The sequence below is a fragment of the Dermacentor silvarum genome, chromosome 5 (genome assembly GCF_013339745.2).
Source record: "Dermacentor silvarum isolate Dsil-2018 chromosome 5, BIME_Dsil_1.4, whole genome shotgun sequence".
Taxonomy (NCBI): Eukaryota; Metazoa; Arthropoda; class Arachnida; order Ixodida; family Ixodidae; genus Dermacentor; species Dermacentor silvarum.
In genome coordinates, this window is record NC_051158.1 from 172,799,564 (window position 1) to 172,860,511 (window position 60,948).

Genomic DNA, 60,948 nt, shown 5'->3' on the forward strand with positions numbered 1-60,948 from the left:
ATTTTGTATAACGAAAAGCAGTAAGATCCCCTTGAAAGTTTTTGTATACATTTTTATTTAATATGTCAATGTACCTATATAGTATCAAACTTTTTTTGATCCCCCTTCAGATTCAATATATCCGGATTTGACTGTAGTACGAAACCCCTGACCTACTGCATTGTAGGATCCTCGCTAACAGCGTGTTCAAGTTCCTCTTTGGTGAAGTGCAGAGGTTGAACGACCCAACGTCATCGTATGTAGCATCTTCCTGGTGAGATGACTGTTGTTCATCGCTGCCTGATGTTGCCAAAGTCTTGAAGCAACACAGAGTGAACCCTTCGATGTGAAGGTCTAGCGCCTTAATAGCATCAATATCAAGCAGATAAGCACCTTGCTGGACAATGTAGAAAGGGAGGAGTGCGATGCAGTTCTTGAACAAAACTTCCAAAGCGAAGCATCCAAGCACTGGAACACGATTCTTGGAATAATGCACTAGCTTCACTGGAGGGATGGACAGGTCGAATTTGTGAGCTAAGTGCTGCTTGACAATACCTTCACAAGAAGACAGTGGCGCACTAGCTACATGAACATTGACCAACATGCCTGTACGAGACGAGCTAGCTAGAGAAAGAACCTCCACAGTTAAAACTTTATGGTCAGGCAAATCGTCCTGAACATCTCTAACAGCAGCTAAAGAAGGAGGCCGCTGGTTGCACACGCAAAGAAAATGCTCAAGGTGTACACAATAAAAAAAAAAGACTGCAGATCTCACACCCTGTGCAAATCGATGTTATGCAAAGCAGTTTGCGGGGAGCCTACCAAGTTAACGAAACGACCATGACAGCACCAAGACGCAGGCGGCTCTTTCATGTCCTACATGACACGCATGTCATGACATTCATGTCATGAGTCCTCAGGAGTCCCTTTAGCTACACCTAAGAGACCTTCAGGCAAAAGCCTTAGTAATGCTCATGACTATGACTTCAACCATCAACCTTTACCTTTTCCTTCACTTTGTACCACATCCGACCCATTCCATTGGTTTTTGAGTGTTAATCTTTTTTCGCTGAGTCATTGTAATTTTTCTGAGTCATGCTCATGAGTATGACTTCTACCAGCATCCTTTAGAATTTCCTTTACTTAGTACCCATTTCACCCATTTCAGTGGCTTTTGAGTGTTAATATTTACAGTATAGACCACTTTTAACGTAACCATTTATAGTGCAGAACTGGCTGCAACGCGGCCTTTTCCGACTCCCATTTACCCTCCCATAGAACTCCATGTATATGCATACCGCTTACAGTGCAGCCGCGTGAGACGAAATACCAGTTATAATGCGGCTTCCGCAGGAAAATCACGCCAACAAGAGTGGCAGCGAGCACGCTTCTCAACAAGGTGCGTGCTCCCGGCCGGCGTATGCATTATTCAATGCAATCGAACTCTCATTAATTCGGACTTATTTGGCTGCACATCGGTTAATTCGGACTACTTTCGGAGCTCAGTGAGCGAGGTGCGCTGCAAATGTCCGACGCAAAAGAGCAAGAAGATGCTAGCGTCAAAACGAAACGAAGCGGCGGAGTCCACATCGCCACAGCCATCAGTTGAAATCGTACGTGAAGTGACAGAAACGCCGGAACGCTTCGAGCCTATTTGTGTCTTTAAAGCCTGTATTCTAGCGTTTACCGCTGCGCATAACACCGCATTGGCCGTGGGCTTTCGTAACTGCATAGTTGTCATCCACGATCGCGTCGATAGCGGCCGCGGTTTTCTCCACAGTGGTTGTGGCGAACAATAGTTTCGTTTTATTGGGATAGCAATTATATGGACACTTAAACCGGATTTCTGCCGTCGGCGTCGCCGTGAGGTTCCGTATAAAGTCCAAGGGTGATAAAATCATCGCCGCATGCCGTATGCCCGAGCGCAAGCACGCGGGGGACGCGCGCTAGCACGGAGGGCGAATGCACGGCGGAAAGCAAACGCGACCGTTGCGCGAAAGGCCGTGGGGGTATGCGAGGGAGGGAGGGGCGACACTGTGCTCCCGCATCAAAGGCGTATCTTGCAACCGGGCGTAAGGGGAACTTGCCACTCAATCTCCCACGCAAAGGCAAGAAAGCGGGAAAGCAGCGCGGGAGGGAGGGGGGGGGGCGGAGCTTCTCCTCTGCCAACAACTGCGCTCGTACTGTGCCCGCGGCTGTGGCAGTCACCCGCACCGTCTGTTATCTCCACACGGCTCTGACCTTTGTATGCGCTGTGCATTCGCCGCTCAGTTTCCGTTGAAGCGATAGACCGCACGAACCTTTGCCCGCTGCGGCGGCTGCGCTTGCTGCCAGCGTTTTGACAGTCGTCTGCGGTCATTCAGTGTGATCTATTCATGTTTGCTTGTGCGCACTGACACCACGCTTATTAATTCAGGTAGTAAGCGAATGTGTCCAAGTTTATGCAGCCGATAAAACTACTATCCCTACTCCGAATAGCTCTTTACTAATTTGCTTTCGCAACTGATGCTTCACCTTTCCAGCAAATCTGCGACAATATTTACTCGGTACGCGTGTCGGCCGCGTGCCTGAAAAAACTGCGTAGTTGCCACTGATGATCGCATAGATAGCGACCGCAGCTTTGACTGCAGTTGTTGCAGCGAATGATAGTTTATTCGTCCAGACTTGGTGCATGCGTCGGGCGCGTGCCTTCAGCACCGTGCAAGTTGCTGTTAGCGGTCACGTTTTTTTCCGCAGCGTTTGCAGCAAACAGTTGTTTCGTTTTGACTCTGTGCAAAGCTGTCGAACTTGAAGAGCACCGGCTACATCGCGATTATGTTTTCGCCAGCTCACTGGCGAAAACGTAATCGCGATGTGCGCGTGATAGTATAAAGCGTGTCCACATGCTTGGTCTACATGTTTTGCATGCATGCAGGGCTTGAAAATCATTGCTTTGGTTATAGTGCGGTACTGCTTATAGTGCGAATATTCGCGACTCCGGCGACTTACATTATAAGCGGTCTACACTGTATTCGCTGAGTCATTGTCATTTTTGCTGAGTCATGCTCATGACTATGACTTCTACAAGCATCCTTTAGTGTTTCCTTCACTTAGTACCCACATCCGAACCCATTTCAGTGATTTTAAGTGTTAATTTTTCTTTCTTGGTCATTGCCATGGCCTACATGGCATGCATGCCATGACATTTATGTCATGACCTCTCACTTATGTTCATCATACACTCCTGTCATACTATGCCAATTTTGGTACCTACCAAGTTAACGAAATGACCATGAGAGCACCAAGACGTAGGCGGCTGTTTCATGACCTACATGACACGGATGTCATGACATATCGTTTATGTTCGTCATATACTCTTGTCATAGTATGCCAATTTTGGTACATACCAAGTTAACGAAACGACCAGAGAGCACAAAGACGTAGGCGGCTAGATAGATAGATAGATAGATAGATAGATACTGTCAAAGTAGCAAATTTTTGCCAAGAAATGCTTCGGATTTATTAGGTTTGGTTCAACTATGCAAGATATCTGACCCCCCATGGGAATTGGGATGGTGGCTGCTGGGACCATGAGCACGGGAGGTGGTGTCTGATGTTGGAGGTGCGGAGCGCAGCTGCGGATGATTGTTGGCGTGCAGACTGTGGGGCAGGCAACTCATGGTGTGTAACTGAGCGGTGACCCCTCTGCAGAGAATTCGGCCAGCGTGATAATGGTGGTAGTGTGTATTTCCATTCATGCGGAGCACTTTTTGAAGAAACACGCCCAACTGGTTCGGAAGAAAATCTTTAACTTCCAGAGATGCTTGTTCTAGTTGCTGGGCGAGGAGTACGGTGCAAGAAAATGAAAGTGAAGAACCCTCTAGAAGGAGACGCTCGCGCAGTTGTTGAGAAGCGACTCTTTCCAAAAATTGATCCCGCAGTAAGTCCTAAATAGTAGGGAAGGATAAGGGTACAGATAGCTATCGAAAAGCGGCTATAAATTCTTCGATAAATTTCATTCTCGGATAATTCAAAATTCAATAATTCTTGGATAATTTCAAAATTTCTAATACTTAAATTCGGTTCAAAGCAAATACCAAACAGCATAACATTCAAATGAATATATTCGAAAACATCCAATATTTTCCTAATACTAGCTACAATGATTCAAAGCTAATCGCATTGACGTCGACATCCATCATGAGATGGGTTCTGCAAATTTTAAAAAAATTAATACTTAAACGAATACCACACGAGCACAGCCGATCGAATGCAGTGCAATCTTATCAATAAATGACCTCGCAACCTCACACATAGCCAACCACGGTTACATCCTAACATGGTGCAACACCTTGTTAAAACCGCCTTTTTGATTTTACTACATTGCCTTCTGTCGCACGCCGCTGGAAACATTCTAGAAGGGTGCTGAGACTTTCGTCAGTTGACTTGTGTACTTGCGGCCACGTCATTGTGCGTCGGTTGAGCGTTTCGTGGATCGTGATTAATTATTAATGACTTCTCTGGGGCAGCATGTCGTTCCTGGAAGTCAAGTAGCACGTGCCCGCGGTCGTGGCTAGCTAACGCCTAAGGAGCCACATAGCTCGTCCCCACTTCACAGCACACGCAAAGGGACGCCGTGGCGGGTTCGCTGACTCACCGGCAAGGCGTAGAGACGACTCCAGCTGTGGTACATACGAATGAGGATTTATTCCCTGTGAGGTACAGAATGGGTGCACAAGACAGAGGTTACAGCACTAGGGTGACAGTCGCAGACTACGAGTGAGCGCTCCCGGGAAGTCTGCTCCGCCACACAGGCTCTTCCGAACTAGGTTCGCCACACAAAGGGGGCCACGTTGCTCAGAGGGGTGCGGGACCAAGTGAGTACTTACATCCAGAATGCTTATGTTTTAAGTTCAGGTCCACTGGTAGCAGGTGTACGAACTCGACGGTGCCAAGCCAAACCTTCGCCGAATAGAATCAACATTGGCTCAAACTTCATGTGCATGGCTTGAGAGGGCTAAGGCTTGTGCATTTCAACTTCGAATTAGAGTGTACTAGAATAAGTTGAGTGGGACAAGCAGCTGGGGCGGCGCATGCTTTGCAGTGAGGCACCCGTCGTGGAAAAATACTGCGGCGGCGCTGCGATCGAAGTGGATTGGGCTGCATCAAGGTCGCGCCGCTGGAAGCTGCTGGCGATACTGCTCGGTAGGGTCATTTGTACTACTTCGCGCGCTGATATTTGCGTTCAGACCGCTCAAATGGTTTTCATAATTGCATATGACATGTATTTATGCCTTAAGAATAAATTCCTTTCTTTCTCTTCTTTATTTTATTTTATTTTTTGATGCCGCTCGGTGATTGCGCGTGCATTTCAGCCGCAGTGTCGGCTTTCATTCTACTATGTTGTTGTTGTTCCCTTTGGAGAACACATATTTTTCTCGTTCTTCAAGCAGTATGTATCGCTTGTGTATATTGTTGCGCAGATAGTTTTCCATCAGTAGGTCTTGCAAAACACAGACGAAGAAACATATGTAACCTTCCTGCTTGCCGCTTCAAACAAGTAAAGCATACCTGCCGCACCCGGCGCCTTGTACTCATATTTACGGGAAGTATTTTTATAGATTAAAAAAAAAACGTAAACTGCAGTGCAACGTTCCATTCAAGTTCCATCTTCCTCGCGTAACAGAATGTGGAGTAATTGGTACAGGGTCATTTATTGCGGTCGGACCTCGAGCGCCGAAAACGGTTTTAGTTAGTCATTCTATATGCTAATCTTTGGCCGTAAGCCGTACGTAGAATTTTTTTCCCAGTCGATACTTTAAAACAGAAAAAAAAGAACAAAAAAAAGAAAGAAAGCCTGCGCGGTAGCCTAATTAGTGGCTATATAGTGGATACGGCGTTGCGCTGCTAAACTGGAGCTCGTGGGTTCAATCCAGGTCGCGCAATTCGATGGGACCGAAATGGAAAACGACTCGTGTACTTCTATTTAGGTGCACGCTAAAGAATCCCAGGTGGCGAAAACTAAACCAGGTTTTGCCACGTAACGTAGACCCAAGAATTTATTTAAATTAAAAAAAAAGAGAGAAAAGCATGTGACTGCATTCTTCGGCTTTTTCCTAGGGGTGTAAACAAAATACAGTGTAGACCGCTTATAATGTAAGTCGCCGGAGTCGCGAATATTCGCACTATAAGCGGTACCGCACTATATCCAAAGCAACAATTTTCAAGGCCCGCAGATATGCAAAACATGTGCACCGAGCCGCCACGCGTATGCGACAGTCGAGGAATGCGGCTAGAAAGTTTGCATTCAATTTACAGTTGAATCTCGTTAATTCGAACCAAATCACGCGGCGGCGCCTCCGACCGGCATTGCTCCGGCACCGCCATAGAGTAAAAGCTTAGGGGAGGCCCCTCAATGTCGCGCGCGAACAAAACAAAAAAAAAAGAAAAAGAAAGAAATAGAAAGAAAAAAAACGCGGCGGCAATTTTACCCTCTCTCAAATGGCAAGGTCCGCCGATTCTGCGTTGCGCCAGAACATGCGTGTACATGCCGACGTCTCAGCCACACTATCGTAGCCATGCGTAGAAAATGGCAGTGAACCCTTCTTTCTCCTTTATGCTTCCTCTACTTTCTAGTCACGTGCTGACCTTGCACGCTGTGGCTACGGCGCAGAGGGAAGCAGCGGTGCTGTCCCAGGCCGGCCAACGCCCGCTTCCCTATAACGGCAGAAAACGAAACTTAGGGGAGCTGGCGCCGAGCCGGCTGGAGCGGCGGCGCCTGCAGGCGCGCACGGGGACAGTCAAAAGTGAGGGAGGTACGAGGGACGGCAAGGGGAGCCACCGAAGCGGCGGAGTTGCCGAGGCGAAATCCGCTTCCCTGCTGCTCTCCTCTCTCACATTCCACGGTCTCCGCGTGTGCCCTTCGCCGTGCCGTGCCGGCACCGCCCGCTCCCTCCCTGAATTTTAGTTTACTGCCGTTATCGTGAAGCGAGCGTTGGCCAGCGTTGGCAGTTTCGTGGCCCTCGCTCGCTATGCACGCCGTGATATTTTCTCGCACTCAAGGTTCTAGTTTCAGCCTCACTGGCTGTTCATTCGCACGACTTGCCCTTCTCCTCTACTTCGTCTCTCTTAATTCCTCGAGCACTCCCTGGGGCACCCGTTTGAGGGGAGCATTCGCCGTCTCCACTGACTTCCGTACTCTCAAGCAGCCGCACTGTAACTGGTATTTCATTTCCCGCAACTGCACTATAAGCGATACGTGTATACATGGAGTGCTATGGGAAAATTAACGGGAGTCTGAAAAGACCGCACTATATCCGGTCCTGCACTATAAGCGGTTACATTATAAGTGGTCTATACTGTAGTTGTAAATTATTCTCGAGTCTTATTTCCGAGAAAGACATGTTACGCTTATCCTATATTTCATACATAAATGTAATGCCGTTCCCAAATAAATGTATGACCGCTAAACTCAGCAGCTTGTATATTATAAATGGCTGCTTTCAGTTATCCGGTGCACTATCATAACGACCATAATGAAGCAATTAAAGGAACGGCATGTCTCACATACACATAGAGATATGTGCAGTTCTGTTGCATTCGTTGAAGAAGATAAGTGTGGTACTACATGAGGCACCCAGTCTTAATGGGTTGCAAACATGGTGAGACTGTCAAAAAAAGCTTTCCTTGTCTGAATCAAGTTAGCAGATTTACAGGCTTCCCCAAAACGGGGCGTTTATATTGCATCGCAGCTGGGAACTTGTTAACACCCGTGCGTTAATTCTCTCAGGAACTGCGCGTCTGCGCAACAGCCACGACTGTCCGGCAGTGCAATCATTCAGAATAACAGTCCTCACTTGCATCAGTCACTCACTTTTGAGACTTCAATAGTGCTGTTATGTCACTTATGTGTTACATTCGAATGTGAACTATTCAGCGTCGTACAGTATATCAATAACACTTGCATATATATATATATATATATATATATATATATATATATAAGATGATTTTGCCTGCTATGAATATTATTTCCGTGAATGAGAGTTTTATGTGAAGTATTCACAAATAAGTGTGTCTGTTACTGCAAACACGTGTGCTTATTCCCGGTCGGGAGTTCTCACTTTTTCAATTAGTGCAATTAGAATATTTGTTATTGTTTCCCTTACATATATATTGTGAATATATATGTCTATGTACCCTATGATTTAATTTCCTAGGAATACATTGGTCATTCTTCGCACCACGCAGTTAATAAGCCTGGTTTATTGCAGTCTAATACTGTTTTCTTCGAACATTGTTCCTGATCAATCTCCACCAACAAGAAGTGTGCGTAAAATGATACGATATCAATAATAAACTTTTCTTACGTAGCTTCATGTTGCAGAGATACCAGTTACTTTTAGTCGCCACAACCCCACGGGCGGCTGGACAGGTCCCAGGCAGTCGACCTGAGGCGGTTGCAGACAGGCACTTTCACCAACCCCTACCACCTGCACCGCCTGTGGCCCGCGCGGCACCCATCGCCCGGCTGCCCCTGGTGCGAGCACGAACGGGCTGATATGGCCCATATCCTTTGGGAATGTCAACGGCATGAGCAAGAAGCACCAAGAGGAAGGCAGAAGACAACATCAGGACCCTCTGAAGGCGGGCGCCTCACAGAGAGATGGCAAGCCGCCCTCCTCAGCGAGGCACCCGAAGACCAGGAGTGGGCCGTCCAGCGGGCCAGGGCTATTGCCGAGGATCTCGAGAGATCTTTCTCCGGCGATGGACCCCTGGCAGCCTAGCCCCGGGCACCAACAGCCATATCCGTTGGACATATAAAGTTTATTCCTATCCTATCCAGTTACTTTTAGGAGACAGTGGTAAAAACAGCAGTTCAACTAGCTAAAACTACATTTGGTACCGGCCGTCAAGAGTCATGGGCGTACCAAAGCAACTAAAACATGAAAAAATGTACTGCACAGACGTTTTGCGAGAAAAACTGGGCGTCCACATAGCGAAGGCGCACTCGCTAGCAGATGACGCGCTTGACAACGACAGCAAAATTGAAGACGTCGCGTTGTATAATCCATGCCTCGAATATATATGTTTGGCAAAATCGTGTAAACATAAATTTGCAGTTGAAATAAAGCACTATTTTATGAGCGTACTATGTACAATCGGCCTCGACGCCCGCAGCGAAAGTACGCTGAATATGCCGCGGAGTGCGTCTCCGCCCCAATCCAGTTCGCCCGCAGCGCCCTCGCACAATTTTTCCACATGCGGCGCCTCAGCATGAGAGCGCCGTTCGGCCCACTCGACCATTATCTAGTACACTCTACTTCGAATGCATGTTTCAACTCATTTTGAGTGCAATTAGCTAAATACAAGCCAAGACGCTGCGGCAGTCGTGTGAATGGTTTCACGGCCCATTGTGTTGGGATTAGTCGACCGATAGTTGGCACGCTGATTTTGTTGGTGCCGTCGACAAGTCCATTGCACTACGACAGCTTGCATTTGTTGGTTGTGTCGTTGTCAACCTGGTATGATAAAAGGGTCTTGGCGACACACTGTGCTGAATAGTCACCCAGTCGTTGGTGTCAGAGTTTTGTCAGACTCGTACTGACCCAGTGTTACCACGCCTTAGATGAGTACGTGAAGTCAGGCACCCGCTGCCACCACCAGCAAGTGAGGGCTGATGTTGCATGGAAACTTAGTCAGCAGCATCATGTTTTTGAAGCGTCGCCCAAATGTAACACAGAGGTTTTTCCACCAATGGGCTAGCCATCAATGAAAGTCGTAAACTACATCGTTTACAGTGCAGTCCGGACGAAGGCATGGCCACTTTCTGTTTTAAAATGGAGTTGAAGTCTTGCGCCATGTACGTTTATGGCACCGCACTGAAATAGATCTATTAAAGTGGAGTTGCAAGGCAGTACACGACATGAGTGTTTGCAGCAATGTGCATCGGTGCACTTATTTTTTTATTACAGTGTAAACTGTCATGGGCTCATTCCAATAGCCGTTTCGGGTCGCGATGATGCCGTCGCCGCCACCCCGTAGCCGCTATCGCATGCGAAAAAAAGTACCCGCTCTCCGCCGGGATCGAACCCAGGCCCGCTGCATGGGAAGCGGATACTCTACCACTGAGCCACGCAAGTGCTTGCTAGCCGAGAGTAGGAAAATGTGCTATAAACGTGCCCTATGCAGGTGCGCAGGCGCATACGATAAGATGCGGTTTAGACGCGGAACGCAAACAACGCGGTCCCAAGCCTCCGCCGGTATGGTGGCTCTATCTAAGTTAAGGCGCCGGCAAACGCAACCTTTCAGACACTGTAAATTTTGCTGCTGCCTTAACTAGATGGCGCTAACATACCGACGGACGCTCGGGATCACATTAATTGCGCTAGATTGGGCGCGTTACAATGGGAGTGAATGTGGTAGCCGTAGTTGCATTGTCGGTTGCTTGGCTGGGCCGAACGGGGCTAGCCATCGGCGATGGAACGCGTCGGCTTCCAAGCACGACGCCGTCCCAAGCAGGCCGCGTCGGGCGTGTTGCAATGGGAGCGAATGTGACAGCCGTAGTTGCATTGTCGACTGCTTGGCTGAGCCGAACGGCGCTAGCCATCAGTGATGGAACGCATTGGCTTGTATGCGCGACGGCGTCCCAAGCGCGTTCCTGACGCATTCACTCAAATTGCTAGGTAGTACTGTCGAAACGCTCGTCTAGCTGACGCTGTGACTGTTCTGCGTGTGTCGCGCAAGCCTGGCATTTTTTGGGGGGGGAGACTTTTACCCGAGATCAGGGCCGCTATCTCGTACGCGTTTGAAAAGCCGACTTTCAGTTTCATCTAGCATGATTGTCCAGGCCGTGCCAATAACGTGGCCTAGGCCAATCTAGGCCAATCGCATGAGGTGAAACCGAACGTTGATTTTCTGAACTCGTACAAGATAACGGCCCAGGCCTTGCAGCCACACGCGTGACCCTACCAAAATGTTTAGCAACCAATATGCTAGGGCATGGCACACGCGCCGTCACACCTTGAAAAAGGTGGGTTGAACTGGATATCCTTTACAGTTCAGTTTATGACAACATAAGGTACTCGTGCTCCCTGATACTCCAGAATGCCATACAGCTAAATGCATCAACATTTAGAATCTTAGTTTTAATTGTGTTTAGTCTGTCAGGTGTACTGAGGCGGCTAGTGTTTTACTTTGCTGTGGTATTGTGACTCATATTCTCATGCATCAATTCACATAAGTGACCTGCACTGTTGCAGCTTAAAGCTGACCTTGCCAAAAAAAGCTCTGAAAGAAGTAGTGCAAATGAAGTGGCTTCTCACCTTGATGCTTGCGCTTGTGACTAATGAAAGCACACAGTCGAGCAGTCACGAAGTCGCAACGGTCACAATGGTAAAGGAGGCTCTGCTGCGCCTCATCGTGCTTGACTGTTGGTGAGAAGTCATGATGCTTTCCTGTGACAGGACCGTAAAAAGTAACTGTATTAGCCAATTATAAATTTAGTTTATAGCACAACATTACAAGCTACACAAATCTCAAGATCAGGCTCACTCTTCACTTATAACAAATAATTACAGTGTCGCAAAGGAAATTAAATTTGTTTGCTACAAGCATGCATGATAGGAAGAGATAACTGAAACTGCATTATGCTTCTCTTTGTTCCCATTCGGTAAACATAGAAGCCAAGACAAAGTAACAATTGGCCTTCTATCTTCACAGTCAGCTTCTGGTTTATCACTGCTGGTACTATTCATCGGCTTTCGTTAAATAAATCTTTGACTGCATTCCTTCGTCAACAGATCTGTCCAGCTTACTTCACTTCAAGCATAGTAGCTCTTGTTTTCTTGATTATGTTTTATATTATTGCTTTTTGACTGTATGCCTTAATTCTTTCCCTTTGGGTACAATGAACATGCCTCGGCTCACTTATGTTCCTTCATATCTTGTATTGATTCCCATTCCAGCAAGAGCCCCTTGATTTCAGATATACACATATATCCTAATACAAGGTACAGAGAGATTAAATGCTTTATGTAAATGCCACCCATGCAACAAACATGTAGAGACACATTGGTCCCGGTGGACTTCTAAACCATCAGTGAAAAGAGAACCATGAGGTATCAATGAATCTTTTGGTTTGTGGGAAAATGTTATGATATATGCACAACAAAACTAGTTTTTATCTTCTGAAAACTGTATTGTGTACAGGTTATAAGGATGCTAAATTGCATTTCTTTAACCTTTGAGAAAAGGCATGTTCTTGGGATGTTTATTACTGCAGCAGCTAATGTTATAAGAAAATAACACTCTACCAATGAGTCCCACATTTTAGTTGTAGACATTGACTTAGCCTGTTACAAACTCATTTTCTGCAACCAGGTTATTGAGTACATAGTACCCATCTGTGCTTCTTATCTAGAATACACAGCATTAAAGGGGTCCTGAACGACCCCTTGGGCTTAACTAAAAAGCACATTCAAGGGATAGCATACACTGCGGTGAACATCTGAGACAAATCCCGCAGTTGTGCGCAGCAGACGGAGTTCGCAAGTGGAGCACGAATTTACGTTTTTCTCAAACACCCTCTTTTCAAACAGAGGCCCGCTCCTCCCCCATTTCAAAGCTGCTGGTGCATTGCATGTCGTTTTATGCAAGGTTTCCATATAGGGCTGCAATTGGGCACTAGCCGACTTCAACCAAGAAGGTTGTTTGGATCATTGTGCTTCTTCCTACTACTAATGTGCATATTTATTGTCTGCTCACACTTGGCCGCACTCACCCACTGAAACTTTGGCCACACTGCTTATCAGTGTTGTAGCCGTCGGGTCTCACTCATTTCGACAACTTTTGAACACTCAACTAGCCTCTAAACACTTGAAATTTAAGCCCAGACCACAAGTGCACTACACCTGCCGTGCCTCGCGAGGAAATGGCGGTTAGCATCTACAAGGTAGGCAAGCTCACTCCCGGCCGCTCCTGGTCAAACACCTTGGCAGACATCACTTCGTATTCAGCTATTGATAATGCCTCAAAATGTGCAATGTGCATTCGCCCACTATCCTTGCAGGACAAAGTTGGTTTATAAGCGATGCGTAGCACTGCCACATTGAAGCACACAAGGGTGAGGACGCTCTCCGCCCTGCCGTGCCCACACCAAGCGCACCACTGTTTCATGTAGCTGTGTCTGCTGCCCAGTGCAAATACCAAGGCCACTGCAAGAAGCCGCCACAAGCCCTCTAGCCATCTAGATATGTTCAGAACCACACGTTCTGATTAGCCTATGTGGCTGACATGGCTCCAGGGACATGGCGACGCGAGATAGCCTGAACGCTCACGTCTCGCCAAAACAGATAGTCTGCTTCCCAAGTTGCACACCTTCGAGCCTTCGAAGTGTGTCGCCTCCCGGTTGAAGTTTGTTATGTTGGGAATCCTTTCAACGCGAGTCCAGAGTGCGGCATCCATCGCTGAGCCAATGTGCATGCTGCCAAAGTACTTGGAAGAGCGAAGATGACATTTCGTTCAAGCCTCAAAAGTTGCGTTATTGCCATAGAGATAGTGTGAAAGAAAATGTGCTACTCATGCATCTTAGTACGAGAATAAACAGCCATGTGCAGCTATCCAGTACACTGTAGCACAGCAAAGTTAGGATGGCTAGAATGGGTGGGCGGTGAAAGTGGCAGTGGAGACTGGCTCCAATGTGCGTGCCTGGCGCAGTGGGCCCATGTCGTCGGTGGCGCGGTGGTTCTGTCTGCGAAAGCTGCCGCTCGAGCCTTCATGCGTGCTGTTTCTTTTTTTTTTACAGTGAAGCTGTTAGTGCGACTAGAAAATCTCAGAAACGTTACATCCCAATTTTCACGGTGTCCTGAAAGACTGCCATAACTCACCGAATTTACACAAAGAGAAAATTGGGGGCATGCTAGGAGTAATATGCAGGAAAAATTTAAAGTGCATGGGTGAATTCAGGGCTGAATTCTGCTGCCCTGAAAATACCAAAGTGGTAGCTATTCTATATTTGCAGAGAATGGGGGTTCATATTGTGGGTGATGGGTAACGAAAGTTAAAAAATCTGTAGGGTATACAGCCTTTGTAGCAAATTATACAGCCATTCCAGAGCTTTACAAGAGCTTACTATGAACCACGAAGGAGGTTTTCCTAATCTCCTGAAAAAAGTTAGCGTGTCACAAATTTTACATTTTGAGGGAATGAGAAGCATCTTATGCATGATGCGTGCGTAAAGTGTTGGGACTGTCAGCTCATTACAGCCTCTGTAGCGAATTACTTAGGCAAGCATACCAACCGAGTGTGTCATCTGGTCATTATAAAAATGTTTCCATGAGTACTAAAAGAGCTGTACATGACAGTGACTTCTGATTCATTGAAAATCGGGGCATTTTAGGTGAAATGGCTGACAGAACGTCGTTTCTTCTGGCTTAATTAAAAGAAAACATACAAAGATGAATGACTGTGTCATTGCGCCCGCAATGTGCGACCACCAGCCCGTGAGCTGCAGCGCCAAGTTTTTTTCTAGCGGTGTGCGTCCATAGAGGAGCCACCTCCACCAGTATCATTACCAGGAATTTGGGACATCGCCGAACAGCGCCTCTAGTGGCCTCCTCTGAAAACATGCGCATTTTCCCCAAATAATTAATCATAGAAGCCATCTTTCAAAGTATTCGCATAGAAATAGGCTCTAGGCGCTTAACCCGACATCTCCAGCAAGCGGTACCATTACTTACGACAGAAAACCTGTTCCAAATTGTGAGTGAAGTTTGAAGTATGGGAGTCGATGGAAAAGCCCAAATTAAGGAGGCTTTTTTGGCCAGTAAAAGGCAATTTGCGATGAACCTATTGCATCCATTGACGGATTCCCGGGGATTTATCAACTTCAATGACTCAACTTCCAGCTAGTTGCAGCAGTAGCTCTTAAAATAGCAAAAAAGCCGTTGCAAAATCGGAGTTTTCATAACAAGGTCGCGGAATTTATTGTGGTACATATATAAACCTAGTTTTTGTTGACACCAGCGCGTCGAAGCGATACCCGAGCGTTCTGAGCGACCACAAATCAAGATCACTGATACCACCATTGTGAGTTCGTAGGTTCGAAGCTAGCTGCGCTACGTTTTTTTTTATCACTTTGACGCTGCTTAGTTTGACGGTTTTCCGCCAGATGGCATATTCCGAAATGCAGGTCATTTAGTTACGGTTCTTGTTTCGTTTCTTTCTACTGTACCAACGTCTTCCTAAAAAAATACCTGGCTGGTTTCGTCAACATGCGAACGTGCTTCCAAACTTATTTTGCACTTTAGGTATAATGTATTTTAGACAATAAGCCCTGGTAACGCACTTTGAAATTTGATTTATTTCTTAAGGTGAATATTCATGAAGACATTACTAAGAAACATTTTTGCCTCTTCAGCTATGTCATGGGAAAGGCATGTTTGTGCGACTCTTGTGCAGCTTGAAACATACCACAAAAATAAATAGCGTCCAGTGTGTATAATTAAACGGTATAGGAAGTAGAAAAGTTGGCTGCAGCCATAGACATAGTATTCTTACCAAGGAATACAGTTGAAGCTATTTCACTTAGTATATTTGCATTATATCAAAGCAAAATTTTTGCGTACCTGATTTTGGTGCAAATGAAGGCTGTCCGAATTATTTCACAAGCTTGTTTGCTTAGTACAAACCGGTACCTCGAAACATAGGCATTCTATCCTCAATATGCAGCATACGTGTCTTATCATTTGAACCATTCCCATATACCTTCCCGAAATTCCAGAAATTCTAATGGTCTTCATATCCTTTTACCACGACTTACGGAGAGGAGTATTGGAAATTATGCGAAAAGACACCGGGACGTGTTAATGTAGCTTGTCGTGTAAAAATAGAGAACGTTTCCAATCACAGACCGCACCATTTTTCAGTTATGCCCACAAAGTTGTGCAAGAAGACATTGTTTTTGGTTACAATCACCAACGTTGCTGTAACATTCTGCTGTTCTGTTCTCGACTAGCTCTACTGCTGAATCAGGTCGCAGCACCATGATATTGTTACAATGTATCAATATAATTACTGGTACAATTCTTCAGTAATTCTGTGAGAATATTCCCCGAGCCTAAATTTAACGTGCTTGAACAGTTGATTATTGAAGAAATGTGAGAAAGGACCGTGAGGGTTTGCAGAAATGTTCTCTTACTAGAATCGTTTATGACCCATATTGGTACGGTGGTTTTGTCATGATCACGCCATCGTCCCCTGACAACATTTATAACTTTGTCTACTGCCTGTAAATAAAATACAAAAGTGTCGTTCCTTGTGCGTGAGTAGCACAATGGCAGCTGAACCTTTCATATGGTCCCACTAAGCCACACCTTCCCTTTTCTGCCATGGTGCCAGAGGGCATGTCAATTTCACCCTTGAATTTCACCCTTTCAGTTTCCTAGAAAGCATAGGGAGGTACACAAGATGAACAAGCGAAGTTTTGAAGTAGTCCGGAGATTTTAGTAAAATTTCATAGGCAATGTTATTATCCTTTATTTGTTTACATATTTATTACACCTCATTGGTGATAATAATGATGTACTACATAATAGTTCAGTTCTTCTGCTTACATCATGTCTGAGCTGGCTGTCCTGAAAATTAACCAGGTGTAAGCACTGCATAACGTTGGCTGGAAGGCCATTCATTAAAAAAAGTGTGTGCAGAATAAAGAAAATATAGGTGTTCAATGGCACAGTCGCCGTCAAAAGATTGGCATGATGCTTGCGACCTCTCTGATTCCAGACGAGCGCATTCTTTGTGTATATTTCAGGCGCATGGCATTGAAACGCTTAAACCTTTGAACAGCGAAAGGCTTTCGCAGTCACTTCGGTAGCTGCACGGAAAGCGCGGACAATCAGTCCACTTTCAGCACATGCGCATATTTGCGAGAAAGGGTCTCCTATATATTACCCATAGCGAGAAATGTATCCACAAATTACACCTCAATATCCCGATGTGTTTATAAGCCGCACTCTGCTGCGTGTATTCCGTATTATGGCAAAAAATATATCCGGGCACACATCCGCGCCACCGCGCAGATGTGTGCCCGGCTCCCAAGCAACGCCGCTGCCCCGGCTATGACCAAGTGACCAATCTGGGTAGTGATCACTACATTATTGAGATTCTCCTACAAGCAGGCCCAGCACACAGACCTGCTCGTGGTGCCGCCATCACGAAGTGGCACTCGTTCCGTACTTTCCGAGCAGCCCGCACTCTACACACCATCTCAGACATAGCTACTTGGCCCGATCAGCTCCAGTGCGACGTCCACGCCGTGACTCGCCCCCTCCCAGAGGACTGTCTTGCAGACGTGATGGATCACCATCTCCTGCACCTCTGGGAAGCCAAGGCGCATCTCGAGCGGAGGTGGCAGCGCCAGGGCTGGAATAGAACACTCAGACACCGGCTGACCCGGCTCAACAAGGAGATTGAGACGCATGCTGCAACTCGCTCTCGCCAAAATTGGGAACCCCTCTGTAAAAGGCTGGAGCACAACATGAGCCTACCCCCGACCTGGAACCTATTCCGCCATCTCATTGATTCGACTCAGTCCAAGACATACCAGAAACACATCATCACCAAGCTTATACACACATCCGAAGCCTCCCCGCAGGAACTCCTCCAAACGCTTCGTGATCTACACCTCCCCGCATATCCCACCGGAGACCACCCCGACTATATAGGCTCCCCCAACGACCTCTTCGACAAACCCATCACAGAGGCAAAAGTCAGGGCAGAACTTCAGCGCCTCAATACGTCCTCAGCTCCCGGTCCTGACGAAGTGCACAACAAGGCACTACGCAACCTCGATACCCACTCCATCACAGCCCTAACCGACTACTTCAATGAATGCTGGCTGCACGGCACCCTGCCACCTCAAAGAAAGGACGCTACGGTAGTTTTCAATCCCAAATCAGGCAAACCACTTCTCCCTGCTAATCGCCGTCCCATCTCCCTTACATCCTGCATGGGCAAGATTATGGAGCACGTTCTCCAGACCCAGCTGAGCCGGTATCTGGAGAGCAACAACCTCTTTCATTCGTGCATGCTTGGCTTCCTACCGGGCTTTCTACAACACAAACACCACATCCTCGACTCCATCCGAGGCTATCCTCGCTGTCGACCTAACAAAAGCTTTCGACAACGTTACCCACGAAGCCGTCCTAGAAAGCCTCCATGCCCTAGGCGTAGGCCAGTGGATGTACAGTTACATCTGCGACTTCCTTTCCCAACGCACAGCCACACTCACCCTGGGGGACCACCGGCTTTTCCGTGTCTCACTGGGAGCGCGAGGGACGCCTCAGGGTGCTGTGCTGTCTCCTATCCTCTTCAACATAGCCCTTTTCCAACTCCCCAACGAATTCTCCCAAGTCCCCGACATACATTTCAGCTTCTATGCCGACAACATCACTGTCTGGGCCAACCGAGGCAGTGATGCCGACATGGAGCACAACCCACAGTCGGCTCTCAAAATCAACAACTCATACTTTCACGCACGTGGCCTAGCCTGCTCCCCTTCCAAATCAGAACTTTTCCTCTACCGCCCCAGGCCGCACGACCCCGTCAACCTCCCGTCTTGCTCACGCTAGGGAACCATCCCATTCCCCTAGTCTCTAATCTAAGATTTGCATCCTCGGCCTTGCCCTTCACTCCCACGGCATGCACGGCGACACCATCCAAGCTCTCCAGACCCAAACCCAACAAGCCACCCGTCTCATTCAGCGCTTGGCACATCGACGTGCGGGTTTACGAGAGCGGAACACTCTCCGTCTCACCGGAGTCTACATCACGAGCCGCACAGCGTACGCATTTCCATACCTCCCCCTAAAGCAGAAGGAGCGGGACCGCATCAACGCGCTCCTCAGGAGCTGCACGAAGGTCACCCTCTGCCTAACCCCCAGCACCTCCACTGCCCGGCTCCTCAACCTCGGTACCCACAATACCTTTGAGGCGCTGGCAGGAGCAACCCTAACAGCACACCTTACTCGCTTGTTGGGTACAGCGACAGGCTGCACTCTACTCTGTCAGCTAGGCATTGCCTCGATCACCCATCCTACTGAGGCGGTCCCCCTACCTCCATACCTATATTCCCATCTTGTCATTCCTCCCATCCCGAAGAATATGCACCCCGAGCACGACGGGAAATGCAGGGCAGCCCGTGCCAAAGCCATACACAAGCAGTACGGCGACAGTTCTGAGGTAGCCTACGTGGACGTGGCAACGTATTCGTCGGGCTCCCGCGTGGTCCTCACCGTCGTTAACAATCAGGCCCGATTACGCGCATCAGGCTCATCACCACAGACTCATCTGAAACTGCAGAGGCAGCCAATGCGCTTGCTCTCATCTCCACCTCTGCCACTAAAATTCTTTCCGACTCAAAATACGCCTAATCAAATTTCGCCAAAGGCCTGGTATCCAGCACCACGGCCCGGTTTCTGCACTTCTGGCACCCCACCCACCCCGTAACCCTTATCTGGACCCCTGCACATGCAGGCCTCCTGGGTAACGAGGAGGTCCACTCCCTCGCCCGAGGTCTTACTTTCCGGGCCGGAGTCGGACCCCCTCCGCCAGCCCTGGAGCGTCTGCTTACCTTCAGAGACATCGTTACCTATTACCGAGATACCCAGCATCTTTACGCACCGCCGACTCCCTCCCTAACCCTAACCCAACCTTCCCACTGGCGCCGACCCCAGACCGGTACTGCTCCCTACCCTATTCTCCTTCATGCCCGATACCCCGATCAGTTCTTGTCCTCCTGTAAGCTCTGCGGGAAACTAGGAGACTTTCTTCATGTCATCCTCACATGCCCTACATTTCCGCACCCTCCATTCCAAGCCACGGCGGAGTCATACTGGGAGACTCTCCTGGCCAGCTCCACTGCTACAGAGAAGCGCCTGATTATTGCCGCCGCCATGAAGCGGATAGCCCTTCAAGGGCTCTCCTTTGCTCTATAAAGGCGGCCCCCTAAGGGCTGCCTCGCGCCATCTAACGGGGCTTTCCCCCTTTTCTTCAATCATTTGGCAATGAATGTTTTCGCCACCACCCTCCGGGGCGCGAGACGAGCGTGCTCTCCCGACGCCACAGTGGCTCCACGGTTGTGATTCATTAAAGGTGCGCCTAGTGCGTGCGTCATTGCGCACCTCACGTCGAAGCCATCTGGCTGACTAAACATGTTGCCTAGTGCATGCATCGTTAGGCACATGACGGCGCAGCCAATGCGTAGGGGGTGGCGCCACGTCATGAGCATATAAAATGACTAAATTAAATAAAATGTATTAATGTCCAATAGAACGCTGTGGAGCGCTACTTCGAGTTATGAACTCGTGGGCAAGCGAGCGCATTCAGACACTTGGCGCGTTTTCATTTGGCCTCACCGAGGCGCCGTTAGAATGCAGGAGAGAACTTGCATGGACACGAAACGTGCGGAAAAAACATTTCACCAAAGGGACTATATCGCTTTCGCATGCCCACACGTAAGCAGTTTTAAATGTCTCTGCCGAATTCCTTGTTTTGTTTTTATTAACCATATGTGTGATGTTATAGCACCGGGATACAATTTTTGTGGATGGTTGTGTACTGTGTGCAAGGGCATCGAATGAGTAAGTGTTTTTACTGGCGGCCGACTTGAAGCGCGTATAAAAATGGCGTGTCACTCATAACATGTCCATAAACATAAATAATTATGTACACATTAGCTTCACTAGAAAAATATAACAAAATCAGATATAAGTATTTCTTAAGTTGACAAGAAATAAAAAAAATCAGGCAAGTTTGCACTTGGTCGCGCAAAGCGTAGGCACAGCGAAGCTTACTGGCTGCTACTGCTAGGTATGAACTTGGTTGCTGCTATAGGTCTTAACTTGGTTTAACTTAACTACGCATGTAGCAAGGTATTCTCGAGCAATCATTTTCAGAGGTACCTATTCTTTCGCAACATTTCGCGTGACTAGCGCTGGACGCGTGGGCACCTACAAGCAACAGCACTCCTGGCATGCCACAAATGCGGACAGGCTAGCCAAGTTTGGTACAGTGCCAAGAACGCTGTCGCTTGCCAACGCCGAACGCGTTGGAGGCTAGCCGCTCGATATCAATTCGCCAGCTTCACTGTGTCTTGAACTTTGCGCAGCCTAGTGCAAGCTTTCGCCTTTTTTTTTCCCCTGGCTCAGCGCACCGCGGAGAGAACTGAGGCAGGGGTCAGAAAGGCAGGGAGCTGGCGGGGAGCTCATTAGGCCACGATCGCACGCTTAGAAACATATCTTACCAACAACTCTATTATTCAAGCTCGAACTTAGGGGGAACATTGAGCTTGGGGGCTCCTATCGAAATACATAGGAAATTGGCAATCGTTTCTCAGAGCAACTACTGCACCAAATATGATGAGTTATGTTGAATTTAGAAAAAACGAAAGTTTAAGTGTAGTGATTTCAGAAAGGTATATTTTATTTGGGCTGTCTACTTTGTTTACGTGAAATTTTAAAGAATGGCAAAATTTCGAAAAAGAAAACTTGACGTATAGAACTATGTACCTCAGCAGCTAAAACAATATCACAATTCTGTAAACTGCATCTAATAATAGATCCAAAGCGGACAGCAATCATATATTGCCACGTGTCTTCAAAAGGGGCTGACGATGTTTATTGAGAGCGGCTTGGGCTCTGGCGAAAACGGCGGCGAGAGGCAACTATCGAGCGGGGCGGTTAGCATGCGCACTTCTTTCTTCTTGGCCTCTGCACTTGCCCTATTCCCACTACTACAGGTGACATTTCCCCCTTCCTCGGAAAGAGCATCGGCTCGATGCTCAAGAAGTGGTGTGGGAAAGGAAAAAAAAAACAACCAAAAAACAACACACGCTCAATGAAGATGCTCGCGCACAGAACACAGCAAGAGCTACAGCAGCGTAGCTAGAAACAATTCTCTACCGTTCTAGAAACGGAGAGGTAAGTGCATTAGGTGCAAATGGGCGCGTAAAAATCACTAACGCGCAACGTAGGGCTTCATGCGTACGATGTGAACTACGTCAGAACTAGGTGGTTGTCGGCGCCGTGTTTGCGCCGCACTGTCTGGAACGACTTCATAGTTCACGTCACTAATGCGGCGCAGCACTTTGTAGGGGCCAAAATACCGGCTGAGCAAATTTTCACAAAGGCAACGGCGGCGAACAGGGGTTTACACCAACACTTGGTCGCCGGGACTGTAGCGCACTTGCCGGTGACGGATGTTATAGCGCCGTGCATCTGCGTGTTGCTGCTCACCGATGTGCAGCCGCGCGAGCTGGCGAGCCTCCTCAGCACGCTGAGCAAATTCTTCGGCGTCAGTAGTTAGGTTCTCGGTGTCGTGGCACGGAAGCATAGCGTCCAGCATCGTCTGTACTTCGCGGCCGTAGACGAGGCGAAATGGTGTGAAGCGCGTTGTTTCTTGTACGGCAGTATTATACGCGAAGGTCACATAAGGCAGGATACGATCCCATGTCTTGTGCTGGACGTCGATGTCCATAGAGATCATGTCTGTGATGGTCTTGTTTAATCGCTCCGTAAGGCCGTTGGACTGCGGATGGTAAGTGGTCGTCTTTCGATGCCTGGTGTTGCTTAGTTGAAAAATTTCGTCCGTGAGCTCTGCCGTGAACGCCGTTCCTCTATCTGTGATAACAGTGGCTGGGGCACCATGGCGCAATACAATGTGACACATGAAGAACTGCGCTACCTCAGAAGCCGTGGCTCGTGGGAGTGCCTCTGTCGCGGCATAGCGGGTTAAATAGTCAGTGGCGACAATCACCCACTTGTTGCCGTCGGTTGACAGAGGAAAAGGCCCAAGAATGTCCAAGCCGACTTGGTCGAATGGCTTATGAGGTGGTTCAATGGGTTGCAATAACCCGGCGGGCTTCAGGAGTGGTGACTTTCGTCGCTGACATTCACGGCAGCCTTTCACATACTGCTTGACGCTTGCCGAAAGTCCGGGCCAGTAAAACACCTCGCGCACTCTAGCAAGCGTTCGTGAGGAGCCGAGGTGGCCAGATGTAGGCTCGTCGTGCCAAGCGAAAAGAATATCGTCCCGCAAGTCTTTGGTAACTACTAGGAGGTAGGCTCGATCATTCGGGCGGGTGTTCTTCTTGTACAGCACATTGTCTCGTAGACAGAAGGACGTCAAGACGCGACGTAGATGGCATGGTATGGTTGTTTCACGGCCCTCTAAGTGGTCGATGAGAGGTCGAATTTCAGCGTCGTCACGCTGCGATTTGACCAAGTCCGACGTAGTAAGGGCGCCCAGGAAGCCATCGTCGTCCTCTGGCTGTCGACTGACAGATTCGGCGGGAGCACGCGACAACGTGTCGGCGTCTTCGTGCTTGCGGCCAGACATAAACTATAGTGACGTCAAATTCCTGTAGCCGCAAGCTCCACCGTGCCAGTCGTCCTGAAGGATCGCGTATGTTCGCCAAGCAACATAGAGCATGGTAGTCTGTCACCACTTTGAAGGGACGGCCGTAGAGATAAGGGCGAAACTTCGTGATCGCCCAGACGACCGCGAGACACTCTTTTTCTGTAGTAGTGTAGTTCGCCTCGGCACGGGACAGCGAGCGGCTAGCATAGGCTATTACTCGTTCAATGCCGTCTTGACGTTGGACGAGTACTGCGCCAAGGCCGATGTTGCTGGTGTCAGTATGCACCTCGGTGTCAGCCTCTTCGTCGAAATGTGCCAGGACGGGTGCTGACTGCATGCGTTGGCGTAGTTCAGCGAAGGTCGCTTGTTGCTCATTCGTCCAGGCAAATGGCGTGTCATCCCTGGTAAGGCGAGTCAGGGGTTCCGCAATCTTCGAGAAGTTGTCGATGAAGTGGTGATAATACGCACACAAGCCCAGGAAGCGTCGGATGGCCTTCTTGTCGGCAGGAGGAGGAAAAGCTGCTACAGCTCCTTTGGCGCGACGACGTGTCCGAGAAGCTTGAGCTCTTCATAACCGAAGTGGCACTTCTCTGGTTTAAGCATGAGGTCAGCCGATCGGAGCGCTTCTAGCACATGCCGCAGGCGATGAAGATGTTGCTCAAATGTTTCAGAAAAGACTACTACGCCGTCAAGATACACAAGGCAAGTCTGCCACTTCAATCCAGCGAGGACAATATCCATTATTCGCTGGAAAGTTGCTGGGGCTGAACACAAACCGAAAGGGAGCACTCGAAATTAGTAAAGGCCATCGGGAGTCACGAAAGGCAGTTTTCTCGCGGTCTCGTTCGTCTACCTCCATCTGCCAGTATCCACTTTTCAAATCGAGTGACGAAAAGTACTGGGCACGCCGCAGTCGATCTAACGAGTCGTCCATACGTGGCAGTGGGTACACGTCCTTTTTGGTTACGTTGTTGAGCTTTTGGTAGTCGACGCAAAAGCGTAGCGTTCCGTCTTTCTTTTTGACAAGAACGACCGGAGACGACCATGAGCTGTTGGAAGGTTCGATCACGCCGTCTTCAAGCCTCTCTTGTACTTGCGTACGAATCGCTGCGCGTTCATTTGCCGACAAGCGGTAAGGCTGCTGGTGTATCGGGCGTGCGTCGTTGCATGTGATGATCCTGTGCCTTGTAACCGAAGTCTGGCCTACCTTAGACGAGCTTGCGAAGCATGCCCTGAATTCAAGCAAGAGCTCGTGCAGTGCTGCCTGTTTGTCGTTAGATAACTCGGGATTAATGGCGACGGTGCCCAGTGACTTGTCAGCCAGCCTCACTGGTTCAGGAGCAAAACAATCAGCAACGTGTTCCATTTCTTCGGCAAACGCTATCGAAGTACCGCGGAAGAGGTGTCGATGCTCGTTACTAAAGTTGGTGACTAGCAAAGATCGGCCATCACGAAGCTGTAGCACACTCCTGGCCGCACAAACACCTTGTGTCAGTAGATGCGCTTAGTTACTTTCTGCGACCACTCCACCTTCGCGCATTCCACCACACATCACTTCGACTAGAACACTGGCTCGTGGAGGAAGCGTAACACTTTCGGCGGAAACACGTAGCGCGTCGTCACGTCGTTTGTCGTTGTTTGTGTCGATTGCTTGGTCGGCTGAGAAGGTGACTACACCTCCCCGTAAGTCAATAACAGCGCCGTATTCCTGCAGGAAGTCAACTCCGAGAATGACGTCGCGGGAGCATTCGCGTAGGACAAGGCAACTCGCCACGAATGTCGATCCTCGAATTCGAACTCTTGTCGTGCAGGATCCCAGTGGAGTAACGACGTGACCGCCAGCCGTACGAATCTGCGAGCCACGCCAAGGGGTAACTACTTTCTTCAGAAACGTCGCCATCTTCCCGCTTAATATAGAATAGTCCGCTCCAGTATCCACTAAAGCGCTAACCGCGTAACCGTCGATCACCACCGGTATGTCTAGGGAAAGCCGGTCATTCCGTTCAGCTGCAGTTGATGTCTGTGATGATTTGATCTTCCCAAGTCAACGAGGGGTTGTTTACCCGGGAATGTATTTGTACTTGCACGGTTCGAATTATTGTGGCCACCACTGAGACTAATTCGCAGTGGGGAAAAGAAACAACGAAGCCGATTGTTAACAAGACATGAACATATAATTAACACAAACTGTCACACACAAACTAACTAACCAAGGTACTAAGACTAATATAAAAGTTCATGCACTTGTAAATGTTCTCTCACAATAAATAATTATATATATAACAGTAAAGTTCGTGACCGGTCACAATTACTTGGTAGCGTCGGTGCAGCGCTGTACGGGGCGGCGTTGCGACGGCGTCAGATGCAGTGTGTCGGTCGCGTGAGTATAAGACGATAAGACACTACTTGCGTCTTGACGATCGTCCGCAGCTCGGCCAAGAGGTTGCAGGAGGAAAGTAGGAAGGGCTTGCCTTCAGCACCATGTCACTGCAGGACCCACGGACACCAAAGGCTGGAGGTAGAACAGAGGCCGGATCGTCGCTGAAGTCATGAAACTCGGGCCCGCAGCCTGACAGCTTCGCTTCTCTGCCCGGTGCTCCTGAAGTCTTTGAGACTCGGACCTACAGTCCGACAGCCTCACTTCTCCGACGGGTGCTCTTGAGGTCTTGAGGTTCGGACCCAGAGCCTGACAACCTTGCCTCGACCACTCCGCACACCGGCCTTCTTTTCGAACGCTGCCTTCCTTCTTCTCTTCTTCTGCTCCCTCTTCCAGCAATCGTGTGTCTTCGTGATTCGCTTTTGGCAGAGGTGCCGCGTCAGGCGAGCACGCACCGAATGCCGCCATTCTTTTTCTTCTTTTATGGTCACTGATCGTCCGCCGCACCAGACACGTGCACATAAGTCTTTTGTACATGACAAAAAGTCCCCCTTTTCAAAAAGTTTTTTTTTTTTTTTTTTGATGAAGCGAAAATAAATAAATAAAAGAAAACTGTGGCGATGCGCGTGGACTCGTGAGACTTCATACAGTACATGTACTAAACAGATTGAGCGACATGCAGACTTCAACCAAAAAAAATAAGAAAGCATACAAAATCATGAGCTTCCTAAGTGCTGGATTCAATAGATGATCCTGACCTACTCAAATAATCAGCTCCAACATTTTCGGAGCCTCTTATGTGTTCGACCTTGAAAGAATATTCTTGAAGAGCTAGGCTCCATCGAAGAACTCTGCTGTTAAGATGTTTAGCCCGCAACAAATACAACAGAGGTTGGTGGTCTGTTTGGATTGTGAAGGTAGTTCCGTATAGAAAAAGGTGGAACTTCTCGATCGCCCACACTAATGCTAAGCATTCCCTTTCAATGGCGGAATATCGAGTTTCACGTGGGATAAGCTGCTTGCTCGCATAGAAAACTGGATGAAGAACCCCCTCATGTTCTTGCATTAAACCTGCACCTATGCCGGTGTGTCAGAGGCGTCTGTGCGGAGAAAGAATTCCTTCTGGAGGTTAGGCGCCCTTACAATGGGTTTCGAGCTTAGCGCGTTCTTCAGATCCTGAAATGCATTTTCTCTTTGAGGGGTCCAAATCATGCGACTGCTTTCTCTCTTTCGCGTTAACTCAACAAGAGGTCGGGCCTTCTCAGTGTAATGGGGAATGAAGTCTCAGTAATAACCAGTGGATCCAAGAAAAGAACGTACTTGTTTCTTGGTTTCCGGTTTTGGAGCATTTAATATCTTTTCTATCATGCTGTCGACAGGTTCTATCTTATTGCCTCCTAACCGGTGGCCTAAAAATATTATCGAAGTGGTTCCTATTTCACACTTTTGAGGTTTAACTGTTAACCCTGTGCTCCGAATTCTTTCGAACAGCTGCCCAAGCGTGTAGACATGTTCCTCCCAAGTAGCTGTGGCTACTAGCACGTCATCTATATAGTGCACAACGTTATTCAAGCCAGCTAGAAGAGTGCGCATGAGGCGAGTGAAAATTGCCGAAGCTGTCTTAATGCCGAAGGGCATAAACAGAAATTGGTAGTGTCCCGATTGTGTGGAAAATGCGGTCTTGGCTCTGGACTTTTCTTCGAGTGGTACTTGCCAATAACCCTTTGTGAGATCCATTTTTGAAAAATAGATCTTGTTTCCCACTTCCGCGAACATCAAGTCTGTCCTTGGTATTGGCTCTGCATCCGAGACTAGCACACTGTTAATGCGCCGGAAATCAACGCACGCTTGGTACGTTTTGTCTGGCTTTTTAACAAGAACTAGAGGTGAATTGTAGGGAGAATTTGAGCGTTCGATCACGCCTAGCTGTAACATGTCATTCACTTCCCGTTCAACAATCTCCTTCATGGAAAAGGGCAAAGGATATTGCGGCGTGTTAATCGGTTCTGAAGTTGTCAACTCAAGGCAACATTTGAGGAGCGTTGTCTTGCCCGGTACTTCCAAAAATATGTCTTTATAAGCTACTAACAGTTCTTGCAGCTCAGACCTTTGGCTTTCATTCAGGGCATCAGATGTGCGAATGCTTTCGATACCCCCGCCTGCTTGAGCTTTAAAACTTGGTAAGGGGGCTTAAGTTTCTGGCTCTTCCACCACGACAAACGAGGAAGTTTGGAACGCGGCTAGTGGTCGGCGCTCTTCATAACGCTTCAGCATGTTGATGTGGAATAATTTAGTGGTATGGCCCACGTCCAACCAGTAGTCAAAGTTGTTTTTCTTTCCGGTGACTACAAATGGTCCCTTCCATCGCATCATGAGTTTGTTATCACTGGTTGGGAGGAGTATTAGCGCGCGATCTCCTATCTTCAGCTGTCGGCGACAACTGTTTCGGTCGTAGTACCCCTTTTGAGTCCTCTGAGCTTTGCACAAGTTCTGGTGAGCTAACTTCAAAGTCTCTTCTAGTCGGTTTTTGAGGTCGAGGACATATGAATATGTCGTCTTAACATCTTCCTTGAGCCTGTCTCTTGTCCAGAGATCCTTGAGTATGGCCAAGGGTCCTCGTACTTGTCGTCCGTATATCAATTCAAATGGCGAAAAACCGAGGCTTGTTTGTGGCACCTCACGGTACGCAAAAAGAAGAGGAGCAAGATATCGATCCCAGGCTTTTGGTTTTTCTTGGCATAGTTTCCGCAGCATCATCTTAAGCGTTCCGTTGAAGCGCTCCACCATTCCATTACACATTGGATGATAAGGCGTTGAACTGAGATGCTTGATGGCGAGTAAATTATTTATTTCTGTCATCAACTCTGATGTGAAACAAGATGCCTGGTCACAAAGGATCTCGCGTGGGAAACTGATCCTTGAGAACATCTCAACCAGCCCTTCAACTACAGTTGCTGAGTCGATAGAAGGTAAAGGGATGACGTCCGGGAAGCGAGTTGCAAAGTCCACAAGAGTGAGTATATATCGGATGCCCTTACTCGATGTTGGAGTCAAGGGACCGATGATATCTACCGCTACCCGTTCGAATGGGGTATCTATAAGCGGCATTCGTCCAAGTGGAGCCTTGACCGCTCTACCTTTTGGAAAGGTTCTTTGACATACATCGCACGATCTCACAAATCTTTTAACGTCCTCTTGGACGCCGGGCCAATAAAATGATCCAAAGACCCGTTCCGTGGTTTTCCGTATGCCTTGATGCTCAGACAAGGAGTTGTCATGTGCCATATTAAGGACTTCGAGGCGTAGGCACTTCGGTACCACTGCTTGATCGATTATTTTTCCTGGGCATATTTGATAGCATCTGTACAACACGCCTTCATCCAGGTAGAACGAATGGGCGGTTGTACCTTTTTCCGGAATATTTTTCCCGATTTTGCTTCTACAAACTTGAAGTGTTGTGTCTTCCTGCTGCTTAGTCCGAAACATTTCTCTTGACAATTGTAAAGCTCCAATGCCCACCGGGGAACATGGTTTCGAGATCTTGGCACCCACTATAACCTGCAGAGAACCACTGTCTTCTTTCATAGTGCTCATCTCGCGTGATTTACTTGCTACAGAAGTAAACGAGGATGCTTTCCAATTGGGATATGGTTCCATGGGTTGGCGTGCTCCAGGAACGTTACCAATGATCACATCATACAATGGTCTCTCCATGCACTTTGCGACCGTAACACCGGAGAAGTACGGTGATCAAATGTTGACTTCCGCTTCCGGAACGTTAATAGGCCTACCATCAGCCAGTAGTATCATAGACTCAGTGCCTATCATTGCTACGTCCAGTACAAGATCTCGTCGTATGACTATACTATTGCTTCCTGTATCTCTCAGAACCCAAACGGTCTGTCCAAGAAGCTCTCCTTTCAACACCGGCATGTCAAAAGACTTGCTAGGCCAGAGTCCCAAAGCATTAGAAAATGTCTCATCTTGCTGCTTGGTACTACGTTCAAAGCATTCCCGTGCATTTTTTTGCTGGTCGGGAGGTAGTATGCAGCATGCTGATTAGCCTTTGGCACCTGGTTTATTTCGTCTGCATGATTGCACATCGTGTCCATATCTGCGGCAATATTCACAATATGGCTGTTTTGTCTTCACACGGCAATCTGATGTCTTGTGTCCTATCTTATTTTTATTTATTTTATTTATTTTATTTATTTTAGAAATACTGCCAATCCCATAAGGGATTATTGCAGGTAGGGCACAAGGTCAAACAATAAACATAATGAAGTCATAGTAGTAATGTAGAAAAATACAAAATACAAACACAAAATCTCAGTATAACAAACATCGTGAGTAGCAACATCAAACTGAGAAGTATAAAGAGGGGTAATATGTATATCTATACAGTCCAGCAGTATTTTACAAAGGCGTTTACAACCTTACAAAGAAGGTTAGCAATTCACTAGTAACAACAGAGAAGAAGGTGTGCAACAGTTACATTTCATAACTGAGAATCTAGTAAGTAATTTTCAAGAAGTGACAAAAAATGTGTATTTGACAAGCTATTGGTGATATTGGAAGGTAAACCATTTCACTGCCTTATGGCTAGCGGAAAAAAAGAGTATTTAAAACAGTCAGTTTTAAAACAATATTCCTGTAGGGTGTACGAATGCTCGGGTGTACGTGTGACTTGCAACATTCCCACTCCCACTGCTTTCTCCCACCTCAGCGAGCCTCAGACGCAACTGCAAATTCTTTTCTTCTAGCTCAAGGCGCTGTTTGATCGCCTCTCTTTCCGACACCCGTTCCTCACGCGCCTTCGCATCTTCCTCCCGAGCTTTGGTGACTTGCTCGTCCGCCCAATTTCTCAGCTCCGCGCCCTGCAGCCTTAAGCGCTGACCCAACGTAATAAATTCTTCCAAACTCATATTCACTTGTCGGTAAAGCAACTGTGAACAACCGGCTTCGTCCTGTCGCGCGGACGCCAATTTGTGATGATTTGATCTTCCTAAGTCAACGAGGCGTTGTTTACCCGGGAATGTATTTGTACTTGCACGGTTCGAATTATTGTGGCCACCACTGAGACTAATTCGCAGTGGGGAAAAGAAACAACGAAGCCGATTGTTAACAAGACATGAACATATAATTAACACAAACTGTCACACACAAACTAACTAACCAAGGTACTAAGACTAATATAAAAGTTCATGCACTTGTAAATGTTCTCTCACAATAAATAATTATATATATAACAGTAAAGTTCGTGACCGGTCACAATTACTTGGTAGCGTCGGTGCAGCACTGTACGGGGCGGCGTTGCGACGGCGTCAGATGCAGTGCGTCGGTCGCGTGAGTATAAGACGATAAGACACTACTTGCGTCCTGAGCCTCCGTTGGCGCGTCTTCCGTCTACTGTGTTATCGGTGCCGATGACACAGGGCGATTGTCGGTTTCGCTGCTGAAGTCACACGGTGCAAGACAGCACGGCACTAATCCATGGTGCAAGGTAGCGCGGCACGTTCAGTCGGGTGCTTGCGTCTTGACGATCGTCCGCAGCTAGGCCAAGAAGTTGCAGGAGGAAAGTAGGAAGGGCTTGCCTTCAGCACCATGTCACTGCAGGACCCACGGGCACCAAAGGCTGGAGGTAGAACAGAGGCCGGATCGTCGCTGAAGTCATGAAACTCGGGCCCGCAGCCCGACAGCTTCGCTTCTCCGCCCGGTGCTCCTGAAGTCTTTGAGACTCGGACCTACAGTCCGACAGCCTCACTTCTCCGACGGGTGCTCTTGAGGTCTTGAGGTTTGGACCCAGAGCCCGACAACCTTGCCTGGACCACTCCGCATACCGGCATTCTTTTCGAACGCTGCCTTCCTTCTTCTGCTCCCTCTTCCAGCAAACGTGTGTCTCCGTGATTCGCTTTTGGCAGAGGTGCCGCGTCAGGCGAGCACGCACCAAATCCCGCCATTCTTTTTCTTCTTTTATGGTCACTGATCGTCCGCCCCACCATACACGCGCACATAAGTCTTTTGTACATGACAATGTCGGACCGGTACCCTTGTTTACTCGCGTCGATCGGAGGTCTTCAACGCGTCGACTGCCAGCGGCCTCGCCCCCAAAGGTCGCTGTAGTTAGTTTTCCCAGCGGGGACCTGGCGACCGTCCACTCGAATACCGCTGGGGCGATGGTGAAAATCGCCTTGGCGACGGCGAGTGTGACTGCCGCCCGGTAGGCGGTGGCATGCGTTGCTGAGTCAGATAATCCTCAATGTCCCGAGGTCGTTGGCCCAGTCGGGGTGGCGGCGAATAGGCGGAAAAGCCCCGCAACCCGAGGCGTCGGTACGGGCACTGGCGATACAAATGATCTGCCTCACCACAGAGGAAACACAGAGGACGGCGATTCGGAGTGCGCCAAACGTCCGACTTCCGAGGGGACATGCATCAATCATCGGTGTAATGCACCGCTTGCTCTTGCGGAAGCACAACCGGAGAAGCAGCATGGGGAAACGGTGGAGGCGTGCGTCATTCCTCGATGTATGGCACCGGTTGGGCTGGTGGGAGTGCAACCGGATGAGCGGCCTGAACAAACAGCGGCGGGGACGAAGCAGGCTGTTGCAAGACTTCTGCGTAGGTCGCACGGTGGTGTACAGAAGGTGCAGGCGCGGTGTTAGGAAAAGGAACGGTGGACCGGAGCACTTGGTGCACTTCATCTCTTATTACACTCGCAATGGAGCTCACCGTGGCTTGTGGGGTGCCGTAAACCTTCAGTATCTCTTTGCGCACAACGGTGCGGATTAGGTCTCGAAGGTTGTCATTGTGGCTTCCGATGGCCGTGGACATGTCTGTAGTTGCGTTCACTTGCCGCTCGTAAAAGTTAGAGCGCTGCTGAAGCATCTTCTCCATACTGACCGCCTCGGATAGAAATTCGGCGACAGTCTTTGGAGGATTGCGCACCAGACCAGCGAAGAGCTGCTGCTCCTTCACCCTCGCATCAGGTGATGCAACTTCTTGTCCTCGGTCATTCCAGGGTCTGCTCGTCTGAAGAGGCGCATCATATCTTCGACGAACGCGTAAACGCTTTCGTTGGGAAGCTGGACGCGGACCTGAATTGCTCGTTCGCGGCGATCAGGACTGGCGTAAGTGTCCAGTAGATGACGGCGGAACTCGCGCCACGACGTCAGTTGCTCCTCACGGTTTTGAAGCCATGTACGCACGCCGTCCTTGAGGCAAAAGTAGACATTCCTACGTTTAGTCGCGTCGTCCCATTCGTTGTATTCGGCAACGCGCTCGAACTGGGTCGTCCAGTCTTCGACGTCTTCGAAGACGTCGCCATGGAATGACTTCGGCACCAGCGGGTTCTGAAGTGTATACCGGTTCGTCATTGCACGTTCCATACCGGTTGGGGTAGTCTGAAGCACTACGGTGTCTTCAGGGGGCAGTCCTCGGATCCTGCGGCTGGTCCGATGGACGGGAGTATGGACTAACACAGGGCTGGTGCTTCTGCTCCCAGGAGGAGTCTGTGGCATGAGTGAGAAATACCCAGCACCTGCACCACTTTGAAATTGAAATTGAATTTTATTTCTCGTTCATTCAAACGAGGGTAGGCTGAGACTAAAGGCATAAAGCCTGACAAAGGTCTCAGCCCCCACGAACGACAGGGTTGACAGCAGATCACACACATATGCACAATTTTGCGCGTTACAACAGCGTTGGTTACAGTGAAAGTTCATGGTTGCACTGTCCATGGTCATTAGATTCTTCAAATTTATATATATAAAAAAGTAAAAAAAAAAAGTACAGCAACAGCTAAGTACAACTGGCATTTCAGATTCTAATGGTGCACAAAATAAACGTCAGCGAATTTATAGAGTAATATAGAGTAACTACATGCGTAAGAAAATTGCCACGCGTCTTCAAAAGGGGCTGACGACGTTTATTGAGAGCGGCTGGGCTCTGGCGAAAATGGCGGCGAGAGGCAACTATCGAGCGGGGCGGTTAGCACGCGCACTTCTTTCTTCTTGCGCCTCTGCGCTTGCACTATTTCCACTACTACAGGTGACAATATCATACACCATCCTGAAATATACCCCTAAGTTATGAATGTTGCATTTGCAAAACCCTTCCAAATGTTATAACAAATTCACCTAAGTTTTAAGGTATAGCAAAAAAAAAAAAATGGTTCACTTTCGATGCTCCAATGGGTGCAGTTTATATAAATGCCATATTTGTTTTTAATGGCTGAGTTACGGATTTGTAAACTTCATGCTTCTATTTTTTTCAAAATTTACAAACATCCTGCAATTCTTGGAAAACATTACACTCTCTAAACAAAAATCATATTTGGTGCAGTCTCTGCAATTAAACTTTCTATCTTAAATGCAACACATTTCATTAAAATCGGTTCAGCGGTTTTCTCATAAAAGCACTCCTGCGTTTTACATGTATTCGAGTATCCGGCATCGAAGATAGGCCCGAGCTAAAGCTTCCTCTTAAAGGATCGCGGCATTTCTATAGGAAACCCATGAAGCATAACCTTGACGTATACGCAAGGCTGAGGCCACAGTGATACACAAATAAAAAGTCCGCTCAAGAAAAAACTATGCACATATATTCAACGGAAGCTTCGCGGGAGCCATTATCTCAGCCAGACATATCTCCGGAATGCCGACGAGCTGTCCGGCCAGGTGTCTACCAAAACTGTCGATTCATTGTCAGTAGATCAAGTAGCTGGCCATCTTGGAGATAATGCCAATACACCGCGCTCGTTTCCAAGTACCGAGGTGAAGTGACAGTTTCAGGGTGTGTTTTTTTTTATTGTGCTTTCTTTATTTGTGCGTGATAGCATACGGCATAGCGGGAATTTCGAATTCTTTAAGGTCAATACGCCACGTGGTGGCGAAAAATGGAAACTCTACGAAATGTCCCTAATTCCTAGCTATGTATAACCCCATCGCACTCTTGACATGTTCCCATCACTTGGCACCTTAGCAAAGGGAAGGTGATCTTTACTGTACGTACCACCCGGGTCTGCTCTGTGTACGCTACGCCCTGTCCTGAATATGAACTTCAGTATAACCTCCAAATGGATATTGCAGAATAAATGAATGTGTCATTAACACACTGAATAAAAGAATATGTTGTGATTATTTGGTCTGCAACTGCTAAAGCGACATCCAATAAACTCCCCCCTCCCTTTATGCTGCGCTACCCTTGGCAGGAACTTTCCGTGTCAGGCTCTGTGGTAAAGCATAGGAAAAGAAAGAGCATGTCCTGCAGAAGTCAAAGGGTAAATGGATGTACAAGTCCAAACAAAGCATCCAACAAGGACGACTTCTCTGGCAGTTTTGGACAAGGATGCAGCGTGTGGCACCGACTAGCAAGATTCAGTAGCCGACCGTACGTTACAAAAGTGTGTCATGTTCAGTTTCCTGTTTTTCTAAAAAAATATGAGTTGACCTATATTTGAATTATAATATTTTATTTCTCGGCAAGTTCAATTATAGGGTCAACCTCTATTTCTGTTCTACTTATATTCAAGTAAATACAGTACTTGATTTACCCAAACGTGTTGGTGGACCTGGTAACCCTTTACAGAATCCCAAAGAATGCTGGACAGCCAGGTGCCTGCGAAATTATTCACATAACATTGATTCCCACAGTGTGTGGGATGCATGCTATATTTTATTTCAAAATGACTAGAGCACCGTATTTACCCGAACCTAGTGTGCATCTTTTTTCCAAGAAAATGAGGTCAAAAATTGCCTGCGCATTACAATCAGATACAAAACCAAAACCACATTCGCAGCCTAGGACACAGCCTACCGTCAGAGCTGTCAGATACAACGTCATCGCCATCACAAAATGGCGACAGCACAATTGCGCTCGACTAAGATCTTGAGCGTTATTTTCGGCCAATGACTTTCGAAGATACTATCACTCTAAAGAGATTTCAAACGACTTGACACTAGATGCGCCAGCGTAATCGGCCCCAGCATTTACAGGGCTGTGCCAAGTTTTGCTATCTGCACACAGTGCCAGGAACACTTTCGGATGCATACTTCGACAATTCCAACATAGAGCCTCCCGAAAGTGATTTTTAAAAGGGATTGCTCAAGAATACTGCTCCTGTGTGCTTGGTATCTGTAGCCAATGAAGGGCAAGTGGCGATGACGCACCACGTCCACTTGTATTATGAAAGTTCCCTAATAAGAAAATCCAAGTCAGTGAAGGTAAATTCTGCATGTCTCGTTTTTTTTTTTTTTTTTTCATATCGCAAATCTCTAGTGCATGCTATATTTTTCTTTTATGAATTGGCGGCATGTTACATTCAAGTGCACTTTCTTTTTCTTACTTCAAGACCACAAAAATTGGCTACGGTTTAGCTGCAGTTTACATTCGGGGGCCTGTTATGATCGGCTGTATATGGTAGATGCACAAATAATGACTACCTTGTACAAAAACAGGAACAGAAACAGACTGTCTAAAGCTATATTACATGTTCGTGCGAACAATCCAGTTTTTCGCCTGATACGGTGTAATGGTGGATACGTCAGGAGAGCGCTGTTCCATCAGGAGAACGCTATTCCTTGACCGCATTCCGCAAAGCTTCACACTACCTTCAGAATACAGTGGTTCAAATAATATACAGAGCTGCTTATCATACCTTCTTGTTACCATATGTGCTAGCTAGGAACCTGCACAAACAAGAGGGAGGAGTACGTGTTGTCGTGTTGAGGAGTATGTGTCATCGCCTAGTGCAGCAGGATGCTGGTTATTCTAAAGAAAGACGTGTTTAGACGCCGCTCTCGGCGTTTAATATGTTGTAGGATAAGAGTAGAATGTACGCAAAGCACACAGCAACTGGCCGTCGAAATTCCGAAATCAAGAAAGATATTGCAACAAAGACTAAATTTGAAGCAATTGTTAATGTGACAACTGCAAAAGTCATTCGGCAAGCTTCAACGGTAGCACCGAGGCAGCGTGTCAACCTGCCATGTGGCGGTCAGCTTTGCTTGCTTTACGCGAAGCTTGCCGACATCCTCCTCCAAGGCACACCGGTGCTCCATATAGTGCAGCGGAAGGTTCCTCGCGAAAACGAAGCCCCGGAGGGACTGAATAATCAGCAGGGTCTCCTGCGAGGCAGGAGGCCCTGCACTGAATAGCATCGAATAGCTGCCGTCGTTGCTATCCGATGCATGCACGTTCGCGACGATCGCCTCATCGGTCAAAGCACTTCGTTTCCAAATCTACAGCAGTAGATTTGGAAACGACAATGTCATCGGCAACGTCGTGCATTGCCAATGATCAGCGGGCGGATCAGCTGTCTTCCGTTTCGGCGGCGAGTCACACGAGGCCGAGAAACCACATGGCCAAGTACGACTTCGACGCAACCAACGAAGACAAACCCGAGCGGTTTAAACCATTGGCAAAACTGCGTGGAATGAGGGGCTAGCGGCCAGCGCGTGATCTCGGGGCAGCGTGCAGGGCATGCAGCGCCGCTGCGCTATGAGCTCAGTTGGCCTGGTCCATTTCTGTTTTGGAGGGTGGTGCAGCATAAAACTATGGGCGCAGCCCACTCGTTTTTTTTCAGAGGGGTGGAAAGGTGACCGGATAGAGGCGCGCGAGGTTGGCGATGCGGAGAAGGTTGCAAAACAGCGTGGCGAGATGGGGCAGCTCGAATTTCTTTTTTTTCTTTTGAAGGATTTCGCATTCCATTACCTTTAGGCACGGACACCCAGCGGCCAGACCTCAACGTTATAACCGATAATGTGGCCTGGGGGCATTGTAGTAAGCGGGCTATTTCACCATAGAAAGCATACAAAAGTTGGAGGTGCAGCAGCTTTTCACTATTACAACTGATATATTGTTAAAACTGGCACCATTATAAGTGGCCTCGACTGTATTACCCAATGACTGCAAACAGTTCAGAATTCTGCTGCAAGACATTTGCTGATTTCGGCATTTCTAAATATTAATTATTGTACGCTTTAAGCACTTTGTCTATAAGTGACGAACACAAAAAGCCACTGCATGTTTTGTTACAACAGCAAGCCCTCAGCTGCGTTGGCACAGAGTACCATCAAAGTTAGTTACTATATGTTGTTCTCGATCCTATTTGCTTCCTCCCCACAGAACCTCATATACTCAGCATTAACTATTTTAAGTAGACGAAGCACACCAAAATCATAAGTGTGTGTATTCTAGTGATAAGAATGAAAATGCTTTTTAAATGTATGCAGAACCACAATGTTTTTTACAACGCCGTAACTCACGCTACCAGTTTTGAGCTTTCATTAGTGGTCTGCATTGCGGTATGATTAAAGCCGACTCCCAAAGAAACATCAAGAAAAAACTGCTTTGAGCAATAAGGCGAACGGTACGACGAAGGACAATCGTGCCTGTTCGCAAACAAAAACTGAACGCAAATTGATGAGCAGCCCACAGAGCTAACTGTGTGGAGAAGAGTAGTACTTCTCTGCTTTGATTGGTTAACGATTCTGTTAATTTTCAGATTGCAGTTTCGACATCGACCTCTTTATAATTGTGAAATGCTGCAACACAAACAGATTTCCACCAATCTAGTGCTTTATTTGCGATGAGTACACGTCACAGTATCGTGTCGAGGGGCACTGAATAGGATGTGTTTTTCTTGCTGTGAAAGTGTGCATCAACGCTATGGAATCAGATGTAGCAGTTGTTTCAGAAATGATGAGCACACCAATCTGTGCAGGCTGCACTGAAAGAGGCACGCTGCACCACAACAGACACAGAATAAGTGCTGACCCAAGGGAAACGTATATTTAGCTGTTCAGCAAACCAACGTATCCTAACATGAAACAGGGTAAAACCAACAAGAAACACCGGACGTACTTCCATAAAAACACTGCCAGATCCACCTAACGTACCGGCAAAAAAGTTGAAGGAGACGCTGGATGTACCTTTAGCCACAGCCAAACAGAAACCCAAACATTTTCTACGATTCAGAATAAAAATATGCATGCTAATAAGATACATGAAATAACAAGGCAAATCCTCAGCTTATAGTCCATATAACACGCTTGCTTGCTCCTGAAAAAGTACCATAATCAACGTTTCACTGTGCTAAAACTGTCATTCCAACATCCTAGATTAGGCTGGATCTTCCTGTGAAGTGATTTGGCAGTTTGACATTTATGAACTTACATACATTTGACATTTGTGCTACCTGATGCAGCAAAACACAATGCGGCATTCTACACATCTATGCACTTTCTCAATCCAGACTTAAGTTCTACATGGCTGTTTACCTACTCCACGGTATTATGGTGCTTTTGTTTTCATGTCTCCTCAAGTGCTGCGCCCACCCAAGTACATGGAGCAGATGGTGCAGTGGTGTGGTCAGTAACCTGTATGAATGTGCAGGTGTTGCTTCCTGCTGGACTTAAAAGAATCTCCGAGAGCACGAGGAGCACTGAAGTGGTATCTTACCTGTGTGGGTGCGCAGGTGTTCCTTCAGCTTGGAGCTCTGTGGGAAGTTCTGAGGGCATAAAGGGCACTGAAATGGCCTCTCGCCTGTGTGGGTGCGCAGGTGTTTCTTCATGCTGGACTTAAACGAGAAGTTCTGAGGGCATGAAGGGCACTGAAATGGCTTCTCGCCTGTGTGGCTGCGCAGATGTTCCTTCAGCTTGGAGGTTTGTGAGAAGCTCTGAGGGCATGAAGGGCACTGAAATGGCTTTTTACGTGAGTGGGTGTACAAGTGTTCCTTCAATTTGGACCTTTGTGCGAAGCGCTGAGGGCATGAGGGACACTGAAATGGCTTTTCGCCTGTGTGGATGCGCAGGTGTCTCTGCAAGCTGAGCTTATGAGAATAGCTCTGAGGGCATGAAGGGCACTGAAATGGCCTCTCGCCTGTGTGGGTGCGCAGGTGTATCTTCATCTTGGACCTTTCCGAGAACCTCCGAGGGCATAAATCACATTTAAATGGACGCTCGCCAGTATGAACCCTCAAGTGTGCTTTCAGATGAAAACCCTTATCAGTCTCGTAGTCACAGAGGTGACAGCGGTGGCGGAGTTCCTGGTGCGAGTTATCATCCTCGGTAGCTGTTGATGGAGATATAGAAGGCCTTGATTCTGCACAAATAAAATAAAAATAGAATATAATATAACATGTCAAAGAACAACATCGATAATAAAGCTAATAAAAAGTTTTCGTTTTTTTTTTTCAATTATTGGAGAGGTCTTGAGAGAGATTTCTGATTTGATGGAACAAGCCAGGGCTGGTTGACCTTGATTTGTTCAAAAATTGGTTATTTGAAGCTTCTTGACTGTGCTCGCAAAATCTTTGACTTTGCAATACTTCACTGATGTATCACTGGCACCAGAACAAATTTATCTCATATGAGTCTTTATCAGTGGCATTGGCGCAACGATGGGGGGGGGGGGGGGGGGTTGTAACCCCCTCTGAGGCCGAGTTAACTCCCCCTTTTATTTAACCACTTTTCTTTCCGTGCGCCTTTGAGTACTGCAACTAAGATGTAAGATGCGCAATCGTCTGCACACTCGCAAACTTGTGCAAAAAGCTCATTTTTTGATAATTTCCGGAGAAGAAATTGAAATTAGTGCTGTTTAGATGGTATTGGCAAACTAAGGCAAACTGTCAACCCCCCCCAGGCAGAGATCCTGGGTGCACTACTGATCGGTGGGTTTTTTCTTGCTGATTGTACGCAGAAATTTGGTGACGTTTACATAAGTTCAGATTGAAGAGAGCCGGTGAGAACAGACATGACCTGTCTGAGTGACATCTCACAGCTTTTCATCCGAAACCAACAGTAATCCTCATAGTTGAAGCATAACAATATCTTGGGTTGCAGCTTTGCCTCTCAATAAAAGCAAATGGACACACACTCGCCTCCTTGTGCTCTGTCATCACACACTTCTAGCAAATGCTTGCAGGAACTGTAAAAAATGGTCAAAACAAACCTCTCTCTTTGCCAAGAACAATGCGAATTCTCATAATAGGGCATAAAGGTGAAAACTAACATAGTCTAAACAGCTGCATGCACAAGAGAGGTAAGTGTACACATTGTTAGATTCTTGTTGCTTAGTTTTTAATGAAGGCGTAGTTGATGAATAAGCACTGTAGGGTCTCAAACGTGCCGTTGGGACAAAGAAACGACAACACAGTAGTGCAAACAAACAAAATGGCATTTACTGCACGTTTCATACACTAATGCCTGCAAGCCGAATTACTGCCCATAGAACATGCCGATGGGCACCCAACAAATCGAGGCAGCCCTACTCACCGCGACCGGATAGTGAGCAAATATGTTCGCCCCCGTGCCAGACACGAATGCCTAATCGTTCACGTGTACAGTCACTCAAACGGGGGTGCAGTCAGCCTGCACTACATACAATCTTCGACGATGCTATGTGGAATACCAGCCCAGCGACCATGTATAGGTTCAGGCGCCATAACGCCCGACGGGAACTCAATGAAAAACTTTTGGGACGCTAGTTCAAGCCATACCTCGATGTCTTGGTGAACTGGACTACGACGCTGCGTCTGATGCTGTTACATAATTACAGCAGAGCCTCGCACGACACAAAATCATCTATGTAGTGCATCTACGTCGTTTTAAGCGCGCTAATGAACTATAAAACTGCAATTCTTGTTTCTTTTATTATTTTCTGTTTTTAGATGTACATTTTTTTCTTTTTACTTTCTGTTTGCAGCAACAATGCTTTTTAAGAGAGGGTCATGGACATGCGTGCATTTTTAATGTTTTTCCAGTAACAGCTTTTAACCCGCTAGCTACAGTTACAAAGTTATCGCTCGGCGCAAGACACGCTTTCATGTATTGCATTCTTTTTTCTGTAGCAAATCACAGTGTACATTCTGAAACTTATACAAGCGCCAGGGATTACGATGCAATGTACAATAAGTCACGTATAAATGGCTGACACTTTTGACCCAATAATCAGATTTCGACGATCGTGCTCGCCGCTGTGGTTGTGCATTGAGTGTTACTTGTTTTCCTGGGCCCAACAAAGAAATAACTTCTCGCTTCGCACCTTTGGCAGTACCTTATTCTTGACCGTCACAACAACGTGGCATCTGATGGCGGTGCTTCTGCGATAATGTTCCAAGCCATGCACTAAGCCCAAAGTGCGAAGACAATGCCAACGCCACTCCAGACCAGCGAGTGAGCCTCAGGCTACAAGGATTGCCCCCGGAGCACGGACCACTACGTTGCAAGATCATCAAAATGAAAACAAAGACCGCAGCTACGATGACAGCTCCAGTGTCACCTGTATCCGTCATGCTTCAGCAACACTTAATACCAACTGCAACGAAATTTCACTTTGGCTAAATTTGTTGTATAAATGTGTAGTATACATTACTGAACCAATCTGGGCAAAGCAGCAGAGCTGGGTATTGCACAATTTTTTTTTTTTTGCTAGTAAAACAGCACCTGTGCAGACGTGTACACCTTGTGGTGTCGTTTTGACGCAAGGCCGAGATTTTTCGTTGCGGTACGGGTGCCGAGCTAGGCCCCATCGCCATGCCTGGAAAACCACAGGGACCAATCAGAGCATGCGGTAGTCCAAATTTCTTGATGGCGAAAGGGCTTGTCACAGCACCCTGTGGCGACCGCAGTATCTATGCTATCCAGCATTGTGACCGTCAAGATTGTACAAGTGCACCACTGTAATCTTGGAGGCAGCCATTGCAATCTTGGAAGGTCATGCCGAAGAGCCGCACGTTAATGCGCCCCTAAACCACCACCTCAGATATTTTTTGAACATTGGAAGTAAACAGGCGCATCGAGTTCAGAATGCCGTCACGATCAACGATGCCAAACGCTGCAGCGCTACGCGCCGCGGGAGCGCCACAAAACCAAAAAAAACAATGCCGTCCTCCTCCCCTCGCCTTTCCAGTAACCGCAGCGGTCGTCATGATGTCAGCAGGGGGAATCTGGTGATGTCAACGGCGGAAACGATGCCCATCGGTCGAACAAGAACCTACGACTTCCGGTTTGTCTGCTAACAGGTACGCGCGCTCCCTGCTCGTCCTCGCCGTGTTGCTCACTTGTGCGCGCTTGCGCATCGGTAATTACAGCCCGCAACGCAAGTGCCAAATCGCTCGTGTTCCAACACAGTCATGCTTAGCGGTCTCATTAGCTGCGCGAGCAGAGTGCAACAATGTTGGCCTTTCCAGACGTGCGCGCAACACAGGGCCTATAGCGGCACGCTTCGCATAACACGCGCCGGCACCGCAGCAACAGCGGGTAGCCGAGAAGCGCCGAGTTCACGTCCACGTTACCGGCACGCTAACACGCCGCACGCCGTTTGGCATTCGCGGGCCGCCGTTCGACAGTGGTTTTGCTTGCGAGTGACGAGATTTCCATGCCGTATGTAGAGAGGATGAGACTGGGACTCATTTGTGCGGCAGCCTCACCGCCGCTGATCGCTCGACGGCGCCAATATCGTCGCTAGGCCTTTTCCGGTTCCCTTCAAAGCTATAGCGGACGGCGCTTTGAAATGAATTACCGACGCTCACAAGCCGCAATATTTTATTATCGTTGTTATCACTCTTCGCAATAATTGTACACAAAGAAGAAAAATGCGCTGATATTAGCGGAGCCGTCGGCTACGATGCGAGCACAGCCAAGCCAGTCGTCTCCCGTCGGTAGCCGTGCACTCAGCTGCAGCCGATGTTTTCGTTGCTGGTCGCAGAGGCGTGCAGCGGGCAGGGCGCCGGCCAAACTGTCGTCTACTTTGGACACCTCTCGCGCAGCAGACTGGAGGCTGTATCGTCGTCCGCATATGTGCCGCTAGCATGGCTAACGCGGACGTGCCTTAACCGGAAGTAGGCAGTATTTTGAGAAGCGTGTTGGCGATGACGTATGTCACGTGACATTTGGAGCAGCAATCGGCGAGGAGGAGAGACCAGCCGTAGCGAAGGAAAGAGCGAAACGAGCCAGGGCCGTTTTTCGATCATCAAACGCGTGTAACTCCGCTATTACGGCACCATTTCGAAACATTTTCGCGACTACGTGTTCGTTGTCGACTCGTGCACAACTGCAACACCACAACTAAATTTCGACCTCTGGGTGGTTTAGGGGCCCTTTAAGGCACCTGTCACTTCGAACGAGTGAGAACTTTTTTTGTAAGTTTAACCATGAAAGACAACTAGTATTCTTCCTAGCTTTTCGTGGCGCTCCCGCTTGTATTTGAAATTTAAAATTCTGCACACCTGCTGAATTTACTCAGCAGTAAAATGTAACCACCTGAGAGAGAGAGAATAAACTCTGCAAAAGAGCGTGCGAGCGTAGGTAGCTCCTCCGCTCTGCAGTGGGTGGGCCCCCTCAATCCAGGAGTCCAGCGGGCTTGGCTGCTCTTCTCGCTCGGCTGACCAGGTTGAGCTGGTCCGTCGAGTCGGAGCTGGACAGTGCTGCCTCCCATTGCTGTGTGGTGGAGTGTGTTACGGGTGTGAGCCGTGGTGTGTTTGCGCAAGCCCATACCATGTGGTAAAAAGTTGCGCATTGATCACAGTGTGTACATTTATAGGAATACAGTGCAGGGTGTATGGCGTGGTAAAGACTCAAATGTGGATATGTGTTTGGAGTTTTCGCCATATTGCAGTTTCCTCTCGCGTCAGAGCATTATGAGGCGGCGGTAGTGTTCTTCGTGAAAGGTGATAGTGTTGTAGGATGTGAGTGTAGGTTAATGGTATGGGCTCTGGTTGGAACTGCTCGGCGCGGCCCTCTCGCAGCTCCCGGTGTGCATGCGCTTGGGCGTAGGCGTGTGCCTGCTGATTGCCGCGTAAGGCCTTGGAGTCCACACAATTTGTATGTATAGTGGGAGCTGGTGCACTCCACTCAGAATGCAATGTGCGGCCCTGGAAATTTTGGCTCTGGAAATATTTCTGCATGCCGTCTGAGAGTCCGTCAGAACTATGACGCACTCCCAGTGCGGTCTCGTCATGATGGCTAACGCTATCGCTAGTTCCTCTGCTTCCGCAGCACTCGCTCTGGAAACCGACGACGCATTTCGGTCCCGTGATTGTCGACTACGCTGGTGACGAATGCGGTGCTTCTTGCGGTGCTGGCCGTGTCTACGTACAAGACATTGGGGTGGTTTTCATACTTCCTCGCCAGCGCCGGCGCTCAGGCTTGTTGGAAGTTTGGGTGAATGTTCCTGGGAATCTGTGAGACATGCATAGTTTTGTGTATTCGTGTTGGGATTTCTGTCTGTGCGCTGGTCTTTCGTACAGAATATCCAAGATGTTCCAAGACACAGCGTCCCACTATTGTGCGCAGTAGCCTTTCCTTCTGGGTTAACAGGTGGGCCTCTATGATTTCCTGTGTGTTGTACTTTTCGCCGCTGTCTCCTCGAGGCGAAAAGTAGCCATTCCGGGTGGGAGTCTGAGAGCTTGCTTAACCGCCTTGCGTATCAGTCGGTAGAGTACCTCCACTTCCGCGTTACTGAAATTTAAATATGGTGCCGAGTACGCGATACGGCTCACAATCAGAGCCTGCACTAGTCGGATCAAAACTTCTTCCCTGAGTCCCCTCTTCCTGCTAGTAATTCGTTGCATCATGTGCAAGATCTGTGTGGTTGTGTGTTGTAGCTTCTGTATGGCGTATCCTCTACCCCCGTCTTTTTGTAAGTGTAAGCCGAGGATACGAGCAGGCCGTTGCACCAAGCTAGGCAAACTACGCCATTTACCATAAACTCACACACGCAAGCAAAAGAAGATAAGTGTGCACATCTGCTGTCTGCCTACCTGACGTGGAGCTTGACGGATGCACAGTCTGTGTAGTCTGCGAGCTACTCGACTCGCTTCCTGCTTTGAAGGAGCATCCGACAGACTTGTCAGCCACAGGCAAGCTGCACTGCACAGCAGCATTGACCTGACCGATCTCGAGAGGAGTGTGGCATGACGCTTCGGCAACAGCGATGCCTAGGCTCATCACTTTTGTCAGACCTGCAGAAAATAGTTCGAGCAATTGCAGTGCAATTACAGAATCAAGGGAAAAATACAATATTAAAAATGATGCAGACTACAATAGTACATAGTTGTAGAACACAAAACAAACATTTGGGTTCAGTAAAGGGCAATGCACATTGAATATTTGAAAGCAGGGCAACCTTTCTCTGTGCAAGGTTCATGACAGCACAATATATCTCAGACTCATCTGACAAGTTTTTATCTCATGGAGTCATACGTTTTAAACCTACTGGTGTAGTCTAACCGACGCAAACTGACTGCAACATGGCAGGGTCATCGTCATCAGTCTATTTATGTCTATGGCAGAATGAAGACCTCTATCAGCAATCTTCAATCAGCCCCGTCTTGTGCCAGCTGGTACCATCATCTGCTTGTAGATATACACAGTTCACACCACCTGTCTGCTGTCCATGAGTGTGAGTCCCTTCTTTTGGTATCCATTCAATAATCGTAGCAGACCACTGGCCCTACAAATTACATTGCCTGCCCAAGTTATTTTAATGCAATTAGCATTCCTAGGGTAATTCATGCACTTTCTAGCATCCTTCTGTCCGTGTCTAACCATTTTCACGTCAGCTGCGAGACTGTGGGGCTGCTGTGCTGTTCGAAACTAACAACTGGACCAACAACTTGGGTTACTTAATACCGTATATACATGTGTAATGGCCACATTCATGTAATAGGCACACTTTGAAAAAAAGAATCCGAAAAAAAAAAATTATTACCCTTGTGAAGTAGCACAAATGATTTCAAGAAGGTTGGCAGCATTATCTATGTGCAGTGCGAGGTTTGTAGAACTTTTTAAATGTGAAGCATTTCTTGGCAAACATTTGCTACTTTGACAGTATCTATCTATCTATCTATCTATCTAGCTGCCTACGTCTTTGTGCTCTCATGGTCGTTTCGTTACACTGGTACATACCAAAATTGGCATACTATCACAAGAGTATATGATGAACATAAATGATATGTCATGACATGCATGTCGCGTAGGTCACGGAAGAGCCGCCTACGTCTTGGTGCTCTCATGGTCGTTTCGTTAATTTCGTAGGCTCTCTGCACACTGCTTCGCATAACATCGATTCCCACAGGGCATGGGATCTTCCTGCTTTTCTTTTTCTTTCAATTACTGCAGGCAGGTAACATGCAAAAATGATGTGCATTTACCATCAAAGAAAAGAAAACACATGCCGACAACAAAAGGATGTTTATACTAACACTTATAGTAACTGAGAAAATGAGAAGGAGAAAATGCAGCAGAACCCATCTCACGATGAATGTTGACGTTAATGCAATTAGCATTAGGGCAATGGTTTGAAACAGCGTATTCCAACTGCAGAACCATGTCGCGCAAGAGGCATGTACGACAGGCCGCCTTCTTACGCTTCCATCTGGACACGCTGTGCCATGTAGCCTCGCTGCAGCTAAGTCCCCGCGGGGCAAGTGAGTGAACAATACATACACACACAGGATTGTCTGAATACGTATGTAGAAATGGAGGCGGCAAAAGCAGTTTTGAAGCAGCTCTGGAAGAAACAAATTTGACATTTTGGAGCAGTCAAGTGTCTTTTTTTTTTCTGTTACACACAAGCAATTGATATATAGCTGTTAAGCCAACATTTATTGACTTGCTCATTGGATAAGGCGCCAATTGAAAGGTATTGGAGGATGTCGACAAATGACCGATAACAGTGTTTAAAGCAACCAAGGTCGTGTGTGCCCCTCTCTTCTGACAAAAGAATGAATAAAACGCCAGTGAATTGAAAAAGAAATTGCCCCCGACAAAATGTCATTACACCAGTGATATCAGCAGTCTCTGACGTAAACATTGTCCATCTAGTACATTGTGTATATTGCGCACATGCCAACCAATACGTGTTGTTCGCATATTATCCAATCTTTTACCACGGCCATTTGGCCGCCTAAGGTTGACAAAAACCGAAACTTTACATCCTCGGCTTGCATTCTGCGGAGGCAAAAGTCTGATTTGTGCGGTGTAATCGTGCAGAAAATAGAGTAACTGGAGCCCAAATTTCAGTGACGATTACGATTGCCATTGGATATTTCTGGTGAAGAAGTTTCACGAAAGCAAGCAGGTCGTTTGTCGGCGTACCACATTTTCATTCCAGTAGCTGGACATGGCTCACATGCGAATTTGGAACATTACAAGCACGGCGTTCGTCCCATTCATCAACTCAGATTTACTAATAGGGCCCACACAATGAGCCCTTAAATGTATAATGAATCTACTGAGCTACACGCTGAACAAACCGTACAACTTATTCATTCAGCTGAGCTTTTCTTCCCGATTGCCCAATAAAATGAGCGCCAGTTCAAATCATCTTTAGCTGGACACTAGTAGCTAAACATCCAGCAACGCATGCGTGGTGCCAACAGTGACAGCGCAAACCTGCCTCAAGCATCCGTATATTGCTATTGCAATAACATTAGATTACACAGAGTACTTCCTGGAATAAAGCTCCTAGAGTCACGTTTCATACTCGGCACAGTGTGCCAATACAAATTTTTCAAATCTTTCTAGGCATGGTGGCTTGGAATTGAGGATATGTATCGGGTTTATATGCTCAAGGTCCCAAGTTGGAATCCTCATCCAAGCCACTACATTTTCCAAGCTGGAACTGACACCTGAATCCTAAAGAAATAAAAAAAGAGAGAGAGAGACAATGAACCAGAGAGGCCTGCAGTACGAAAGCATCCATGACTGGCATGTTGTGGTTGCAATGAGATTGACACATGTTGCAATGACATCTGTGTTGGTTTGGCGAGATAGGAAAGGGCCCAATGTAGAAGAAATTCGCTTCAAAAGAATTTGCTCGCAGGCTAGTTGGTACATTTCTTTCAGTACTATAAGTTTGTGCAGTGCAAAATAAGCAGGACATGAGGGAACACAGAACGATGTAGACAAGCCTCGACTTCCAACTACATTTTTAAAAAGCGTCACTTTTGATACTTATTCTTTACCGGATAACATGTCTGCATGCATTTAAGTTGGCTCGACATTTTTGGAAAAATGTCACAGTTTTGCCCTAAGGGCGAAGCAATGAATGCGATAGCAACACAGCAATGTCGTACGAAGTAAGGTGAGCGGCTTTGGTAGCAAAATGCAGCAGCATCAGCAACGCGCCGAACTGTTGTCGACGCCGTCGGCGTTTTGCCCGCGTTCGTACTGAACGCGCGCGGCGTTTTTATATAAATACGCATTTGGTGCCGCAGCTAAACGTCGCCTCCCCTCTCTCTCTCCCTCCTGTCCCCCCACAGCCTTTTTCGCGTCGGAAAAAGTCGCGTTTGCTCTCTATATATGTAAAGGAGGAAAGAGACGCTTAATTCTGCAGCCCTTCAGGGTGCACGGCGCAGAACGCGCGTTTGCTCTTCGACGTGCGTTCGTTCCCTGTGAAAGCTCGCGTCCCTCGCGCCCTTTCACTCGCGCATACAGCGTCCGGAGCGCAGCGACGATTTCATCGCCCTTGACGTCATACGGAACCTCAAGGCGACGCCGACGGCAGAAATCCACTTTGGAGTGTCCATATAATTGCTATCGCAATAATAAAGTACTTGGAAGTCAGCGCCTGTCTATGTCGTTTTGTGTTCCTCCATGTAATGTTTCTTTTTGCGCTGCCCAAACTTAGTATTGATAAACGTAGTCCAGGTGCCAACAAACAATGAAGGCTACAAAAAAGGTACTCTCTAGTATAACAGAAAATAGCCCACCTGGTGCAGTATTTCATGCCACTACCTCCTCGAATGAATCTAGCACTTAATCCTTGGCCATCAGTCTCCCACAGCTTGTTTTTTGTTTTTGTTTTCTTTTTAACTCATTATTATTACTATTATTATTATTATTTACTTTTTTTGCAGCCACAACCCTGAAATGAAATGTTAAACCATCATCTAACTCAAACCATATTTTTGTTCCAAGCTAGCGGAACAATTTTGCGACTATTCCTCATCAAAGGTGAAGTTCCCAATAAAATTTGATGGCCAGATAGCGCCGCAAATTTAGTAGACACTCGCTCGTGCCTGTAAATATTATTTTTCTGGTCTCCACTAACGTCCACTCATTTGCTGAAATTACCTGAGACTAAGTTCCATGTGTATTAAAAATTAGTGCACTCATTAGCCTGTATGCTGACCAATGAATTGTTTACATGTACCTAAAAAGACTGTTCAAAGCTGTTTCGTCACGAGCCACTACGCAAATGAGCGACAAATGATATTAAGTCTTTTTTGTAAGCTACTACAAAAATTCAAAACATGGTTGTTTTAGCTTGGACCACAGCATAAGAAAATATAGTGCAACTGACAAATTCAGGAGATATTACATCAAAAATAAATATTGTCACGACACGTTATACTGAACCAAAGACATGGCCGCCTCCTATGACTTCCAAGCCATTGGCAATAAATAAAGTGAATGACAGTAATCCTGATTTAATGCAGTGGTTGAAAGTATGTACTACAGTGTCCTGGAAAAGAATTTCCAGCCCTGCCTTTGAGAACGCAAAATGTACGTCAGTGCCCACAGCATTTGGGCAAGGCGTAATGAGCTCAAAGAGATAGATATGTGACCTTTACATGTCTTTCGAAGCTTTGGAATTGCAATTCCTTGCAATTAAGGCAGTCATTGTTTGGCAACAAACACCAAAAGAGTGGCTTCCTACCCCACACCGGAATCTTCCACTGTTATTGTAAACAGAGGCTGCAGAGGGCGGCTGAGGTAGGCAATGAACCAAGTGATAAAACATGGCAGCACCTACGGAAGTGTGGTGAAAAAGCTCTATACTGCTCAAGCTACAGCGTTCGACTTGCTGAAGAAAACGGTTGCCTCAAGTTCATGCACAGCTTGGTACAACCCAGAACTCCCAACATCCATGTCTGCCAATGCCAGCCCCTATAGACTGGGTTCTCAGTCCTTCTGTAGTGTCAACCAGTGGTGGCCTTCGCATCAGAAGCTTTACCCTCTGACGAATAGTGAAACAGCCAAATCGAAATATAACGAATTATAGGATAGGTATAATGGAGTAAGTATAAAACCTTCTTGGTCATGCTTTATCTCAGTGGAATATTTATCTGCAATAACCCGCACAGCACCAACAAAAGCTACGTGTGGAGCGGTGATCAAGTCAAGTGGTGCGCAGCTTGAGCTTTTGTCAGTTGTGGATACACTTTAATGAGTTGAAGACAACTCACAAAACCCATTCTGCCTTAAAGATGGGAAAGCCCTGTTGTATTTCAGATGGAAACTGGAAACGTTAACTTTATATGCAATAAAATATTACTGTAAAATACTGGTCCACTATTAAACTAAAAACGTCATTCGTATTCAGTACAACCGAACTTCACTACTACATCAGCTTCGGAGCAAAAGCAGCACTAGATTTATTTACCAGAATTTGTATTAATAAAAAAATTCACCGGTGATTACCATACTCCTCAATGCGAAATTTCAGCGCCAGCTCTATACGTGTTTTCATTTCGCAATATATTGGCTGGCGCGGACAATCTGTCACGTGCGGCATGTTGCAAACGGAGCCAAGTGTGGCGTGACTGCCTTGTTAATCTGGAGATTGTGACAGCCAGCACATGGGTGACACAATATGAAATTGGGCCTCTTCGATTATCCATCCCTGACAGTCCCAGACTGTCCAAAGCAGTGCTTTCAGCCAATGAGCATTGCCTGTGCAGCTTCTTGGACAGTCCAGGACTGTCAGAGACGGACAATCGAAGAGACCCACTTTAGAGAAGAGTCCATCAATGAAATTCATGATGATGCCATTGAGTCCTAGCTATTGAAAGGCTGGCTCGCTCTTGCATGATGCATCTATTTTCATTAAAGCTCCTCTCTGAATCCACATTTCTGTGTGACAGGCTTGAAAAAGTTTTCACAAGTGTGCACAGCAAGGCATACTTCCCCGTCCCATCAGCGAACCCCAGAGAGAAAATCTTCTGCCAAAAGTCAAGCAGACATCCCACAGGAGCAATGTCTACGCTATCCGTCACCACGAGGCTGAACTTATTTATCAGGGAGGAAACATTACAAGCTGGAATGACTACAGGAATTTGCTTGGCCAAGTTCCTCAGAGCTGATTGGGCTAAGGGCCTTGAATATAGCGTTATACAGGGTGTCCCAACCATCATGCACAAGATTTAAAAAAAGAGCAACTGCGTTACTCGAAGAAAACCTTGCGCATATTGTTTCCAGTACAGTGGAGAAGCCTCCAGTAATATTCTCGTCCCTGAGATTTAATTAGGTGATTGTAATTAATCACAATCACCTAATTTGATAATTAGGACAGTACTCGAGAAGTACTGTCCTAATTATCAAAGTGTCAATGAGAAAATTGTAGAACATGAAAAACTCCCGATACAGCTTTCTATTGCTCAATACGTGCTACATAAAAGTGTTTTTCTGAGTGTGAAAGAAGCCCGTGAATACATGCAAAATTGCCTCCCGACTGGCCACTCGAGGCACTTTGCATGTATCCAGTGGTGAGCAGTATATACGGTGGCGTGGAACTGTTTCTAATCTCAAGGTAATAAGTTCGAATCCTGCTCCAGTCTACTACATTTTCAGGCATGGAATGGTTGCCTGACACCTGCAAAAAAAAAAAAATTTTAAATATTGCCGAGAGCTAGTGGGGCTATACAAGTCCAGGTGCAACCAAATTAGGAAGGCACACTAAGCTTCAACAGAGTCACTCCCTCACCAGAACAAGAATTGGCCTCCCTGGTGCAGTATTCGGCCACTACCTCCCTCATGACTCCTACAATTAACCCATGGCCTTCAGTCCCCAGCAGCTGCGGAGCACCTGACCAAGGCGGCGGTCAGACCTGCGACGCAGCAGAGGGTGCTAAGAATCTCTGGGTCCGGACTGGCCGCCACTGGAAACTGAACCTGGCAACATTCAACATGCGCACCCTATCGAGTGAGGCTAGCTTAGCAGGACTATTTGAGGAATTATCAGGCATTGCCTAGGATATTATTGGCCTGCATAGTATTGGTCTGCACATTTTTGATGTAACAACTTTATTTGGAACTAATAAAATCTGAATCTAAATCTTAGTGAGGTTAGAATAACTGGTGAGGCTTATATAGTGCTGACTAACGGCCACGTCCTCTGCTACAGAGGTCTTCCAAGTAAGAGAAAATTCGGGGTAGGATTTCTAGTCCATAAGGACTTAGTAGGCAACACTGATTAACTCTACAGCATTAATGAGAGGGTAGCAGTCGTCGTAACAAAGCTGCATAGGAGGTATAGAATGAAGGTAGTACAAGCCTACACCCCAACCTCCAGTCACATTGATGAAGAAAAGAGCAGTTTTATGAAGAAGTTGAATTTGCAACGAGAAAGGTGCAACCTCGGTATACTGTAGTCATAGGCGACTTCAATGCAAAAGTGGGGAAAAAGCAGGCTGGCGAGCAAGCAATTGGCAACTACGGCATCGATTCTAGGAACACAAGAGGAGAGATGTTAGTAGAATTTGCAGAAAGGAATAAGCTCCGAATAATGAATACCTTCTTCAGGAAGCGCAGCAACAGGAAGTGGACCTGGAAAAGCCCTAATGGAGAAACAAAAAATGAAATTGATTTCATACTCTCTGCCGATCCGAGCATAGTGCAGGACGTAGAAGTGTTAGGTACGGTAAAGTGCAATGACCATAGCTTAGTGGGGTCTAGGATTTCTCTCAATTTGAAGAAAGTGTGAAATTAGTCCAGAAGAAACGGGCCAACCTAGACGCAGTAAGGGTGAAAGCAGACCAATTCAGGCTGGTGCTCACAAGCAAATATGCAGCTTTAGAACAGGAAGATGAAGACAACATAAAGGTAATGAATGAAACCATAACTAGGCTTATCTCAGAAGCAGCAATTGGAGTGGGAGGTAAGGTATGGCAACCATTACATAAGGACGGCAGAAAACTAGGTGGGGTGATGAAGTTAGGAAATTTGCAGGCGCAAGTTGGAATCAGCCAGCGCAAGACAGGGGTAATTGGAGATCACAGAGAGAGGCCCTTGTCCTGCAGTGGACATAAATATAGGCTGACGATGACATACCGCTGAAGCAATCTTGCCAAAGCCTCAGGGCTGGCAATTGCACATTTTTCTTGTTAGCAGCCTGTAAACAGCACGTAACTGGACGATGCATGCATGTGGCGGTTGTCTGCATGACACAAGTCCCAGCATGCCGCCTCGAGATTTTTCAGTGCGCCATGGCCAGGCACTGCGTTTTCTCAGAGGTCATGCATCACTGCCGGCATGATGGCATTTCTTTTTTAACGTACTGGCATCAAAAATGCCTATTTTTGCTAGCTTTTCGTGGTGTTTCCACTTGTATTTCAGATGTGAAATTTTGCCCAGAGGCCCCCCCTCCACTATATCTACACTATCTTAAACGAAGCTTTTTATGCAGTTCGAAATTCCGTTGCAGCTCGCCTTGAAGAAATTCATTGTATTGTTATTTGCATGTCTGCAGCTTATATTTAGTGATGCATTGGAAAACTAAATCGGTTGCAAGTGCGTGCTGGTTCGTATCTAATGCACATCTTATTTTGCACCTTGAACCTCTTTCCACTTTCTTGGGGAAGTTGCGTATCTGTACTAAATCTAGCCATAGGAATACTAGCTCGCAACCATTGATGGCTGTGGTGGCATATTTGAGACATCCTATTCAACCACAGCATGTTATCTTTGAAGCATTTAGTAGAACGTTCTTGCTGGCTAGTGGTGGTTCATGTGATGTATTGTGCGTGCCTTCCGCTTGTCCTAGTCTTTTCACGCAGTTTTAAACTTCCTTCTTAGAAGCGAGCAACTGGCCAACAGACCACTGTGCACTACGTCGAGGCATGCATCAAGGATGCCAAATTTGAGACACTTGCATTCAATGAGCGAGAAAATTCGGGGGACCAAGGGGCTCACGCTTTTATTAGTAACAAGCACACTAAAAATACAGACTATGAACGCACGATAGACACAGAAGAATTTAACTGTAGGTACACAAAGTGAAAGTTAGGAATAATGTATACGCAGCGAATGAGTGTAAAGAAGTCTAAAATTTTAAAAACACGTAAATGACTGAGGGCTCTGATGTGAATGTGTAGAACTGATAGGACAAAGAATCTGGAATGCACACATCCAACAAGCATTCAGGATTGCAAGCACTGCAGCCCATGTGCAAACTGGGAACACCAAGACAGTTTGACCACATAACAAAAAAAAAAAAGAATGAGATGGAATGAAAACTTCACTTCCAAGAAAGCACTGTGATGAACCGTCATAATGAAATGAGCCTAATTAACAGGGACAAGACACAGTAGTATAGCTAGAAATTTTGCTGGACATCTACACGTCTGGTGTGGCTGGAGGAAAAGGGATAAACACATAGGTACGGGAACATAAGGTTACCCTATGCTATCTAAATATCAGCCAGACTAATCTTTTCATTTTCCATATATATATATATATATATATATATAGGGTATCTTTTTTTTAGCTGCCCCAAATTTGTAATTGTGCCATTGCCTGTGGCAGACAGCACAATTCTAACTCTTGAGCCAAATTACTTGATGTGACGGCCATCACTTCTATGACAAATCAAGATGCTTAATATTCAACATATTTACACTAATTCAAACAATTACTTAACAGCACATATTTTAATCTACGAATTGTAGCTAGTGAGTTTGCAGGGCATATCGACTTGGAATGAATTCTGAGGATGGCACCGGTTTCACGATATGTACAGTCAAACTTGCGATAAAAATGCACTGCTGTTGTTCCACTTAATTTTTTATGAAAATGCTCTTTTATGCATTGAGGCCCAAAGGTAACTAGAATGCCAATTCATTTCATCCGACACATTAAAAATGAATACCTCAAAGCTAGTGGAACCTGAGAATTCGTACCAAGTGGATACGCCTTGCGAACGCACTGGCTGTAATTTGGATATTTAAATATGAGCCGTAATGTCGTTAAAAAAAAGTTTATTGGTGTGTTTACGTTAAATGTTCAATTAAGCATTTAGACTTCTCTTATAAGTAATGGCCGCCTCATTGTGAAATTTAGCTCAAGGGTTAGAATTGGGCTATCTGCAACAGGCAATTCTTTTTCATTTGGTGCAGCTAAAAAGAAACATGATATATACCGCTTACAGAGGACTCCAAGCATTCAATCACTGAAAGAAAAGATGGTTTAACACATGATTGATTTAAAAAAATTATCCTAAGAACACAGAATGATAAATGGGCACTGAAATGAGGGAGGAGAGAGACTATACCAAGGATGTATTTAAACCTCTCATGTTCCCACAATCTTAGTAAGCAAGAGTGCTGCAAGCCCTAAGCTCTTATTCATAAGAATGCTGGCCCCATGCTCGGCAGTTAATCTGTGAGCTTGTGTGAAAAAAGATTTCATCGCAGCCACACATCCACGCCAGAATTAAAAGTGCAGAGTACCCCACACTGCATGCATACATAAAAACCAGGTACAAGAATGTACCACCGTTTTGTGATTTCAATGCTATCAAAAGATTATGAAGAAGGGGGTACACTTGTCCACATGAAATCAAAGTGCCTTAAGCTTGCGTGCACAGCCCTGGCAAGAAACTGCCAACATTCTGATTTGACCGTGTCCACCTCTACGACATCGTGCAGGTCAACCAGAAATGCATAACGCAGGTGCGAACATCCACATTTATAATTATTTTTAAACTCAGCCACGAAGTGGTGAAACCAGTTACCTATCGCAAATCAGACGAGCACCGAGACGTTTAAGAAGCATAGGCACAGGCCCGCAGAGCGTTTTCTTTTGTGGCCGGGGTGATGCAAGCCCTTGCTTCAGCCAACTGAAGCATCCCATGTACAAAACCCAAACAAACCTAACACTTTCGTGTACCGTTCTCGCATACTGCTCATGGCGTGGCCATTGCGTCATAGAAAAAAGCCATTTCTGGTTGACTTACACGATTGTGTACAGAGAGGCAGTCTGACGACCATAAGCCAGATGCTGAGGATGCGATTGGCAAGTGATAGTGCCCCTGAAGCAAAAGACGGTGGGGAACAACCGTGGTCCCTCAGAAAAATGGCTCACTGCCGAGAATGATCGTTGGCAGTTCGCAACAATTCTTCCTCGACGATTTATTGTCTCGGGGCAGCTAGAAACAAATTTTCTGGATTCTTCCTCGACTATGTCTGTTGCGACAGCATCAGGCATCAAGTGCAATACAGTATTATAAGTGTTATGGCCTACACAATTTTATATGCGAGTTTAACACATTGTGGCAACTTGCAACATTTAAACGGTAAGCATCCACGGCTTGAATCTGTGAACAAGCCTAGCCACCTGAATAGCACAATAATGATAGGGTGTCATACCCATCACTCAAGCCACCAATAATTAAATCCTCCTTTAATTGAGCAGCACCAGCATTAGAAGCAACAGCACGCCCTTAGCAAATGGATGTACATGCCCGATTCCGGACAAAGAAAACCAGCAGCAATCTATTTATTATACAAACACATGTTCACTACTTGTGGCTGGGCTAGTTGGCTCATGCATTTTATCGATGCTATCTATAAAGGGAAAGCGACATTTCTGTGCCTGTAAAAATTTCTCCCCCTTCATAGCTGGTCATAAACCGTCAATAAAATCCACATTTTTTCTGTACAGCATTACAGTGGGGAAAGGCATGACAGTACTAAACGAATAAAAACATAGATTTCACACACACATAAAAAGAAGAGACATAGCAGAACAGCAGGCATTACTGTGTCCAACAAAAGCAGCAATGCACGCACACACACACGCACACATGCACAGCCAAGACGTAGAAGTACAAAATTTGCATAGTTAGACCAAGTACAAATTTTAATCACATGCCTAACATTTATTGTAAACGGTCGAGTTTCATGTTTAGGAAACAATGTCCTCGGGCTGTCCATTCTGTTCATTGATGGTAAGGGAGAAAAAGAACACTTAAATATATCAGTTCTTATTTTCATTAACCTCATTTTCAGCCTGTGTTCCAGCCGATGTGATATGTGATGGAACTAAGCGAGTATTTCGACTTGTTCATGCTTCATCAATACTTCTTTTTGGGCGAGTTGGTACATCTTGAAACTGTGGGCAACAGCGCAAACAGACGACCACAAGAAGGGAGACACAGCGCTTGTGTGTACGTGTCTCCCTTCTTGTGGTCATCTGTTTGCGCTGTTGCCCAAAGTTTCTTGTTAATGCTTGTGTTATTGTAACAAATATCATTGAAAAATTTCGTATGCAAGTGATGCTGGCATTCAAATAAGGCAGAAGTGCCAAGATTCTTTTGATTTCTGTGACACTACTAGACTAGCAATAGTTCCCAGTGGTAAAGCATGCTGCTCGATTTTGGATAGGCTCTAAGATGTCTGTTATGTTTTGTTTATGGGGTTCCATGTTATGCACACGTATTCAAGTATTGGTCTGACTATTGGTATTGGTCTGTAATATACGGTATCTTCTTGTGTGGATGGGGGCAGTTTTGAGCAAATAACAATAGCATGCTGTTTGCCTTCATAGCAGTTTGGCAATGTGATGCTGCCAACTGAGAGTGCTCAAAAAAAAGGTGCCACGATACTCGACCGTTGTTACTATCAGAAAGGTCGTATAGTTGAGACTGCAGTGGTGGGAACTTTTTCCAGGAAAAGCACACACAGCTGAACTTTGATTCATTTTATGTCATACACCACATGGCACACTATTCAGAAACCTCGTTAATGTCTTGTACAATGTCACTGTCGCTCAGTCTCATCAGTGGGCAATAAATAATGCAGTCATCTGCATACTACTGCAGATTTGATTTTACGTCTTTAGCAATATCAATGATAATTTTATTTTTTTAATAACGAGCCTAAAGTGAACCCCTGCAGCACACCAGGCGTAATTGGAATATATGGTCAGCAGCATCCATTGACCACAGTAACCTGTCTATGATTTGTGAACTAGTTATCCAACCAATTCATTAGGTTAGCAGGGATATTTAGATATTGAAGTTTGTGCATTATAAAATCACGAAGAACCAGATCAAATGCTTTTTTTTTTTTTATCTAAGACCAAGCAATCAACAGTGGCAACCTGATTTAATGCATATGATGTCAAAAATAAATTCTTCTAGCTGAGTGTCGCAAGAAAATCTCTAAAACCATGCTGTTCCAAGTAGAAAAACTTATGCAGGCCCAAGTGTTTTATTAAGTTACTATATACACTGTGTGTTCCAATATTTTCCAAGCACCCAATATCAGAGAAACTGGCCATTATTGTTCAACTGAATTTTTTTATCCTTGCTTATGGACAGGGACAACACGAGCAAATTTCCATTGATCTGGTATATATTCTGACATCAACGCAAGCATATTGTCTTTGAGAATTCTCCAAGCACTATTACTGTCTCAATGCATATACCTTCCAACACAGTGACAAAATTTTTTAATTCTGTGTTCATGGCTGTGTAGTTTACCTCATCATAGAAATGCACAAGTGTTGGAGGAAGCTGGGCTTTATTGTGGTGGACATTAAGCATTTATTCAGAACAAGTCGGTCGGTGATGCCAGGAACACAAATGGGAGGTGAAACAAAGTCAGCCTCGCATATATTTTCTGGCTATATTCGTTGCCAACAAGGCAGAGTCAAACTGACCTGGATCAGCAGAAAATATTAGGTGCAGGCAGAATGCATCGGCAGAAGCAGTAAAGACAGCAGCAGCAGCCGCACAGTCAAGCACATTAGACAAATTCTACACACAAAACCAAGGGTCTGGGCCTAGGGCTCTTCACAATGTCACTGCCACAAATAGAAACGTTCGCTCCTCATGCAACAGGAAAAAAATATATATATATATATATATATATCTTTCAGCTGTACATAGCATGAGTGTATGGAGCTGGTCTGCTTAGGTTGACATTCTAAAGACGGCCCAGACAAAAATGGGGCACACACGTGTCATCTGCCTTCCTGCCGTTTCTAAGATGTCGATCACAGATGCAAAGTTACGGACACGATATATAAACGACGTAGCCAACTGATCATACACGTGTTTACTTTTGAAAGTGCCCGTAACTAGTAGCAGTGAAGCGAGTTTATTTATACCTGATCACCCAGAAAGTACACATAGCTTGACACATATCGATCCACACATAAGAGCCGCTAAGAAGCTTTAATTGAAGAAAATACACTGTCTCAGTGCCACAAATGGAAGGTGCTGATGACACCCCCAGCTATGGCTAGAGCGGTCGGCACAAGCAGTGATAAAAGGGAATTAAATGCAGCCGTGCGAACATTGCTGAACCAAGACCCATGACGTCCGCATGAGTAAATAATCGGCGTGTAACATCTCATAAGGCGGAGGAAAATAGAGACACCGCGAGACCGCCGGCAGGAACACCTGAGGACATAGGAATGTGCTGGCATATTTATTTTTTCTAAAGACACGACAACACACACGTGTTGCACATTACTAACAGTAGTAGTCTACTGCTAAAAGAAACAGCAGTTTGGAAACTCTGCGAGAATGCGGCAACGCTTCGCATTCGCTGGCATTTCAAGATCACTTTACACTGCACCAATTCGCGACCGGTTGTTCCTACAAGTGCAAGGAAAAGAACGCGTAATCGCACAAATCTTTTGTAGCGGTGAGTGACACTGCCCCTTTATCAGCCGGCCGTGAGCGGTGGGTGGGTGATAAGGCTGGCACAGAACCGAGCAGAAGGCATCCCTACAAAATAACGCCGCAGAACACCCACCTTTGCTCTAGATGTAGTAGTTGGAGCACCGGCAGCTATATGCAACAAATGTGAACAACTCGTGGCCCACCGCAATGTCCGTAACTCAAAGCTTCTAAACACGTACAAAAACACTATAGGAGCTAATCACAACACTACAGCACGCGAAATTCGCGCTGCTTGCCTGCTTGCACATAATGGATGCGAGCATAGCCTCCTATATACTTTCTGTGCCTGCTCGAAGGCGGCTAAACCACCGTTCACTCTCGCTAGCCGATTGACGCCGTTCCCCACGAGGTGGCGCCACCAGCCCTGGATAGTGTGCGTGGAATTTGCCACATGCTTGTACGTCAAAACGTGTGTTGCGCTCCTGCCACTGGAGATTTTATTGCGATAGCAATTATATGGACACTTCAACCGGATTTCTGCCGTCGGCGTCGCCGTCGCC

At 46.7% G+C, this 60,948-nt stretch overlaps 1 protein-coding gene across 1 annotated transcript; it reads right to left on the bottom strand.

Moving 5' to 3' along the window:
* Window positions 1–11,205: 11,205 nt before the first annotated feature.
* Window positions 11,206–60,688, bottom strand: LOC119453914 (zinc finger protein 239-like). Its single transcript, XM_037715955.2, has 4 exons — window positions 60,522–60,688; window positions 45,513–45,713; window positions 39,212–39,853; window positions 11,206–11,414 (listed from the first exon to the last, which is right to left on the bottom strand). Exons 2-4 carry the CDS (start codon window positions 45,697–45,699, stop codon window positions 11,221–11,223), a joined length of 1,023 nt encoding a protein of 340 aa, XP_037571883.1. The 5' UTR covers window positions 45,700–45,713; window positions 60,522–60,688; the 3' UTR covers window positions 11,206–11,220.
* Window positions 60,689–60,948: the final 260 nt, after the last annotated feature.

Coding starts and splice junctions, on each gene's coding strand:
- LOC119453914 (XM_037715955.2), bottom strand. CDS start 45,699: ATGAGCCTAGGCATCGCTGTTGCCGAAGCGTCATGCCACACTCCTCTC. Junction 39,854..45,512: donor TCCGTCAAGCTCCACGTCAG/GTAGGCAGACAG, acceptor TTATTTGTGCAG/AATCAAGGCCTTCTATATCT. Junction 11,415..39,211: donor ACACCTGCGCACCCACACAG/GTAAGATACCAC, acceptor GTCCTGTCACAG/GAAAGCATCATGACTTCTCA.